Source organism: Cupressus sempervirens, chromosome 11 (genome assembly GCF_028749045.1).
Source record: "Cupressus sempervirens isolate cs-2001-9-10 chromosome 11, ASM2874904v1, whole genome shotgun sequence".
In the NCBI taxonomy this organism is placed as follows: Eukaryota; Viridiplantae; Streptophyta; class Pinopsida; order Cupressales; family Cupressaceae; genus Cupressus; species Cupressus sempervirens.
Window position 1 is genome coordinate 818,765,084 of NC_143128.1, and position 72,089 is coordinate 818,837,172.

Below are 72,089 nucleotides of genomic sequence, written 5' to 3' on the forward strand. Positions count from 1 at the left end.
TGAGCCACTAACTCCATGTGCCACTGCCAAGGATATAAATCTTGCATGCTATAATGCATGATCAAGTATAATTTCATATACTAACATAGTCGAAGCAATAAATGCATTAAATAACTAATTTAACCTTTTATTCAATTATACCTAAATAATCCATTTACATCACTCATGTTTGCATAAATCATAAAGAGAAAAGAATGAAGTAAATAACCATAACATAAAATCCATCACATGACAAAATCAAAGATATGTCCAAATACTAGATAATTAGATATCATCATAGACCTACTGTCATCTCAAAATGGCATCAAAATGCAAATACGATAAACTAAATAGTATAGAACTAAAGCATCTATGGTACTAAAATCAAAGTATAAAATCCAACCCTCAGGTCATCTCAAAGTACATATAATAAGAGTATCAAGTATCTCCCAAATCAAAATAGACAAGGCATGGACTACAAACACGAGAGGCACTACATCTTCCCCCACTAGTATAGGCTTACTCTTGGAAGTCAAAAAATAGATAGGGTTACAATCCCCTTAGTCATGTAGCGTCTCCCCAAGTCACCAAAGTCTTATCACTTGGGTCCCATTGGACCCTTACTTGCTTGATGTCCTAACCTTGTAAGGTAAACATCAGATACTGTAGGATATGAATGGGCTCAAAAGTAAGCTACCTATCTACTACATGAAAAGCATCCCATTCAAGAACATGGGTCACATCCAAAATATATTGCCTCAAATTGAAACATGAAAAACATCATGGATGCATGATAGGCTAGGTGGAAATGCTAGTCAATAAGAAATTGGACAATCCTCTCAAGGATCTCAAATGGTTTGAAAAAATATGGCACCAACTTAGAGTCTTTCCCATAATGGGTGGTTCTCTTCCTCAACTACACTCTCAAAAACACCCGATCACCAATTAAAAAGTGAGGATCCAAACTATGGGCATTTGCATACTTCTTCTACCTATCATGAGCAGTAACCAAATGCTCTCTAATGTAAACAACCTACTACTCCATATCCAGAAGCATCTCTAGACCCAAAAGGAATTGGCCCTCTAAATGATCCCAACTCAAAGGTGTATGGCACGGTCTACCATACAAGGCCTGAAAATGTGACATGCCAAGAGAACTATGATACCCATTTTTGTATGAAAACTCAACAAGGTATAAATAGTCCTCCCACTTCACCTACCTATCCATTATTGATATATGATTGAAAAGATCATTTGAATGAAAAGATTGTTGAAAGAAGACTGTGTGTTTTCAATCATTGTTTTGTCACTGATGTCAAACCTGCTATATGTTGGTAAGAAAATTGCTTATATGTTTCAAACACTATCACTTAGTTGAATGATGAAGAGGATTTGATCAACAAGATTTAACAAAAATACCTAAAGGAAAAGTTGAGTTATGATTGTGTATTGAAGTGCAAGAATTAATTAAGACAGTGATAACATAATGTATTGATAATCTACTTTAGGTTACAAAATGATTGGCTACGCTTATAAAGTTCAGAAGAATAAGGTTGAACAAAGTTCATTTTCTAAGCTTGACCAAGTTGTTAGAAGGTGCAAAGAAAAGTCAGTGCAAGCCAAGAAAATTTCTAGTGGATGTCAAGCAAGCTAGTAGGTGCTGAGCAAGATAGTAGATGTTGAGTAATTTTTAATAGATGTCGAGCACTAGTAAAATCTAGTTGATGCCAAGTAACATAGTATGTGCTGAGCATCAGTAAATTGATAATGCTGAGCTACTGCATTATGAAAAAGATAAAAGATTTGCAAATTAAAAGCCAACAAGTTTATTTTCTTAGAACTTGTAAATCAAGAGGAAGATAAGATTGATGAGATAGAGGCACATAATCTTATGTAAACCATTTTGGAGGTGAATTCAAATGGATTCTAGGAGAAGTTTCTAGAGAAGACAAGATATGGAGTAGATACATTGTATCCTACCTAAGCCATCAAAAACCCTAATTTAGAGATGGATAATGAGCAAGAAAAAGAATTCTAATTCCTTATTTGTAGGGATGTCTAGTCATTAAGCTAAGTTGGATGTTGGATAGAGGTCAGAGAGTTTTGGATGCAAAAATTTGACAAGGTGAAGAAAGGGGGTTTTCTTCATCAAGTGACCCAAGAGGAGAAGTCTACAATGGCGAACTAAGAAAGAAGGCTTAATGATGATGAATGCTTGAAGGGTGAACAAGTTGTCAGAGCTGCAATGATTGAAAGCCAAGCAGAGTTAAGGACTAAATAGTGATCTATAATCTACAAGTAAGGTTGTAAGTGGTATCTAATTAAACCAATATTTTTACTTTCTAACAATTGTATCAGATTAGGGTAAATCCTTTGGAGAAAGGTTGACATAATAGTCATTGGAAAATCCTTTAACAGGGTGGCATTCCAAGTGAATAACCTAAAGTCCTCTAACAAGGCTTACTTTTAATAGGGTGATTGAAATCCCTTAACTAGGTCACATTTAACAGTGTGTGTAATAGGGTTGGACTTTAATAGGGCATCACTTCAAAAGAGTGAAAAAAGAGTAGCATGTTACTGGTGGTTTTTTCCAAATTGGGTTTCCATGTTAAATCATTGTGTCAAATGTGCTCATTGATGTGGTGTGTTTTATGCTTTATACTTCTGCATGTTAATGTTACAGTAACATATTAGTTTCAGTTAACACAAAATGAATGCATGCATGCTTAAGAATGTTATATGGGTTCACTAAAATTTGAAAAAAAATTATTTGGACATCTGGACCCTAAATAACTGATTCACACCCCCTCCCCCCCCCCTCAGTTATTCTAAAAGAATTCCAAAAATTGGTATTAGAGTACAATTGCTTAAGAGGATTAGTTTCAAGATACTAAAACCATAAAGATCAAGATGTCAAAAAGAGAGGTACCCAAGTTAAACAGAGATAAATTTCTTGCATGACAAAGTTTGATGAAGCTACACCTTGGAGGACTTGGAGACTATGCACAAACTTGCATTACAATAGAACATATTGATCAAATAGGAGCCCTAACTACTGAAGATTTGAAGAAAAAGAAAGAGCACAATCAAGTGATGTTGGAGATTGTCTCTACCCTAAGCTATGCTGAGTTTGATGATATCAAAGACCTCAAAAGTGAAAAGTAGATGTGGAATGCCCTAAAAACCATCTATGGAGAAGAAAAAAATGTTCAAAGAGCCAAATCAGAGAGCCTCAGAGGTAAGTTTGATGACATGAAAATGGAAGAAGGTGAAAACATTACTTAATATGTTGCTAGAATAAAAGAAGTTGTTAGTGCTATAAAAGGTGCAACTGGTAAAATAAATGATGATACTTTGCTATGTAAAGTCTCAAGAACATAGTTTCCTATGTATGCCATTAGAGTGTGCAATCCAAGAGTTAAGATGTATGCTAGGGAATGATCTAACCCTTGAAGGTCTGGTAGGAAGACTCACTACTTTTGAGTTATCTAATTTTGACAACTACAGACCAAAGAGTATTGAATCAACATTCAAAGAAAAATTGTTATTGAAGGATTATGAGGAGGTAAAGCCAAAGAAGAAGAAAAGAAAGATAAAATATGCATATAGTGACAATGACATAGAGGAGGAAGACATTGAACAATTGGAAGCATTGTTGGCAAGAAGATTTCACAAAGGAAAAGGTAAATTCAAAGGTAAGTTGCCTATCATTTGTTTCAATTGTAATGAGGTTAGCCATATTGCAACAAGATGTACACAGAGGAAGAACTTCAAAGAAGGAAACAAGCACAAAAATAGAGGAGAAGATGATGGAAGAGACTACAGAGATAAAGGCAAGAAGTCTTGCTACGTTGATAATGAAAAAAATCTGATGAAAATGATGATGAAGTGGTATATGTTGCAATGAAGGATGAATTAGATGAGGATGAGGCTACTGCACTTATGACTTGTGTGAACAAGAACAACAAATGGATCATTGACAATGGATGTTCACATCACATGATTGGAGACAAAATTAAGTCCATTACCTTAATGTTATGATGGAGATAGTGTAAGATTTGGTAATGATGCACCATGTTTAATAAAAGGGAAAGGGTCTATCAAGCTTATAAACAAGATTTTATGTGACAATGCTTATTATGTTGGAAGATTGAAATGTAACTTGTTGAGTGTGTCACAATTGAACAATTTGGGATGCAAAGTTGAGTTTGAAAATAAATTAACCAAGATATATGATACAAATGGAAACTTGATTGGAAAAGATGATCAAACTAGGAGTAATCTATTCTATTTGGATATAGAAGATGGTACTTGTCTTATTGGAAAATTTGATGATGTATGGCTTTGGTACAAGAGATTATGTCAAGTTAACTTTGATAATTTGATTAGTATCAGTAACATGAAAAGAGTTAGAGGTTTGCCTAAGTTGAAGAAACCAAAAAATATAATGTGCAAACAATGTTAGCTAGGCAAGATGAAAATGTCAAGATTTAAAAGTAAAGTTTATACCTCTAAGGAGATACTTGAAATTGTTCATATTGACTTGTGTGCACCCATTGAAGTGGAAAGCTACAAAGGAGACATGTATATTATGCTACTTGTTGATGATTACTCTAGAATGATGGCAATCATGTTTCTAAAACAAAAATTAGATGTTTTTCAAATGTTTAAATGGTACTTGGCAAGAGTTGAGAAAGAAACAGATAAGAGCCTAAAATGTTTGAGATTAGACAGAGGAGGTGAGTTCACTTATCATGAGTTTGAGATATTCTACAATGACAGAGGAATCAAGAGACAAACATCATCACTTAGGACCCCTCCAAAAAATGGAATTACTAAAAGAAGAAACATGTCAATAATGGACTATGCCAGAACACTCATGATGGAGAAAAATGTTGCTCTAAATACTAAAGAGAAGCTTTAAGTACTGCAGTATACACTTTGAACTATGTGCAAGTAAAGAAAGGTACTCACTCAACACCTTTTGAACTATGGTATGGTCATCCACCTAATGTGAATTATTTTAAAGTATTTGGAAGAAAATTCTATATTCTTAAAGATGTTAGGAGTGGAAAGTTTGATGCAAAGAGTGAAGAAGGTATATTCCTTGGTTACTCCACAAGAAGTAAAGCTTATAAGTGTTTAATTACTAACACTAACAAAATTGTGGAAAGTGAAAATGAAAATTTTGATGAGTTTACAAAAGCACATGAGGCTGAAACTACCAAAGAATTAGAAGACTACAAGACATTTGCATACTATTATGAAAGAATGCCTACTGAAGAAGATTTTACAAATCATGCAACAAGTCAACAACAAGTTTCAACAACTGCCAAGTTACATCCTGTGAATGCCAAGTTGCATTCAGATATCGAGTTGCAAAATGTGGAGAATGCATAATCTAACTCTTAAGATTAGCATACATGAAAGAGATGCTAAGATACCCGACAGAGATGCACATAGTGATACTGACACTAAGAGATAGAATGCAACTACAAGAACTAAGGCTAGACTATCCAAATATGTCAAAAGACACCATCCTATAGATCAAATCATTGGAGACAAAGATGCAAGGCCAATGAAAAGAAATGGGTTGCGAGGTGAGTCATGTTTGTTAAGCATGAAGGAGCCTAAGACAATGAGAGATGCAATGGAAGATGATGATTGGTACAAGGCTATGGAAGAGGAAATTTAGTAGATACAAAAGAACAAGACTTGGAGCCTAGTTCCTAGACTAGAAGACAAGAATGTGATTGGCACAAAATGGGTATTAAAAACAAGCTAGATGAGAATGGCAAAGTGACAAGAAACAAAGCAAGACTAGTTTGCAAAGGGTATGCACAAGAAGAAGGAATTGACTATGGTGAAACATTTTCCCCTATTACAAGAATAGAAGGAGTAATAATTCTGCTTGGTTATGTTGCTTATAAATGTTTCAAAGTTTATTAGATGGATGTTAAGTCTTCATTTCTGAATGGAATATTAGAAGAAGAGGTCTACATAGAACAACCATAAGGATTTGTTGATAAAAGCAATAAGAACATGGTATGTATACTGCAAAAATCCCTGTATGGATTGAAATAAGCACCAAGAGCATGGTATGAGAGACTTCATACTTATCTTGTTAAAATTGGTTTTGAAAGGACAGATGATAACAATAATTTTTACATGAAGATAGATAAAGGAAAAGGTATACTATTATCTAGAATATTTGTTGATGACATTATATTTGGAGGACAAGATGCTTTGTGTAAAGATTTTGCAAATCAGATGAAGCAAGAGTTTGAGATGTCAATGTTTGGTGAAATCAAATTCTTTGTGGGATTATAAGTCTATCAAATGAAGTATAGTGTATTTATCACTCAGTCAAAATATGTCAAGGAAATATTGAAGACATTTGGACTTGAGGATTCAAAACTATTTATTACACCTATGATAACAACACTTAAGCTATCAAAGAATTATGATTCAACTAAGGTCAATCAAACATTATACAGCTTCATGATTGGCAAATTGAAATATGAAGTACACAATAGACCTGATATTGCATTACCTGTGGGGATAGTTTCTATATTCTTTGCTAATCCTAGATAGAATCACTTGATGACAGTGAAAAGAATAATGAGATACTTGAAAGGAACATAAGAGTATGGTTTATACTATAAGAAGAATGAAAAGTTTGAACTAATAGCCTACACTAATGCTGATTGGGCTAGAAATATTGATGATAGAAAGAGCACCAGCGGAGGAGCATTCTTCTTAGGTAGAAGACTTGTTACATGAACAAGCAAAAAGTAGAGTTGTACTTCCCAATCTATTGCTAAAGTAGAGTACGTTGTTGCTTCTATCAATTGCACATACATTGTATGGATCAAATAGTTACTTAATGGAATGAAGGAAGAGATCACTAAACCAGTAACATTTTATTGTGATAATACAAGTCCTATAAATATACCAAAGAATATTGTAATGCATACAAAGACAAAGAACATTGCAATGAAGTATCATTATGTAAGGGATTTGGTTCAAGACAAAGAGGTGAAGATAGAATATATCAACACAAAGGAGAAAATTGTTGATATCTTCACCAAAACATTACCTAAGGATGCTTATGAATATTTGAGAGGTAAATAAGGGATGATACCCCTATCAAAGGCTATGTAAAAGATAGAGGGAGTACCCTACATCAAACAGACTAATATTCATTTCATACATATTGATGAAGTGGATCTTACTTTCCTAAAGTAATCATAGAGCTAGAATTATAAAATATTCACAAGAAAAGTGATAGGGGGAAAAAATCAAAGAGCCTACAAAAGTCTATGTTTACATATATCAAGATGCTAAGTGTTGAGTATATGTCTTTGGCATTATTGTCAAAGAGGGAGAGAGTTCAATAAATTGATCAAGAGGAAGATGATCAAAGAAAAAAATCAAGTCAGAGGGAGAAAGTACATTGGGAGAAAGTACACTAGCAAAAGAGGAACAATGAAGTTAGAGTCTATCATTAGAAGATCATAAGATTGAAAGAAAGAAAGAGGGGGAAAGTAGAAAAAAAGAGAGGGAGATATTCAAATATTCTACTTATCCATGACAGAAGAGAATGTTATATTTTGTAATCTAAGAGGGAGTTATTGATAGAGGGAGAAGTTTCATTCACAAGCCTTCTTTTTGGTATTGCCTTACTATTTTAACCTAGATAGTTTATCATTTGTTTGACTGGTTAATCAGTTTGGTTTGCCATCAATGCCAAAGAGGGAGATTGTTGATATATGATTGAAAAGATCATTTGAATGGAAAGATTGTTGAAAGAAGACTATGTATTTTCAATCATTATTTTTTCACTGATGTCAAACCTACTATATATTAGTAAGACAATTTCTTATATATTTCAAGCACTATCACTTAGTTGATTGATGAAGAGGATTTGATCAACAAGATGTAACAAAAGTACCTAGAGGAAAGGTTGAGTTATGATTATGTATTGAAGTGCAAGAATCAGTTAAGACAATGATAACATAATGAATTGCTAATATACTTGAGGTTACAAAATGATTGGCTACACTTAGAAAGTTTAGAAGAATAAGGTTGAACAAAGTTCATTTGCTAAGCTTGACCAAGTTGTTAGAAGGTGTCGAGCAAAGTCAGTGCAAGCTGAGCAAAAAGTTAGTTGGAGCTGAGTCAAAGCAAATTTCTAATGGATGCCGAGCAAGGTAGTAGGTGTTAAGCAAGATGGTAGATGCCAAGAAATTTTCAATAGATGCTAAGCACCAGTAAAATCTAGTTGATCCCAAGTAACACAATATGTGCTGAGCATCAATAAATTAATAATGTCGAGCTGTTGCATTATGAAAAAGATCAAAGATTTACAAATTAAAATCCAAAAAGTTTGTTTTCTTGGAACTTGTAAATTAGGAGGAAGATAAGATTGATGAGCTAGAGGCATAAAATCTTATGTAAACTATTTTGGAGGTGAATGCAAATGGATTCTAGGAGAAGTTTATAGAGAAGACAAGATATGGGGTAGATACATTGTATCCTACCTAATCCATCAAAAACCCTAATTTTTGAGATAGATATTAAGCGAGAAAAGGAGTTCTAATTCCATACTTATAGGGATGTCTATTCATGAAGCTAAGTTGGATGTTGGATAGAGGTTAGAGAGTTTTGGATTTGGATGTGAAAATATGACAAGGTGAAGAAAGGGGGTTTGCTTCATCAAGTGGCCCAAGAGGAGAAGTTTGAAATGATGAACTAAGCAAGAAAGCTTGATGAGGATGAATTATTGAAGGGTGAACAAGTTGTCAGAGCTGCAAAGATTGAATGCTAAGTAGAATTGAGTACTGAATAGTGATCTGTAATCTGCAAGTAAGGTTGTAAGTGGTATCTGATCAAACCTATATTGTTACTTTCTAACGATTGTATCAGATTAGGGTAAATCCTTTGGAGAAAGGTTGACATAATAGTCATTGGAAAATACTTTAACAAGGTGGCATTCCAAGAAAATGACCTAAAGTCCTCCAAAAATGCTCACTTTTGTGTCAAATGTGTTGATTAATGTGGTGTGTTTTATGCTTAATACTTTTGCATGTTAATGTTACAGTAACATATTAGTTTTGGTTAACACAAAATGAATGCATGCATGGTTAAGAATGTTATATGGGTTCACCGAACTATGAAAAAGTTTTATTTAGACATTTGGACCTTGAATAACTGATTCACCCCCCCTCTTAGTTATTCTAAAAGAACCCATATTTACTCATGTTTCCATACAACTAATGGTCTCTCAAGCACTGCAATACTTGATGTAAATGGACTTCATGGTCCTCCATAGTCTTTGAATAAATCAATATGTCATCCATGAATACAATGATGCATTGATTAAGGTAAGTGTGAAATACACCATTCATCAAACTCATAAACATTGATGGCACATTGGTTAACTCAAAGGGTACAACCATGAACTCATAATGCCTATACCATGTATGAAAAGTTGATCGATGAATACCAGCCTTCTAGATATGAAGATGGTATCCCAAGTTTAGATCAATCTTTTAGAACACTTGTGCTCCATTCATCTGATCAAACAAGTCATCTATCCTCAGTAAATGATATTGGTTCTTCACTATCACCTTATTCAACTATCGATAGTCAATGCACAAATGCAAAGAACCATCCTTCTTCTTCATGAAGATGATTGGTACACTCTACGAGGATACACTAGGATGAATATGGCCCTTGGCCAACAATTATTCCAACTACAATTTGAGCTCACTCAAATCCTAAGTAGTCATGCAGTAAGGAGCTCATAAAATTGGCTCTACTCCTTGTAGAAGATCAATACAAAAATCAATGTCAAGCTAAGGTGGGATACTAGATATCTCATTAGGAAACATGTATGCATACTCACAAAGGAGTGGGTGATCATTAAGTGTCACTGTACAACTCTTGACTTCCTCAAGATCACTGACAGACACAAGAAACAACTAACAACCCTTCTGTACACACTGCTTTAGCTAATTAGTTGAGATCATCTATAGTGAGAATGGTCCCTAAACTCCTAAAAGTTCCACCTTCCCACCTGTGTCATCAACACACTATACCATCTTATGATAGTAATCAAGATATTCACTTGATGGGCAGTTAACCAATCCATGCCCAACAGAATGTCATATGATCCCAGAGGTACAATACATAGATCCACTATGGTGGTGAAGGTTTTGAAATTCAAACTATAATAGCCAACCAAAGAATCTACAACCACTTTGGAACTTGTGGCTAACTCAACTTGCCACCTATCAACTTGACATGCTACCACTAGCCCACATTGCTGAACAAGAGATGGTGAAATGAAAGAATTTGAAGCACTAGAGTTAAACAAAACTAAATTTGAAATACCATGAAATGTACCTCTAGCCTCAACTATGATACCTTGATTCTTAGCTTGATGGTTGTCAACCACCACAAATACTCGATAATTCCTTCCAACATCTACCACTGTAGGCTCTGATCGAGTTGCACCCTTACTAGCTCCTGAAGATGCTTTGATAGAAGAATCAAAAGATTTATGGCCAAGCCGGCTACAAGAATAATAATTTCCCCTAAAGTTGGAACCTATTTTGTGATCACCCTGAGTAGCACTAGGACAAGGTGCACTACCCCTACTAGAATTGTACTAAACACTCTAAGGATGACGATCCTACTTCAATTTCTACCCATGACTTTGGTTATCTCCTTTCTTACCTGAGGTACCGGAATCCTATCCACCCTCTCCTTCTTGACATCCCTCTTCCTAGTGTTCTTCTCCATAGTTACTATTGTGGGTACCACCCTAACCACCAGGTCTACATGTAAGAGACATCATTATGGGAATAACAAGACAATGCCAAAACAACCAAGTCATGAGCATAAGAGTCAAAACCATGAACTAACAAGATATCAAAATAATAACCAAAATATAATAATATAAAATTTGAAACAAAACCATAATAGAATCATAACACAGATCCCAATTTTGTTGGAATATTTAAATGGGAAGAGTACTTCTGAGAGGGGGGTGAATTAGAAGTAAGTAGTTTTTATTCTTTTAAACACTTATTAACACATAATTGAAAGCAATGTAGATGCATGTAAACATATAAGCAAACATGAAATGAAAGAATGCATCAACACATAACACCAGAATTGATAACCTAGAAACCGTTCATGAATAAGAAGGTAAAACTGGGATGGGGATGACACCCACAAAAATTACTGCAACAATCAATGTTTAACCACTTCTGATTGTCTACCCTATGAAAGGCCTACCCTATTAAAGGCTTTACACTGTGTCAATAGTGACCTGGTTAGAGGATTTACAAAAACTTACATGAAGTGCCATGCTGTTAAAGGATTTACAATCGGTTGTTAAACCCACCTAATACATAGGATTTTCAATTACCTTCTCCAAAGGTTCTCCTACCTAGCTGTTAAGCTAACCTATTAATATAGGATTTCAACATCTAATAAAATTTTGAGAAAGTATTAGAACATTTGACCTCATTGAATACAATCTCAAATTACTAGGTTCAGGTGCTAGATCTACTCTTCTCATTTTGATCCTTGCTTGATTTGATCTCTGTATGTGCTCCTTGTCCCTTGTACTATTTTGATCAACTTGATATGAAATTTTTGCTCTATTCCTCTAAGTCTTCCTTCACACTAAAATTCCACTATAATCTCCCCATACACTATTCTCATCCACTTGAAAATGGGTTTTTGACCTCCTTTTAAAGATTTTAAAGACTTAGGGTTAGGTGTGGATCTACAATCCATATTGAATTTCAAATTTCCACTCATACCTTTCATTTTTCTCATTGGCTGCATGCCTTCTCCATTTTTCTAATATGTTGCATGTTGATTTCATAGTTAATTGCAAGGATTCAATCTTATCTTCTTATCCTTTTGTGAGTCATGCAAAAACTATTTCACATCTTAGTTTGTGATGGCACAAACTCTTATGCTAATATTGAGTTACTCGGCACTCATTACATTACTAATGCTCATCATGAACTAATTCCTGGATTGCTTGGCATCTATTACTTTCCTAGGTTGCTTGGCACCTGTTAAACACTATATTTCTCAACACATGTATGTTATGTATTGCTCAACATTTGAACATTTCTAGATTACTCGACACATGAACTTTTTTGGATTACTTGGCACATGAACTTTTCTAGATTACTTGGCACATGCTACATTCTGACTTGCTTAGGACCAACTGTGGCTTGACACCTATTGAAATTTTGGCTCGACATACATTGTGTACTTGGCATATATAGTGAAAATGGTTAAGTGTGTTGACACCCAATTGTCAAGACTATTCTTTTGACCTACAATCTTGCCCTTTGACATGAGCGTCAAAAACACTGAAGTAAACATTTATGAACTTAACCTTATTGAGCACATTCTTTTATTTTCTCGACGTACATGCAAAAATTAAAAAATATTATAAGTAACAATATACCTTATGACCCCCCCAAAGTTGATTGTACCTTGTCCATTCTTGAGACTAAAATCCTGTGCTAATGTGCCTGATTCTCTTTTTCCTTTGTCTTGTTTCTACATTCTGAGCTTGTGTGCTATATTTGATCTATTTGAAGTTCAAAATTTTGCATCTCCCCTTTTCTCCTTTATTACTGGTCTCCTCCTTTTTGGCTATTTACAAACTTTCCACTTTATTCTTAAAATGAATGAAAGAATGTAATAAAAATGGTTCAAAATTTGGTATTCTCCCATAGTATCTACATATATACATATCTCCCCTTATACATATATCTCCCCCTTTTTAACATTGATGTCAAAGGGTTCTATGGAGTAATACCATGCTTAGCCAAAAATGTGCTATTTATCTCCAGGAGTATTTTCAGAGCTGCATCCCAATTTGCTAGTGCAATGTCCAATGACTTATGCTAGATGACAATCTCTATTGCTAGATGTACAAGCCCATCTAAGGTAGAAAGATTTAAATCTTTCTTGAGGACTGTTTCTGCATACATTTTCTCCTTATGGAGAACCTCCAAGTGAGGGGTTATAGAGGACTAAATTTGCATCAACTCAGCTATTAATACATCTAATTCTCTTTGTGTGTGAAGTGTTTGAGCAAAATGCTTCTCACTTTGAGATAGATTAGTTGGGAGTTGCTTACTAGAAATCTTTAGATTTCTCTCCAAACTTAGTATCCTCTGGCTAGTCTCCTGTGTGAAGTTGGAAAAATCACACAACTTGTTGTATAGGGAAAATATATTCTCAATCACTTGATTGTCAATGATCTTCCCAAGTTTGAAGACTTCCACCTTCTAACCTTTTTCTGCAAGCTATTAGGCTTCTCCATGTGAGAACTAGAGCTCTAATACCAATTATTGGAATATCCAAATGGGAAGAGTACTTTTGAGAGGGGGGGAGGGGTGAATCAAAAGTAACCAATTTTTATCCTTTTAAACCCTTATTAACACATAATTGAAAGCAATGTACATGCATGTAAACATATAAGCAAACATGAAATGAAAGCATGCATCAACACATAATACCAAAATTGATAACCCAGAAACCCTCCATGAATAAGAAGATAAAACTAGGGTGGGGATGACACCCACAAAAATTACTATAACAATCAATGTTCAACCACTTCTGATGGTCTACCCTATGAAAGGCCTATCCTATTAGAGGCTTTACACTGTGTCAATAGTGACCTAGTTAGAGGATTTAAAAACACTTACATAAAGTGCAACCCTATATTAGAACATTTGACCTAATTGAATGCAATCTCAAATTGCTGGGTTCAGGTGCTGGATCTACTCTTCTCATTATGATCCTTGCTTGATCTGATCTTTGTATGTGCTCCTTATCCCTTGTACTGTTCTGATCAACTTGATATGAAATTGTTTCTCTATTCCTCTAAGTCTTCCTTGACACTGAAATTTCACTATAATCTCCCCATACACTATTCTCATCCACTTGAAAATGGGTTTTCAACCTCCTTTTAAAGATTGTAAAGACTTAGGGTTAGCTATGGATCTACAATCCACATTGAATTTCAAATTTTTTCTCATACCGTACATTTTTCTCATTGGTTGCACGCCTTCTCCATTTTTTTGATTGGATGCATGTTGATTTCATAGGTAATTGCAAGGATTCAATCTTATCTTCTTATCCTTTCATGAGTCATGCAAAAATTGTTTCACATCTTAGTTTGTGATGGCACAAACTCTTATGCTGATCCTAAGTTACTCAACACTCATTACATTACTGATGCTCGAAATGAACTAATTATTGGATTGCTCAGCATCTATTACTTTCCTAGTTTGCTCAGCACCTATTAAACTTTGTATTGCTCGGGACATGTATGTTCTGTATTGCTCGACATTTGAACATTTATGGATTACTCAGCACACAAACTTTTTTGGATTACTTGGCACATGAACTTTTCTAGATTACTCGACAAATACTACATTCTGACTTGCTCGGCACCAACCGTGGCTCAAAACCTATTGAAATTCTAGCTTGGCATACATTGTCTACTTGGCATATATAGTTAAAATGGTCAAGTGTGTTGACACTCAATTGTCAAGACTATTCTTTTGACCAATAAATGTTGCAACATGGGCTCTGATACCAGATGTAATGCCCTACCCATAGATCCTTGGAACAAGGGTAAATATAAACCAAGATAATTTTTTTAGACAAGTATGGATGCAAATAACCTACAACATATGAGGATCACAAAGATCACATCAAAAGACTAACCAAACATCTTGACACCAATGGATCTCCAAATGCTACTACTAACAAAAAAGACTAACCATGGAAGACACCAAACTAATTTGGAATCAAAACATTTCAAAATAAAAATGCAATGCCAAAGGATTGAATAACACCTAAGAGGGTAGCCAAAACACTTTTCGAAAAGTTAGGGTCAAATGAAAAGTGCCCACTATCCAACTAGACATGTTTTTACAAAAAACTAGGTGATACTTTAAATCAGCATTGTGCAATACTATTCCACTATCGTACAACCTTTCTCAAGAAGGGGTGTGATACTTTTAGGGTTTGGGTGACACTTCTCAAGAGGGTGTGTGATACTTTACAAGTATCATATAACACTTCTTCAAAGGAGGTGTGATACTTTCTTGTATCTCACAACATTTCTTCCTAAGAGGTGCAATACTTTCTAGTATCACACAACAAAACTCCTTTGGGTGTGTGACACTTTATAGTATCACCCCATGTTGACACATGGTCACCTAGGAAACACATAAAATGCTCCAAAGACAAACTAAAGAGTAAAATAGAGTTCAAAACCTCCACACCTAGGAGTACCAGATCCATAATTTGAGGTGTAAACACTTGAACAGAATATTGAAAGATGGAAACTTCATCTAACCATCTAATCAAGCAATGAACAGAAAGTACAAAAGGAAACATTGCAGTGTACTAAAACAACATTGTAATAAACCGAAGTAACATTGCAATGGACAGAACAACCAAACTAAGTATTTAGTTCCTTCCAACCATAATAGCATCAAAAGACCATTAGTCCTAGCCATCCCTTACATGTAACATCCCAAACTACCTACCAGATCATTGGTGCTAGCTTATGAGGACGTCACTACTAAAATGTGCTACAACATAAGAATAAGGAAATCTAACATGCTAGAAGTAAAACATAAGATAATATTACAAATCAAACTCATCATCTAACATATGCTAAACATCATATAAGGAAAAGCATCAATTCTAGCATCATCTAAACATGATATACAAGCATTCCAATAAAAGCATAAATCACAAGATATCATACTTTAGATCCTGAAGTACCAAGTGAAAAACATCTAGCAATAGTCACACTAGGATAGTAGACTATCTCTATACATTGGTCCCCAATAGTGGTGTAGGTAGCTATGCCTCCCAATCGCATGGTACCCATAGGCCCACTCCGATTATGCTAATGGAGATAATAATCCAACCAAAAACACACATAAAGCACAAAATCCATGTCTAATACTCACACTAGACAGTATGATGACTGGAACCAAGAATATAGACAATGAATAAGCTACAAGTCCTAGTCATACACTCGATGGGCTACTAAGTAGGGGCTGACATGATGGAGAGTCACTTGGTATTGACAAGCCCAAGTTAGTACTGGCAGCTCAAACTTCCCAAAGGAAGGAGCACATCTTGGACCTTTTTATTTCCTAAGTTTTATTACCACCCAATATTTTATTTATTTTTCACTTAAAAAATCTTCCTTTGCCAACCTATGGTGCCATGATTACCAGGTTGTGAGATAAAAGACCCCTCCATATGCTACCCTACCCTACCCATGCTCATCTAATGATGAGTGCCTATAGGCATGCATATTCTCAACCCAACTCCAATGATCATAACTATTGGAAATACCATGGAAGATTGGGACTTACAAGTCACTTGAAAAAGGTACATGCACATACTCATGTGTGGTACACCACCATCATGAAGATCAAGGACTGGATGAGAACACAATGCATAAATACACTCAAGCAAAAACAAACTTAGGAGGAAAGATGTGACTTGCGTCCCCATACAACATACAAGTGCAATAATGGTCCTGTATATGCTATATTAGTATGTTAGAAACACTAAATTAAGAAATCAAAAGCATTTACAAACTAAAATACCACAACATAAATGAGAGACTAAAGAGGAAACTCCAATTGAAAATGTGAGCCAAATGAATGGACTCTCCCAATAGGATTTAGCTCTTTGCTTGGTAGATGAGTCTAAGGATTGGGATGTATGCTCAAGGCTTCTCAAACTAGCTTCAATGGTGTTCTTGATGGATTTTGACTTGGGTGAATGGATTTGATGTAAAACTTGCTCTCAAAATGGCATTATAACTTTAGCTCAAGGATTGTGATGAAATGGCTTGGGAGGGGATTCAATTTATAGGCTAAGGGCTTGAGGGTTTGAGGGCTAAGATGCAAGGAGAGATAAAAGCTTAAGGAGGGCTAGGATGCACTCAAAGGGGAGCACATGGATTGTGCTTGTTTAGCACCAACCAGGGAGTGACACATGTCACAGGGTGAGTGGATGGAGGAAAGGGCAAGGATGAGTCAACAAAGGAGGCTCAAGGGATAATATCTTCATAAAGACCCTTCATAATGGCTTGTAAGAGAAATGAATGGGCTTGTAAGAGTCTTCATGGCCTTTGTAAGAGCATTCATGGCTTGGTGGTTGGGATAATTTGGAGGGAGTTGAGATTTTTGACTTTGCTTGGCTTAGGAAAGTCTTAAGCTTACTTAGGGAATGTGACAAGGTTAGGCGGCGGGGGGAGGGAATTAGAGGTGATTTAGGATTAGATTAGGGATGTTAGAGATTTGCAAGTGGATGGCATTCATGAGGGTGGGTGAGTTAGTGGCTAAGTTAGGTTAGTATGGGTGGATGGGGTGGATTAGGCTAAAAAGGGGGTTAGGGATAGGTTAGGGGTTATTAGATTTGAGGGTTTTATTTATCAAATAGATTTATTTAATAAATGGGGATTTTGGAATTAGATAGAAGTATAGGATTTAATTGATAAATGATAGGTTATTTGATTTATCAATTAGGACTATAGATGATTAATTAAATTAATCAGCTAGGGGATGGCAAAGGATTTAATTAAATAGGAAGTTAATTAATGATGCCTTTAGAGATAACTAATTAGGATTACCAAAGTGGTGTAATCAAATTTAGGTGTCTACATTTTGCCCCTCTTTGACATAGTGTTGAGACAACACTATTTCAAAGAAGTTTGAATGAAGACAACACGAGGAAGATGTTTTAGCAACAAGGTTGCTCCAGTCTCAGATAAGAAGAGGAGAGACTAGACTTTAGATGATGCCCCCTCAAGAAGGCGACAGAGAGAGAAATGAGGCTCAATGGCTTCTTGAAAAATACAAGAATCTAGGATAAGCAAGGAGACTCAGAGTGGCAAAGAGAAGGGGCTAAATTAGCTCAAACTCTCACTAAGGGAGAATGATAAAGGGAAATCAGATGCACAAGCTTAAGAATTTCTAGGATTGGGGGGGGGGGGGAGAGGAGAAGAGCGCTATAAAAGGAATCTAGGATAGGGAGATGGATGAGGGGATTAAAAAGCTGATGCAATAGGATTTCAAAGAGTCAGATTGGTAGAAGATGGGTTTCAGAGATCCCTAGGACTAGGATTGTGGATCTTGAAAGATGAGGCTTGGTGGATTGATTGGATTGGTGGATCCCTAAGACTAGGATTGTGGATCCCTAAAGCTAAGAGTGATGATTGATTCAAAGAGAAATAGTTGCATAAGCTGGGGTAGGAGAGACAGATGCTGGAGATGGATGGGGGATAATGGAGATGAAGGGATTCCATTGAAGCTTTTTGAGCAGGGGGATAATTCAAAGAGAAGTACCACCATGTAGTTGAACACTAGATTTGATATAGGACTATTGGTTAATTGCCAAGGTTACCAAGAACATCAAGGCCTTTTCACCAACCATCCAGAGGAATGACATATTGACTCAAAACAAACACGCAAGGATTTCCCTAGCACCACACATGAATCCCAGAGGAAGCAACGTGGAATTGACACTGGGTAACTCACAAGTAGAAAAGAAAAACAAACAAAAGACTTGATCAAGAACTTATGCTCAAATTGCCCCATTCACAGCATACCATGATATGGAAGATCATGGCAACCTTGAGGAGGGAACAGAAAAATTTCTTGGAAAAGATACTTCAAGACCCAAAAGGGAAGATTCCAAATCAAAAGAAAGCAAAAATCCAAAAGAGAACCATTTTCCAATGAGACGGGTAGGATGAGGTACTAACAGACCAAGATCAGGCATGAGGAAAGCTATATCCTACAAGGATCTATCAGAGAGCACCTAAGCTAATGGTTCTAGATGAGTGATGCGTCTGGCAAGTTGAACTAAGAAGGATAACACTTTGGTGACAGGAGATCTAGCTAAAGGATGCATTGGAATAGCTAACTAAGGGTTGTGCAATGTGTGCAAGATGCTGATCAAGGAGGAACTGACACGACAGTTGGATAGATACAATGGTACTAAGCTAAAGAGGATGTACAAGCTAACTAACCAAGATATTTACAAGCTGAAGCTGCCAAGATAGTTACAAGAAGGCAAAAGCTCAGGATGATAGGATAGCGGGATGGTTCAATGTTGTGCAAGATGCGAAAGCTAAGGATGGGGTGATAGCAGAAGATGTGTATTGGGGGAGGATGCATCCAATGATGATGATAGATGTGTGACCAAGGATGGGGACAATGCTAAGGTTGGTGGTAGCTGAGCTGATATATGGCACTAGAGTGAATGGCTAAGGAGAGGATGACATTGGATTTGCATGAGGATAGCCTAGAGCGAGATACCAATGACAAGGGAGGATGGAAAAGACAAGATCTCCAAGGAATATAGTGCCCCCAGTCAGAAGATGACATGCAGAAGGAGGTCTTACAATGGATGTGACAGGATTAAAGCTAGGATGGAAAAGCTAAAGGCACTAGGGAGATGGATGATAGCTGGGATGATTGGCTGAAGCTGTAGAAGATAAGTGGATGGTGATAGATAAAAGGTGGATGATGAAAGATAGGTGTATAAATTGGAAGATGGAGCTGGATGACAAGATGTGACCAAAAGCATGAGGATGATAGGCTAAGCTGGGGATGGCTGGATTACGCATGACGCTTGTTTGCCAAGTTTTCATCATGGTACTTGTCCAAGGCACTTGAATTGCCAAGTTTTCACCAGTGGATGCTTTATTTTTCTTTATTTTTTATTGACTTTTTGACTTTGGACTTAGTTGGAATGATTTTCGCTTTCTTCAACTATTTTTGGCTTTTTCAAAAATTTCACTGGCTGTTGGAATGTTTAATTTTGTTGCTAGCTGTTGGTACACTGGATGTATGATTTATGCAATAGATTGGATTAGATGGGATTGATGGTAGGAGATGGAGGGATGAAAAGGTTGGAAAGGAGCATGAGATGGGGATGCTTGCAAGATCAACATTGGCACATGTTGGGATAGGTGTGAAAAGAGCATATGGGGGATAGGTGGTAGATGTGAGCTTGATGGAGGATTTGTGGAAGCACACTTGGGGATATAGGCACCCAAGATGGAGTTAGGAGATGGGGGACACGAGTCATTGGATGAGGGATTAGCAATGGTGGATGCTATTATGCATTGGGTTTCAAATTTTTGCTTTGGGATCCACATGGTTTTGGATTTTCTTTTCATAGGATTTTGCATTTTTTTGCATTCTTTGATTGGATTTTGCCTTTTTGGAGTATGTTTTTTAGAATAGACATATGATTGCCTAGGATGTGGATTTTTAGCTTTATGCATTTTGAAATTGGCATTCACATTGCTGTGGTAAGCTTTGGGAAGATGGTTAGGAGAAGCTTTGTGAGATGAAGAGGATATGGAAGAGCATGTAGGGGGATGATGATGTATGATGTGCCCTGATATGTACCTTTGTTGATCTTGCGTAGGAATGGCTGGAATAGGATTTGAATGATGGTTGATAGGAGGATGGAGGATGGTAGATTTTGGGACATAGGGACCCAAAATGGATTTAGAAAATGAAGGGGGGATATGGTAGGTTGTTTTGGGTTGCAAAGATGGTGGAGGGGGGATGACATAAGATTTCTTGAAGGAGTGATGGGAGGCTGGCATGGTAGGCCTAGAGATAGGCTTGGTTTGGGGATGGCATGTACCAACACTTTTAGATGGTGAGCCTTTGGATACATATCCAAGACCATGAAATCTTGGATTCTTTTGTGCAATAATAGGCTTTCTAATTCTTTGCTCTTGTGGTCCTAAACCTTGACCTTGATAATGCCATCGATTGAGCATTTGAACTAGCTAAGGATACTTTTTGCTTGCAAAAAATGGTGTAAGTGCTTTATCAGATGTACTACAACGGGGAGATACTGTTCTTAATTCTTCTGCTATGAGGAGGCCACCATGGATGAATGTAAGTGAACCAAGAGGGTAGATTATAGATGGTGGAATAACTTGGATAGGTGGTAAGATGGAAGCATGGAGTGGGGGAGATGGTAGGATAGGATCTTGATTTAGCTGATGGGATGAAAAGATATCCTGTAGTATAGGAGGTATGGCTAGGGGTTTTGGAGATGGAGGGGATGGTGACTGTACTATGGATGGAAGACATGGTACGATGATATCTTCATTTATGCTTTGGGGGATGTCAACATGCTTTTGGGTAGGATCTTGATAGGATTGGATTGGAGTGGATGGTGCAATAGGAGGTGAAGGGATGGATTCTTCAAAGGCAGCAGATGGATAGATGGGAGATTTGGTAGTGGAGATGGGTGAGTAGAAGATGGATACATAAGGGTCATTATGGGAGATTTGGGAAATGCTTGGAGGGGATGTGGATAGGATTTGAAGGGATTTGATAGGTGGTGTGATTTTGATGCTCGCAAGAAGTGGAAGGATTTTAAGAAATTTGATGGATGGTATGGGGATGATAGCAATGGGAGATGGAGGTGATATTATAGATGGGGAAGCTTCATCACTGACTACTTCACATGGTTGGATTAGATGACATGGCTTATCGACTCCTGGAGGTGGCTTTTCTTGTATTTACTCTAGGAGATTCCTTGGAGACTCATGTGTCGGAGGTGGAGGTGGATTGATAGGAATAGCTAGTATGATGGGGGTGGAAGATTGGAATCTTGGTTGATTGGGTGATGGAGGAGAAGCTAGGATATTAGATGGAATGACTAGATAGTTTGGAAGAATACATGGATTTTCGGGGATGCTTGGGGGAATGTTTCTAAGGCTTTCAATATACCCATCATAGTCAACAAGATTTTCATCATCATTAGAATAGGAGGTGGTGGGAGCCAGGACAATACGACCGAACACATCATGATAGGTTTGGGATTTCATGTTTTTATGATGAGTCAGATGGGGATGGGGTCTTGCATATGGATGAACACAGAAACTCATGGTTGGACTTGGATTAAGAGAAAATTTTGGATTGGCTGATGAAATATTTCCTAGGGAGAGTCAAAGCTACATGACAGAACTAAGGAGGATTGGCTGGAGATTTTTGGCTTTCCTGTGGATGGAAGACTTCAAGGGCATGCTGTCAAAAAGTGAGAGTTTTGCTTTCCTATGCACTGGATTTGGCAGTGGCTATGTCAACTTGAGGATAGACTAATGATCCTATGGGCATGACACGAGTTTGACCACTTGTGGATCCCAACCTTTAGCTCAAGGTGATGAGGGCTACAAGTGACAAAGCTAGATTACCCTAGACAATGCTCTGTCAGAGGGATAACCTTGGTGAGATTGGTTGATTGGTAAGATTGATTGGATAGTAAATTCTGGCAGAATGACAACAACTCTTTAAAGGCTTGGGTGTGACTTTGGATTGCATTGCTAGCTGGCTAGGGGGATGATTTGGATGGACTTTGGATTTGGGATTGTTCTAAAGCAAAGAACTAGATAGATTTGGTTACGGCGGGGGAGCTTGGATATTTTTCTGATGAGGCAGTGACTATGCTAAGTATGCCTTGAGTTGGGAGATTTCTGCTTTTCTGGGATTTTGACCAAAGTTTGGCAAACATTCATTCAAAAGCTATGAACAAACAAGAAGAAATTTTTTTTGGAGCAAGCACGTTAAACACACCAACATCCTAGGAAGCTTTCTACAAGGATGAAATTTGGTTTAGCTAGGGAGTCCTCGATATACGTAAGGTATGTGAGGCCCATATCCATAGATGAAACCAAAAAGATGTCACATAGCCAAGAGGAGCGGTAACCCACTTCTTCTCTTTCACTTCTCAAGGGTATAAAGTTTCTTGAGGCTTAGCCCGAGTGACAAAATTTTGATCCCAAGAGAGGTGTCTTTGGATTCACCTCCCAATCTTTATACTCTGCCAGAACACTGGAGTTGAGGTTGTCTAAGGGGTGATGAAATCCCCAAGCAGGCCTCCTAAAAAGTGTAAAACAAGACCACATACATGATCTTGGGTTGTAAAAGACATGCATTCATTCCAATTGATGATTTAGATTTTGCAAGTTATGATTGAAGACACTTGTGATTATGGCATACAATGTTCATTCCAACTTGATAGCATCGTCAGCATAATGGAAGTCAAGAGATCCTTAACATAAGAAATGTGAGCATCATTGAAAATGCATCAAAACCATGCGATGTTCATTGATTGTTAGGCATTCAAGATTGAGTGTGAGTTTTTTTAAGCCCAAAACAAAGATGTGTGAAACTCGATTGTCAAGCGCGGGCCCGGAGGCCCTCCACATCAATTGGTTGTTCAATTTTATTCCCAAATGAGGTGTTAGCAAAGCTAATGTGTATTCAAGAGATTTTATAACTTAGAAAAACTACTAAAAACCCAAGTGAGTGGAGTTTGATTTGCGTGGAGCACTTAACACCCTCTTAGGTGGACCCATCCCCATAGATGTCATTGAGATTGCAACCAATGGTTAAATTGATGGGTGATTAAAGAGGGTGAGTCCAATGACAAACTCACTCAAAGCATTTTTATTTGTTTTTATAACTTAAAAGATTACAAAAATGTGGATTTAGATTCTTTTTATGCCAAAAAATTGAAATGTGAGATATTGCAATGGTTAATTGATCTTATGCATTCAAGATTGAGTTTGTTTGTTTTAAGCATGCATTCCAAGAAAGATTGATTTTAATCCATTGCATTCAAGATTATGTTTAAGCAATATTCATTCAAAGAAAAATTCTTAAACATTCAAGTTCATTCCAAGGAAAACCTAAGAAACATGATTAAGTTCGTTGCTCCAACCTACAATGAGACAAAAAAAACAATTTGATTAGTTACCCAAAATCTTCCAAAATGAAAGCTTAACTATGGGAATTTTTTTTTAAACTTTTTTTGTTTTTTTTGATATGCATAAAAATGCCTAGAATGGTTTATTTCTTATGGAACCACTAAAGTAAAATTTTGATTTATACTCTTTTTTTTAAATTTTTTTTTAAAACTACAAAGTGCAGAAATAAAGATTTTAAAATAGAAATGCAACAGAGATAGGCCGAGACAATAGTTCATCAGGCACAGACGCCAAACTACAGAGATGTTGATCTGCAAAGACACTGATCTGCGAAGAGGACATAGAAAGAGGTAGAGATGATAGTTCAATTTGGCAGTGCAAAAAATAGGAAACTGGGCAGAGACGCTGAACTGCGAAGACGCTGATTTGCGGAGATGACAGTTTAGGTTGGCAGTGATGGAGATGATAGAGTAGCTAGCGGAGATGTTGATCTGTGAAGATGATATTTTAAGGATGCAGAGATGATAGAATAACTGGTGGAGATGATAGTTTGTAAGTGCAGATGCCAATTTGCAGAGACGTCAATTTGGTTGCGGAGATGATAGTTTGCAGGTGCAGATGCCAATCTACGGAGATGACACTACGCAAAAAAAAATAGAAATGCACAAATTTTTTCCAAATTTTTTTAATTTTTTGGTTTTTTTTGGATTTTAGAGGGTATGTCTTCTTCCCAAGTGCATTCTTCAACCTGCAAAAATAAGTGAAACACCCTACAACTCACTCAAACAACAAGAAACATTAGATTGTTAGAAAAAACAACATATAGATAGAAATGGATGATTAAATGACCCATAGTGGGGTCCCACCAGGCGTGCCAAAATGTATATGCTATATTAGTATGTTAGAAACACTAAATTAAGAAATCAAAAGCATTTACAAACTAAAATACCATAACATAAATAAGAGACTAAAGAGGAAATCCCAATTGGAAATGCAAGCCAAATGAATGGACTCTCCCAATAGGATTTAGCTCTTTGCTTGGTAGATGAGTCTAAAGATTGGGATGTATGCTCAAGGCTTCTCAAACTAGCTTCAATGGTGTTCTTGATGGATTTTGGCTTGGGTGAATGGATTTGATGTAAAACTTGGTCTCAAAATGGCATTATAACTTTAGCTCAAGGATTGTGATGAAATGGCTTGGGAGGGGATTCAATTTATAGGCTAAGGGCTTGAGGGTTTGAGGGATAAGACGCAAGGAGAGATAAAAGCTTAAGGAGGGCTAGGATGCACTCAAAGGGGAGCACATGGATTGTGCTTGTTTAGCACCAACCATGGAGTGACACATTTCATAGGGTGAGTGGATGGAGGAAAGGGCAAAGATGAGTCAACAAAGGAGGCTCAAGGGATAATATCTTCATAAATACCCTTCATAATGGCTTGTAAGAGAAATGAATGGGCTTATAAGAGTCTTTATGGCCTTTGTAAGAGCATTCATGGCTTGGTGGTTGGGATAATTTGGAGGGAGTTGAGATTGTTGACTTTGCTTGGGTTAGGAAAGTCTTAAGCTTACTTAGGGAATGTGATAAGATTGGGGGGGGGGGGATTAGAGGTGATTTAGGATTAGATTAAGGATGTTAGAGATTTGCAAGTGGATGACATTCATGAGGGTGGGTGAGTTAGTGGCTAAGCTAGGTTAGTATGGGTGGATGGGGTGGATTAGGCTAAAAAGGGGGTTAGGGATAAGTTAGGGGTTATTAGATTTGAGGGTTTTATTTATCAAATAGATTTATTTAAAAAATGGGGATTTTGGAATTATATAGAAGAATAGGATTTAATTGATAAATGATAGGTTATTTGATTTATCAATTAGGACTATAGATGATTAATTAAATTAATTAGCTAGGGGATGGAAAAGGATTTAATTAAATAGGAATTTAATTAATGATGCCTTTAGAGATAACTAAATAGGATTACCAAAGTGGTGTAATCAAATTTAGGTGTCTACAGGTCCAACTAACATCTAAATTGATGATCCAGGTCCACGACCAAAATCATGCAAAGAAAACCCAAGAAAATAAGGCAATACACAAAACGAGGTAAAAAAACCAAAAAATTAAAAAAATTCAAAATTAAAATCCCTTTGGTCTTTGGATACAAAACCCTCAAAAATCCAATAATATTTGGGTTTGGATACCATATAAAAAATGGCCAGCATAATAGTGCAAAACCCCAAACACCCATCCTAAAAATAGGGAAATGTTCATACCTGACCAACTGGGCATAACCAACAAAAAAAAATAGAAGGGAACACTAGTTCTCAACCTCCTAACAAAATGCTACTAGAAATAGAAGCTGAAATGAAGTAGAAATAAGAAAATGGGAAAGCCCTACTGACAACAAAAGGGGTTGAAACTGAAAACAACACAATAAAATAAATCGCCCACTGAAATTGTCTGAAATCATGGCAAAGTAAGATTTACTCGAGCTGAATCCAATGTGACTAACCTCTTGAAAATCCCATGCTGATAGCTCTCACAATGAAAAAAAATGTGACCCTCTAGAAGAGGATAATAAAAAAAACTCTCAAATTTGTATTTTGCAAAAGTGAGCAGTGAGAAAGAAAATCCCCTTTTCAATACTTATTCACTTTTTGAGTGAATAATTGATTAGGGAAAATAGCTAGTTAGACTAGCTAGACTCCAAATCAACCCAAACAAAAATAGTTTATCCATCATAAGAGGAGTTCACCTAAGAAAAAGCTACCAAAAATTAAATTCAATAATATTTAAAGCCTAAAAACCCAAAATCACACAAAATCCATTAACAAATTTTGTGACAATGCGAACCTCTAAATGCATAGACACACACATTGGTCTAATCACATAATGCAAATGAGTTCATATTTTATAATTATTGAAAGATTTAATCATAAAAATTAAATAAGGATATGTTGACTAGAGAGGGATGACATTGGTAAAATATGAATAGTTGAACCACTAACTCCATGTGCCACTGCCAGGGATATAAATCTTGCACACTAAAACACATGATCAAGTGCAATTGCATATAATAACATAGCCAAAACAATAAATGCATTAAATAACTAATTTAACCATTTATTAAATTATACCTAAATAATCCATTTACATCACTCATGTTCACATAAAGCATAAAGAGAGAAGAATGAAGTAAATAACCATAGCATAAAATCCATCACATGACATAATCAAAAGTATGTTTAGATATTGGATAATTAGCTATCATCATAGACCCACTATCATCACAAAATGGCATCAATATGCAAATATGATAAACTAAACAACATAGCAGTAAAGAATCTATGGTACTGAAGTCAAAGTATAACATCTGATCCTCAAGTCATCTCAGAGTACATATAATAAGAGTATCAAGTATCTCTCGAATCAAGATAGACAATGTATAGATTGCAAACACGAGAGACACTACAACCAGGTTACTGGTGGTTTTCCCAAATTAGGTTTTCTCATAAATAATTGTGTCAAAATGTGTGTTGGTAAACATATTTGTTCCTTTTAATTATAACTCTCAAATGCCCAAAGTTGGAACAATATCTGGTTACAAACAGTTAAAAAACCACTTATGAATAAATATGATTTTCTTTGAATTGGTAGGTACGACTCCTTAAAATAGGATTGCAATGAATTATGTTTTCCTCCTAAACTAATTCAGGGTATGTTCTTAACCTGAGAATAGAAGAGGTAAAACCAAGCTAGACCTAAATAGAATCTAACTCAGGATTTTTAAAAAAAAAAAAATATTTAAACAAGTTTGTGAATCCACACATCTTACAAATTCACAAATCTTAACTGAGTAATAACTAATATGGAGCTAAATTAATCTGAATCTAAACTATGATTAACAAATGAAAAATGCTAAAGGTATTTCTCTTTGAATGAACAATGACACTACCTATCACATTCATTCATTGCTTCGAAACATGGGAATGAAACTCTGTTCTTTCCTCATTTCAACTCAAACAAAAGAGAAAACATAAGATTGAATCTAATAGAAAGTAGAACAAAGAATAATTGATATCAAATACCATTCAATTTTCTCTACAACAAAAAGTACTTCACATTAAAAATTTGCCGACCTTTCATCAATCTATCAATCTCATACATATACAATTTCAAGATGACCGTTACAATGAAAGTTTAATTAGTTCATCTCCTCAAAAATGACAAATGACAAGGCACCAATTTTTTTTTTTACAATAATTACATAATAAAACAAAAAAAGGAGGCAAAATGTGAATCAGTTTGACTTCTTCTACCTTTCTGCTTTTGCTCTATAGGCATTGGTAACAACTATGATCGAGATGAGCTCTTCATGCCTAGGCACATGTATGTTGGTATACCTTAAGAGCCATTTGGAATGCTCTCTAGCCAACTACTTCACAAAATTTAGTTGATTTGGTAGTTCTTCTATGACCACCTATATGTATCCGTTGAGTGCTTGGAATTTAGTAACCCCATTTTGACTACTAGAAGATACATCAGACAAACTATTCAAAAACTTGGAAAAGTTCTCCTTTATGAGATTGATCCAATGAGTGGTTTTACCTAGCTACTAGTCTATGAGTCTATATGTAATCCCCTCATAAGGTCAAAACCTTTGTCTTTTGTCATCTTCACCTTATCCATTATTTCTCTAAGCCCTTTCTCTATGGATTGGATCATCTTAGTCTCAAACTGCATGCTTTGAAGCCACTCGAATAGAGGTTCATCTCCCTTTGGAAAGATTTTTGCTTCAACCACTTCCTTGGCATTCATTTGGAATATCATCTTCAAGAGGGAGATGCAATCATGACACTTCACCCTTTCTCCAGCTAGAGTATTCCTATTTGATATGATGTTACCTTTTTTTGTTTCTAGCCTTAAGATAACATTACCAATTTTTCTACAATAGCAGCTCCTAATTTGAGCTTCTCAATTCATTCTTTACCAATCTAACCAAAATGTCTACCTTCTTGGAGTTGAGAGATGAGGCCTTGAACCTCAACAACAATAGGATTTTGGGTCACTGATACTCCAGAGATAGCTACCAATGGAGTGACTAATTATCTAATGAACCTATTCAATTCTTCTATCTTAGCCTTCATTTTGGTTTTGGACAACTTTAGACTTTCTAATTGTCCCTCAATCACCTTGTTGGTCAACTTCCACAAGCCAACTTTGGTGTCATGCCAAGCTTCTCCAAGGTCTACAGAGTGTAGAGTAAAATCATTAGCAATCATGTCTTCAATCCTTCCTCCTTTGTTAGGCTTGGCTATCTCCATTTTCAGGTGCCATATTTTTGGATCTTGTGCAAGGATAGACAAGGTTTTCTACTTCTTTACTTTTTCCAATGTAGATATGGAATGAACTGTGAGAGATACAACATCTTTGGTGGAAGTACTTTCATCCTTTCTTTTCCTCTTCCTTTCTAGAGTATCTTCCAACCAAGAGTCTATACCTATCATCTTGGAGGCTTTCCCAAGTGATTCTATACTAAACATCTTCTTCTTAACTAAAGTTATTGTCATAGTAGTTGAAGAGAAGGGATTCTTTGGATCTTGAGAGATAAACTTAGAAGAAGTCTAGCCCTTTTCTACTTCTAAAGTTTTATTCACTACCTCATCTGACTTAGTAGACTCACTACTACTACTTTTTCCATCCCCTAAGTCTACTCTTTGTATTGAAGAGCCACTTGGCTGTAGAAGTGTAGCACTTGTTGGTGAAACATGAATATGATGAGGAGAGGGAATTGGAGTAGTATGGGGAGAAGGAGTTGGAGAAACATGAGGTGATGGAATTGGTGTGACATGGGGGGATAGAATTAAGGTGGCCATGCTATCCTTTGGTTCCTCCATCTTCTTCTCCTTAGCACCATTCTGGGTTCCAATGACTAGGAGGGAACCATCATGATAGGTCTTGGCTATAGGGACATTCTTATTAGGAGGTTGATCACCTCAACCTAAAGGTTGAGCTATCCCTTGAGTGGAAGCTATGGTCATGCTTGGTGTAGCACTCTAAGATGAAGTAGGCATTGTAGCTGCTAGAGAAGCTTGAGTGGCTACACCTTTACTCTAGCTTCTTTTGGTTTTCCATTCAACCCATTTCCCTATTCTCTTGATGATCTTAGCCATCATGATATCAAAATTCTCCTCAACATATACATAAGGCTCTGAACTGATAGGAATGCCCCTTAACTTAGTTAAATATGTATTGTTATACATATTGTTTCCATCATCCTCCAAGTCTTCTACATCAAAGTTGATACCATATGCTTTAATTTGCTCCACTGTGAGTTTAGCAAAAGCATGATCTCTACTTTTGAGTTCATCTCTATAGTCCACCCAATAGTCTTCAATAGTGGTAACATGTTTGATCACACTCCTAATCTACAACACCTCACTTGCATACCCATTTGGGTCGAACATAGGCCTCACAACCTCATACTCTTCCAACTTATACTTAATCTCAAATGCTTTGAGCATATTTTTTGCATCAAAATGAGACTCACAACTATAAGCTCCAACCTTTGTAGGGAATTCATACCCTTTCTTCTTCAAGCTTGTGCTTAGCATGTTCACCTAGATTAGTTGCCTTATGATCTCTATCAACACAATCATATCACTTGGATACTTGGGAAGCTTCAAAGGAAATCAATCAAAAGCTACAAGATGCAAATATGATAAGGATGAGAATTGGATAAAGTAGCTACCAAATTGACTAATAGCCACCATTGCCTCTGGGTTGAACCTCCTCTCTACCCATCCTTGTAGTTCCCTACAAATTTTCATCATAGACATGTCATTAACCTTGACATATTCTGCATAACTATTTTTCAATTGTAAACATGGATAGAACTCATAGCTTTTCACATCATCAAGAAAGTTCTCTATTCTGGGAAGGCTTGGCCACAATTGTAGAGAAGCTAGCATATAAATCAGAAAAGAAGACATGTAAAAGGTGTTGTAAAATTTCGTAGCACTAAGGGCTCTAGATAGATGCTCACTTACCTCATGGGCCCAATCAACATAAAGTGTATTTGAATAGATAGTTTGTGCCAAAACGAAATACTGTTCAACAAAATTAAGTGCTTCTACCTCACCTTTCAATCTATGCTAGAGAACCAGAATATCTACGATCTTAGGCTTGAGATTAGTGCTAAATAGAGTTTTAGGAACCTTACTCTTGGTGCCCCACAGATTTTTAAACCAAGATCTCATGATTTATTTTCTCCACACCATTTTCTTCAAGGAGAACTTAGACATAGCTCCTCTTACTATCAACTCAGAAAACTCTTCCCATTTTGAAACTTGGAGGCAATTTACTATAGTTTTCCTATCAATAGAGATTAAAAATGTATGATTAGGCAAAAAAATTTGTTTGGTATCTGATTTGTAGTTATTTATGTATTCAATAATCAACTTAGGAGCTTGAACCACCACTAGAAACCTAGCTGTCTCTATTAGCCCACTCCCTCATAGCTTCTCGGTTATAGGATGAATTGGCTCCAACCTCAGCCTCCTTTGAAAATCTTGCATGTCATATAAATGGAGTGAGGTGTCTATAAAACTCAGCAATGTAGACTTGATTCCATTTAGCCCATCAAACCTAGGGAATCTAGTTTCCATTCTATTGAAGTATAAGATAAATTGAAAATTTGAATCAAGATTAGGCACAAGGAATTGAATTTTCAACACAAAATATTTAAAAATGTGCACAATTTTAACAACATAATAGTTCAAGAAAAAGTGGTGATTTGTAATACTGTTATGTTTCCCTCTATATAGGAATTCCAATCCATTCGTTAATTTTCAAGATCCGTGCCACATGAACAAATTAAAGCATAAATATATTAGATTAGTAAATGTGAGAGTTTCTAATGGACATTTACATGTCTTTTCACTATTTCCATTGGCCTAACTATAACTTTTCTTTAATTTATTCTTACCTTCCCATTTTCACCTAGTTTTGGAGAATTAAGAATGAAGTACTCTATAAGGAAATATCTACCTAGCCAAATTCTGCTCACTACACTTTTCCAACTACAACTAGCTTGTTTCATTATCATCTTAAGGTGTCTTACATGTAATTTGTGAAACCAATCTATTAAAAAATTTTATTTCTCTATGAATGTGGAAAATCACCCTCATGGGTTGAAAACTTGCCAAGGAGAAGGTGATCTTCAATTTTCTTCTTTAGCTTTATTTTCTTTCTGACTCTTGAGTTAACCTTTTGTCTGGATTTAGAAAATCACAAAAGGACTGTGTAAGTCAAAAAGAGACCCACTTCTTTGCTTCTTTCCTTCACAATTGCTTCTAGCAAAAAATAAACTTCATGGGTCACAAACTCGCTGAGGAGAAGTCATCTTTAGGTTTTCTGCTTAAAGTGATTTTGAGCATCATGATGAATCCAAAGTGTTTCTCAAAGTACAATACTACAATGAAAACAAAGATCTTTCATGAAACAACTTGTTATCTTCTTATTTTGATCCATGATCTTCATTTGTTAACCATTGTGGGAAATCACCTTCATGGGTTAAAAACTTTCCAAGGAGAAGGCCATATCCAATTTTTTGTGAGTGTCATTCTTTCATAGGGAAAATTAAGACAAGTCGTGAACAAGTCCAACTTTATAAACAACTTCATGAAATGCAAGAATCTCCATCAAATTAGGTACTAAGCTACCCATATGAAATCAAGGAGAGAACCCACCTGAAGATGAAATATGAAAGGAAAAGATGGGAAATCCGATGTAGAATCTCTTCACCTAAGAGGAAAAGATTAGACTTGGAAATTCCTAGACCAAACTAAGACATAAACTTCTCCACTTTTGCAAAATGGGTACAGGATCAAAAGTGGGGTAATAGCTAGCTCTAATTGGGGACTTGGGTAAAGCATACCCCTGTAAGGAACCCGCAATCTCTGGTTTTGCAAAGAAAATAAAAGGTGGCAACACAAAAAAATAAAAATAGGAGAAAAAAAAGAAAACAAAGCAAGGTAAGGAGGCTTAACTAGGAAAACATGGAAAGAAACTAAACCAAACTATAATATAATATAGGGGTTACTTGTTCTCAATTTGCAATTTGATAAAGCTTCAGATCTTGACCATTATAGGTTAGGGGTAGCACTTTGCCATCTTGATAAGCCAGTTTGAATGAATTATTCTCAAATGCTTGATGAATTTTGAATGGACCTTTCCACAAGGTGTCAAACTTTTTATGCATACCTTTTGGAGCACTTCACTTATCCCAAAGTAACACATTGTCTCCTACCATGAATTTTTGTGGTCTTGCCTTCTTATTGAATAGATCTTTAACTTTCATCTGATGTTGTGTGATGTGGTCCATGATTTCTTCTCTTTCCTCCTTGAGCTTGCTTAAATATAGAATTTTCTTCTCTAAACTATCTTTATAAATATCAACCTCAAGCACTATTCTGAGTTTGGTTGTTGCTAATTCCAAAGGTAATGGGAGGTTAGCTTTAGTTCCATATACTAATTCAAATAGAGATATGCTGATTGCTCTTTTAGGTGTCACCCTATCTACCCATAGTGCCTCATGAATTTTCTTGTGCCAAATCTTTTGATTGTTTGAGACTAGCTTCTTCACAATATTTATCAAATTCTTGTTACTAGAGTCGGCTTGACCATTTCATTATGGGAAATAATTAGATGAATGAATAATAGAAATTCCATACTCAAAGAAAAAATTAGTAATCTCATTTAAAGAAAAGTAGGTTGCATTATCCACCACTAATTTGATAGGAACGCTAAACCTAACCAGTATATTCTCCTTGATGAATTCAAACACTACTTTGGAAGTAGTTTTCTTAGTTTCTTTGGCTTCCACCCACTTAGTTAAATAATCAATTGTAGTTTTCATGTACTGATGACTAGCACTAGATGTTGGACTAATTAGACCAATAAAATCAAGACCCCATTGTTGAAAAGGTCCTTCAATGATGACATGCCTTAATGGTAGAGTAGCTAATTGAGGACACCTGATGAACATCTTGCATTTTTCACATTTTTCTATTGAGGAATAGGCATCTTTGAACATTCTGGGCCAGTAATAACACTATCTCAATATTTTGAAAGCTATGACTAAGGATGAAAAATGCCCTCCATAAGCTTTATTATCAAAAGTTTTCAACAATTTCTTGCTGTTGTTTGTCCACACATCTGAGAAAATTGCCATCAATAACCTTTTAAAATAAATTTCCATCCAAAATTACATACTTAGTTGCTTTCAATTTAACATCCCTTCTCTGTTTTGCATTTAGGCTCTTTGGACATTCTCCATATGTTAATAGGTAAGAAATATTTTCAAACCATGAATCATGAAGACCTACCACTAATACTAGTTTCTCTCCACTTAATTCTTCTAATTCTCTAGTGATCTTTTTTTTTGCAATTGCTTTACATAAAAAATTACCCCTAACTAGCTTGGTAGGCTTGATTTCTATATCATATTCTTGTGTCTTTGCTATCAATGCTCCTCTAGCATTACAACCTACATCTTGCTATGTCAACACACTTTTTATTGCTACATCTGGAACAAAAACAAAAAAATGCGAATGCAAGATATAGAACTGAAAAATTTTAAGTGCTTTGACTACTATGAAAGCATGCTTCTCAATCTATGAGTATTTCAATTTGTGAATTTTCAGGGGTATGCTCATGAAAGCTATTGGGGCTTGTACCCCTTCATCATTATCTTGCATAAGTATTGCCAATAAAGTATGTTTAGAAACATAACATTAAATGAAGAAATCTCGCTTATAATTTGGGTGACTCAAAACTAGGGCATTAGTAATAGCTATTTTTATATTCTAAAAGGCCTACTTTCCCACCTCATTCCATTTGAAATTTGGATTTCCCTTCATCATATCCACAATATGCTTAGTGGTTTCTATGGAATCTGGTACAAACCTTATGAGGAAATTCATTTGCCCAAAGAATGACTTAATCCCTATTTTATTTGAAGGCAAACTTAACCTTCGGATGGCCTTCCCTCATTTGAGATCAATTTTGATGCCTTCCTAAGACACTATATGACCAAGGAGCTTTCCTTCCATCACATAGAAAACTAACTTCTTTAGATTTAGTGAGATTCCATGTTCTTGGCATCTTTGTAAGACTTTTATTAAATCTTCCATGTGGTCTTTTCTCTTTTTTGAAAATGGTGAGGTCATCTAGGTATATAACTATAATTTGGTCCTTCAAATCAGCAAAAATCTTGCTCATACATCTCTAGAATGTGGCACCAACATTGATGAGCCCAAAGGGCATTCTGTGATATGCAAACATACCCCAATGAGTGGTAAATGCTATCTTATGCTAGTCTTTCTTGTCTACCTCAACTTGATTGTAACTTGACAACCCCTCAAGAATGGACATCATTTCAGATCCAGCCACTATTTGCAGTAAGTAATTCATATTGGGGAGACCAAAATTATCCTTCAGGGATGCCTGGTTCAAATTATAGAAATCAACATAGATCCTTATTTCTCTATTCTTCTTTCTAACCGGTACTATGTTAGCTACCTAGGTAGAGTGATGGATGGGGTAAATGATTCTTGCTTTCAACATTTTATCTACCTCCTTGAAAATGGTATCTACAACCTTAGGATTATAATTCCTTTATTTTTTCCAAAAAGGAACTACATCAAGTTTGAGTGGAATTTGATGTTTTACCTCCCCACCTCGATAGCTTTTTAGTTCTTTGTAACAAGATTGTGGAGAGTGCAAATGAAAAGTTTGATGAGCATGCAAAAGTTTAGATTGATGAGTAAAAGAAAATAGAGGATTATAAATCCTTTGTATACTTCTATGAAGGAATGATTATTGAAGACAATGCTGAAAATCAAGTTGGGAATCAACAACAAACATCAGTATTTGTTGAGTCTTAGCCTGTGAATGCTGAGCTACTTTCAGAATCTAAGCTACAGAATGTAAAAAATACACATCTTGACTTTGAAAATAGTGCATAGGAAAGGAATGATGCCAGATGAAGAAGAAAAAAATGACTCTGAAGTTGAAGGACCAAACATGAAAAGAAGGACATAACCAAGATTAGCCAAGTATGTGAGAAAACATCACCTTGTACACTAAATCATTGGTGATAAGGATGCCAGACCAATGACAATAAATAGGCTAATAAATGAATCGTGTCTACTGAGCAAGGTTGAACCTAAAATAGTGAAAGATGTACTACAAAATGATGACTAGTATAAAGCCATGGAAGAAGAAATAGATTAGATTGAGAAGAATAAAACATGGTCTCTAGTTCCGAGACCAACTAATAAGAATGTGATTGGTACCAAATGGGTGTTCAGAAAAAAACTTGATGATAATGGAGAGATCACAAGAAACAAAGCTATAATAGTTTTCAAAGGCTATGCACAAGAAGAAGGATTAGATTATGGGGAAACATTTTCCCCTATTGCAAGAATGGAAGGAGTAAGAACATTACTTGCATATGCTGCATACAAAGGTTTCAGAGTCTACCAAATGGATGTGAAGTCTACTTTTCTAAATGGTATACTAGAAGAGGAAGTCTACATAGAACAACTAGAGGGATTTGTAGATGAGAAGAACAAGGACATGGTCTGCAAACTCCACAAAGCACTTTATGGATTTAAGAAAGCACCTAGAGCATGGTATGAGAGACTGCACAAATATCTTGTGAAGATAGGATTTGAGAGAATAGATGAAAAAAACAACTTGTACATAAAAGTTGAAGAAGGTAAAGACATTTTGATATCAGGAATTTTTGTTGATGATATAATATTTGGAGGAAAAGATGTTCTTTGCAAAGATTTTGCTGATCAAATGAAGCATGAATTTGAGATGTCAATGTTTGGAGAAATCAAATTCTTTGTTGGATTACAAGTACATCAATTGAAGCATGGTATCTTTGTGACCCAATATAAATAAATCAAGGAGGTACTCAAAACATTTGGGTTGGATGAATCAAAACTAGTTAGCACACCAATGGCAATAGGCCATAAGCTATCCAAGAATGATGAATCTACTGAAGTAAATCAGACATTGTATAGGTCAATTATTGGAAAGCTGCAATATGTTGTACATAGTAGACCAGACATTGCATTAGCTGTTGGAATAGTGGCCAATTTTTTTGCAAATCCAAGAGAAAATCACTTAATGGCAGTGAAGAGAATATTGAGATACCTGAAAGGAATTGATGACTTTGGTTTGTACTATAAGAGGAGTGAAAAATTTGAGCTAAGAGCCTACACTAATGCAGATTAGGGAGGTAACATTGATGATAGAAAAGGTACCAGTGGAGGAGCACTTTTCTTAGGAAAAAGGTTGATTACATGGACCAGTAAAAGCAAAGCTATATCTCATAGTCCACTGCTAAAGCTGAATATTTGGCAGCTACTATAAACTGCACCAATATTGTATGGATCAAAAATTTGCTACAAGGTATGAAGGAAGAAGTAATTGAGCCTATGATACTTTATTGTGATAATACAAGTGCTATTAATATATCAAAGAAACCAGTAATGCATGCTAAAACCAAGCATATTGCAATCAAGTATCACTATGTAAGAGAGTTGGTAGAAGACAAACAAGTGAAGAAAGAATATGTTAGCTCAAAGGAATAGATTGCTGATAGCTTCACAAAAGCACTACCTAAAGATGCTTTTGAGTATCTGAGAGGTTAGCCAAGGCTACTTGAAGTACAAGAAATTATGCCTTGCATCAAATAAGTTGAATGTTGAAGATTTTACACATTGATCTAGAGGATGTTTACTTTGGGATTTATGCCTAAAGTAGAAAAAGTGCTGAAATTCCAAATCAGTCACAAGCAAGATGACAAAGGGAGAAATTGAATGAACCTGCAAAAGCTACACTTGCATATTAAAAATACTAATATGTCTTTGGCATTGTTGTCAAAGAGGGAGAAGTAGACAAATGATCAACAACTATTGAAGATAAAGAATCAGAAAAGAGGGAGAACATGTTTAAAACTAATCAAAGAAGATAGGGGGAAAAGTTGACAAAAATAATTAGAGGTTGATCACAATGGCAGAAGATAAGCAATGTAGAGGGAGAAAGTCAGAGAACAAGGAAACAAAAAAAAAGAGGGAGAAGCAAAAATGAAGCAATTAGAATAGTAGAAGGAAATGTGAAGTTACAATTTACTTTTTGGCATTTGAGTTATTGTTCTAAACTAGTAAGCTTGTGGTTGGATAGTTTAGTTTGATGGTTGATTAGTTTTGGTTTGCCATCAATGTCAAAGAAGAAGATTGTTGAAAATCTTATTGAAAAGCTCATTGTTGAAGATCAAAGAGGGAGATTGTTGAAAGAAGGAAAATAATATTTTCAATCATTATTTTGTCATTGATGTCAAACCTGCTACTTGTAGGAATGACATTTTCTTATAAGATCCAAGTACTATCACTTAGTTGATTGATGAAGAGGATTTGATCAACAAGATGTAACAAGAGCACCTAAGGGAAAGGTTGAGTTATGATGTTGTAATGAAGTGCAAGGATCAGTTATGACATTGGTTAAATGATGCATTGATGATATACTCAAAGTTATAGAGGTTGGTCACACTTAGAAGCATTGATGGAAGAAGTTGTAACAAGGTTATTTGTAAAGCTTAAACTAAGATCATTAGTGGATGCCAAGAAAGTTAGTTGAAGTTGAGAAAATTCTTAGTAGGAGCCGAGCATCAAAAAATTTCTAGTATGTGTCAAGTGAAGATTAGGTGCTGAGCATTAGAAAATTCTTAGTTGGTGCTAAGTGACCTTCAGGTGTCAAACATCAGGAAAAATGTAGAGGGTGTTGAGTAACACAGTATCTGTCGAGCATCAATATTTCAATAGTGCCAAGCTACTGCATTATTTCAAGTGATGAAGATTTTCCAAATCTGAGCCAACATAGTGGTTACATTGAATTTTGTAAATGAGTTGGAAGATAAGGATGATGAGCTGTTGGCACATAATCCTATGTAAACTATTTTTGGGAAAATTCTAAAGGATTATTTAAGAAGTTTCTAGAGGAAACATAATATGAGTTAGATGCAATGAATCCTAACTAATCCATGCAAATTGAAATTAAAGAATGGAAGAATCAAGTGGAAAAAGGAACTCCAAGATTTCTATTTAAGGAGTCATAGACCAAGAAGAAATGAGCTGCTGATACTATTGCTGTAAAAGAGCCAAGCCTGCAAAGTGGTTGAAAGGGTGTCAAGGGGGAGACATCTAGGAGAAGGAAGAGCAGAAAGGCTCTGCTTCTATGAGTAGTCATGAAGAGATGAATGCATTGGTACATTGAGTATTAAGATTCAAGGAGACTAAGCTTGAAAGGAGGGAAAGCTATCAGAATTGTAGAGATTGAAGGCCAGGCAAGGGTATGAGCTAAGAAGTGATATGAAATCTAGATGATAAGTTGTATGCTATAGTCAGGTCAAGATTTTTTATAATACTCTCTAGTAATTTTATTAGATCTAAAAATCCTATGGACTTAGGTTGGCCTAACAACCATTTTTAAATCCTTTAATAGGGTGACATTCCAAGTGAATGTTTTGAAGTCCTCTAACCAAGTCCACTTCTAACAGGGTGGATAAATCCTTTAACAAGGTCATGTTTAACAGTGTGTTGTAAGCTTTTAACAGGGTAGGCCTTTCATAGGGCATCACTTTAGAAGAGTGAGAATTGAGCAGCATGTTATTGGTGGTTTTTCCCAAATTGTGTTTCCACGTAAATCACTGTGTCATTCGTTAATTTCTTATGTGTTATGCTTGCATGTTGATCTATAGTAACTTGTAGGTTAGATAAGTTAAAGCATGGATGGATGAATGATTGAATGGGTTCACTATACTTAGTGAAAAATTTGAATAGGACATTTGGACCTTGAATAACTAATTCACCCCCCCCCCCCCCCTCTCAGTTATTCTAAAACATTTCTAATAGAATTTTTCCTTTTCTTCATGTTGTAACTTAACTTTCTTATTCCTGATAGGTATGACTACTTGGGACCAATCTAGCTTAATTTTTCCTCTTAGGTCTCAATAGAAATTCCTGCTTAAAAGAAGTCCATAGCTCACTAGAATATCTACTACTAGGATAGTCAATAAGAGTTTCTTCTTTGGATGTGAGGCCAAGGCTACTTGAGCATCTTTGATTTTCCCAATAAAAGGGACTTGTTTGGAATCCATAGAATAACACCTCCCATGCACTTTAGTAAGATTGAAATCTAGGGCTTTAGCTATGGAATATGGCATAACATTATCTGATGAACCTGAATCTATTATGCAATTGATTAATTTGCACCCATTGATATATAGTGAAATATAAAATAGGTCAGGTTTCTGCCTAGGGAAGGTTGCTAAAATAGTAGAATCCTCTTGGCTAAATAGATTAGATGTCAATTTTTTATCCTCTTTTTCAATAGTTACATTATGATTCAAATCTAAGGTATTCCTTTTACATCTATCTACTAATCTTTTTATTTTAGAGGGATGAGACTTAAAATATTCTATAGGGGAAATTTGAATATTTGATTCTTCATAGAATTGGATGAAATCAAAAGAAATTTTTTCCTTACCCATTTGTCAAGAGAATACTCCTTGATAAATATGAACATTACTTGCTGAAGTGCTAGGATCATTCTTGTGCGCATGATTGGGGATTGATTCTTTTGCCTTTGACCTTGAGTCAACACTGTGTAAGAAGTCCCATCAATAGTTACATACATTTCACCTTTTGACTTAGAATCTAACTCATATTCTAAAAATAAATTTCTAAAGTTACCATTTGAGTATGAATCTGACTCTGGGCCAAGGGTTACAATGTTCAGCTTATTGGTGGATAATCAGTGCATCATACGGGCAATTTTTGGACATATCTCACTATCATGATCTGTTGTCAAATGAAAGATGCACATATTTGCTCTCTTTGGTGCTACTTCAATTTGTAACTTGGGTTGTGATCCTGTAAGATGTGGATATTTTCCATCATTATTCCTTCCTGGCAAGTTTTGATAATTTCATTGATAAGAATTACTAAATCTAGGTAATTGTCTTTTAACTACTATCAATTAATTCAACAATTTTTGGATCATTTCATCAGATGATGTGGTATTACTAGAACTTCCTTTAGTTTGAAGCTCTCACTTCTATTTTCTCACCGAAATCAAGTCATCTTCAAATTCAATTGCCTTGTTTTGTGCATCTACTAAATCCATGGGATGTGATCTTCTCAAGTCATAATTGATGTCTGGGGGCATCACACTTATAAAGAAGGTTTTCAAATTACTAGCTGTATGTCTATCAATAGTTGGAATTCTACTAATAATCTTATTGAACTTGGCAACAAAATCTCTCATACTGATGGTGGATTGCTTTTTAATTGAAGTCAACTATTTTAACAAGACATGTTCATCTTCTGTGGGTTTGAACCTTGTCTCAAAGGTTGTTCTCAATGTATCCCAATCAATTATTGAGCCATCATCTAAATGATAGAACCAATTTGCAACACCTTCTATTAATGTTTCCAAAAATAATCTTATAGTAAAATCTTCATGTCCAACTCCTAATATGTGTGTAGCTGCAAAGAAGGCTTTAATGTGTTCATTTGTAGTAACTTTTCCATCTCCTAATTTTTTTGGGAAATTTTTCCTTGAATTGGCTGGGAATGGATGATAAGCTGTTAATGCTAATAGTCCTGTTATTGTAGCCAATGGAGCAGCCATGATTTTTTTGGCAATGTGTGGTGGGAAATTAACAACTAGCAGAGTAGTAATTCCATGCAAGGCCAATATTTGACATGTAGTGTGTGAAGTACTAGTGTCTTGATTCATAACAGGGGAAGGTGGTCTACTTATAAAGTTTTCTTCACTACCTCATCTGACTTAGTAGACTCACTACTACTTCTCTTTCCATCCCCTAAGTCTACTATCTATATTGAAAAGCCACTTGGCTGTAGAAGTGTAGTACTTGCTAGTAGAATGAGACTATGATGAGGAGAGAAAACTAGAGTATTATGGGGAGAAGGAGTTGGAGAAACATGAGATGATGGAACTAGTGTGACATGGGGGGATGGAATTAAGGTGACCGTGCTATCCTTTGGTTCCTCCATCTTCTTTTCCTCAGCACTAGTTTGGGTTCTAATGACTGAGAAGGAACCATCATGATAGAGCTTGGCTATAGGGACATTCTTATCTAGAGGTTGATCACCTCCACTTGAAGGTTGAGTTGGCCCTTGAGTGGAAGCTATGGTCATGCTTGGTGTAGCACTTTGAGATGAAGTAGGTGTTACAACTACTAGAGATGCTTGAGTGGCTGCACCTTTACTCTGACTTCTTTTGGTTGTCCATTCAACCCATTTTCCCATTCTCTTGATGATCCTAGCCATCATGATATCAAAATTCTCCTCAACATCTACATAAGGCTATAAAATTATTGGAATTCCCCTTAACTTAGTTAAATATGTATTGCTATACATATTTTTTCCATCATCCTCCAAGCCTTCTACATCAAAGTTGATACCATATGTTTTAATTTGCTCCACTGTGAGTTTAGTGAAAGCATGATCTTTTCTTTTGAGCTCATCTCTATAGTCCACCCCATAGTCTTTGATAGTGGTAACATGTTTGATCACACTCTCAACTTGCAACACCTCTCTTGTGTACCCATTCGAGTTGAACATAGGCCTCATGACCTCATACTCTTCCAACTTGTACTTAGTCTTGAATGCTTTGAGTATATTTTTTGCATCAGAATGAGACTCACAACTATAAGCTCCAACCTTCATAGAGAATTCATACCCTTTCTTCTTCAAGCTTGTGCTCAACACATTCACCTAGATCACTTGCCTCACAATATCTATCAACATGATCATATCACTTGGATACCTGGGCAGCTTCAAAGGAAATCCATCGAAAGCTATAAGACACAAATATGAGAAGGATGAGAATTGGATAAAGTAGCTACCAAACTAACTAATAGTTGCCATTGCCTTTGGGTTGAACCTCCTCTCCAGGCATCCATGGAGTTCTTTGCAAATTCTCATCGTAAATGTGTCATTAACCTTGACATATTCTGCATAACTATTCCACAATTGTAAACATGGATACAACTTATAACTTTTCACATCATTAGGAAAGTTCTCTATTCTAGGAGGGCTTGGCCATAACTGTAGAGAAGCTAGCATATAAATTAGGAAAGAAGACATGTAAAATATGTTCTAAAATTTTGTGGCACTAAGGGCTCTAGATAGATGCTCACTTACCTCATGGGCCCAATCAACATAATGTGTATCTGAACAAATAATTTGTACTAGAAAAAATACTATTCAACAAAATTAAGTTCTTGTACCTCACCTTTCAATCTGTGCAAGAGAACTAGAATATCCATGATCTCGGGCTTGAGATTAGTGCCAAATAGAGTTTTAGGAACCTTACTCTTGGCCACCCATGGCTTTTGAAACCAGGGTCTCATAATTTCTTTTTTCCACACCATTTTCTTCAAGGACAACTCAAACATAGCTACTCCTACTATCAACTCAGAGAACTCTTCCCATTTTGGAACTTGAAGGAAATTTACTATAGTTTTCCTATCAATAGAGATTAAACTTGTATAATTAGGCAGAAAATTTTATTTTGGTATCTAGGTTGTAGTGATTTATGCATTCAAAAATCAACTCAGGAGCTTGAACCACCTCTAGAAATCCAACTACCTCTACTAGCCCACTCCCTCAGAGCTTCTCGGTTCTAGGATGAATTAGCTTCAAACTCAACCTCCTTTGAAAATCTTGCATGTCATAAAAATGGAGTGAGGTGTCTGTGAAACTCTATAATGTAGATGTGATTCCATTTAGCCCATCAAACCTAGCAAATCTAGTTGCCATTCTATTAGAGTATGCGATAAATTGAAAATTTGAATCTAGATTAGGCACAAGGAATTGAATTTTGAAAAAAGAAGATTTGAAAATCTTGCACAATTTTAACGGCATAATAGTTAAAGAATAAGTGGTGATTTTTAAAACTGTTATGTTTCCCTCTACATAGGAACTCCAATCCATCCATTAATTTTTAGGATCCACACCACATAAATGAATTAAAGGATAAATCTATTAGATTAGTAAATGTGGGATTTTCTAATGGACATTTCCATGTCTTTTCACTATTTATATTGGCTTAATAGTAACTTTTCTTTATTTCATTCTTACATTCTCATTTTTCACTTAGTTCTGGAGAATTAAGAATGGAGTACTCTATAAGGAAATATCTGCCTAGCCAAATTTTTCTCACTACACTTTTCCAACTATGACTAGCTTGTTTCCATTATCATCTTAAGGTGTATTACATGCAATTTGTGAACCCACTCTAGGTAAAAATTTGATTTCTCTATGAATGCAAAAAATTGCCCTCATGGGTTGAAAACCCACCAAGGAGAAGGCGATCTTCATTTTTCCACTTGAGCTTTATTTTCCTTCTGACTCTTGAGTTAACCTTTTCTCTAGATTTGGAAAATCACAAAAGGACTATGTAAGTTGAAAGGGGATCCACTTCTTCGCTTCTTTCTTTCACAATTGCTTTCAATAGAAAAAAAACTTCATGGGTTGCAAACCCATCTAGGAGAAGTTGTCTTCAAGTTTTCGTCTTAAAGTGATTTTGAGTATCATGATGAATCCCAAGTGTTTCTCAAAGTACAATACTACAATGAAAACAAAGATCTTTCATGAAACAACTTGTTATCTTCTTATTTTGATCCATGATCTTCATTTGTTAAATGCTGTGGGAAATTGTCTTCATGGGTTGAAAACTCACCAAGGAGAAGGCCATATCTAATTTTTCACAAGTGTCATTTTTTCATGGGGAAAAGTAAAACAAGTCATGAAAAAGTCCAACTTTGTAAACAACTTCATGAAATGCAAGACTCTCCATCAAATTAGGTACTAAGCTACCCACATGACATCAAGGAGAAAACCCACCCAACCATGAAATATGAAAGAAGGAAAAGATGGGAAATTCAATGGAGAATCTCTTCACCTAATAGGAAAAGATTAGACCTAGAAATACCTAGACCAAACTAAGACATAAAATTGTCTACTTTTGCAAAATGGGTATAGGGTCAAAAGTGGGGCAACAATGTGTTATTGAATCTGTTATGTTTCATGCTTACATTTTTGCAAAGTTGATTTGATAGTAACCTACAAAGTTTAAGTGATTGTATGATCTGATGGATGCATGCATGAATATATTTTATGAATATGGGTTCACTAAGCTATGAAATGTTTTATTTGTACATCTAGACTTTGGATAATTGATTCACCCCCCTCTTAGTTATTCTAAAGAATTCCAACATTTTCATGAAACTTTAATGTATGTATACATTGAAATTTACTTGTTTTGTTTGGATTAATGTGTAGGCATTAATGGAAGTGTAAGATTATCATGCATGCAGTAAGTGAATAATAAATTTATGTTAAAATTGCTTTGATTAAGTAAAAATAGGTTTTAAGGGACCCAAAGAATTTTGATAAAGCATCAAATAAAAATAGCTAAGAGAGCCCATGAAGAACTGTGCTCAACACCAAAAAATAAAAACAAACCAAGACAAAAGCCTTAAAACAAAAAACATGAATAAAATAGCAAAAAGACAACAAAATGATAGCATTACGATAACTATAGGGTCTTTAGTATATCAATAGCCTGATTTGTAAGGATATTCATATTCACCGTAGAGGCCTTTAGCTCATCAATTTCTATCTTCCACAACCTCTTTTTTCTTTGAATTAGCTCTGATGCATTAACTGGGGTCTTCATCCCCAGTCCTATCCTTAGACCCATGGGTTCTCCCCTGATCTGGTTTGTCCAGTAGAGTTTTGATGTTGTCCACAACAATTTTCAGTATGGAGCAATTTTGATCAACAATTTTTTTAACAACCTTTTCCATATTGTCAAATTTGTTTCCCATGGCATACATCTTTTTATACATCTCCTTCAACATTTGTTCATTAGATTTATTCTTCACTTCCATAGGTAGGACTCTCTTCATCAAATTTTTAACTTCTTTTGCATTACCAATAACCTTAGAGAGCCTACCTAGATGCCGACTAGGAGTCCTCATGCCTCTAGTTGTCTTATTTAGTTGCTCAAAATACCTCCTAATATCTTGCATCTTTTCCTTCATATTAGTTATATCCTTTTTCATCACACCTAGGTTACTAATGGTTCCCTTCATATACCCATATTCATCATAGTCCTTGTTTTGATTAGGGTTTTCCTCATCCAAATCCATAGTATTTCTTTTAGTATCTACCTCCTTGATGCCAATGTCATCAGTCTTCCCTTGAGAATGCACTTTCTTACCTCTCAGCACCATCTTTTGAATAAGAGGCTCATTTATGTTAGAATTGTCACTTCCTCATATTGTTGCACCAATTTGATGGTATGTAAGGACTTTACCATGGTTTGTTGGTTGTTAAAAGTCAATATACATGTGTTTGTCAACACTGTCATTTAAGTACTACTAAACTATGTTTATTAACACTCCATATTTTTTGGGAGATCATAAGCTTTTTTCTTAATATGAAATAGTTTTCTTACATTACATTTAACTCACCAATAAATATTGTTTCCAAATTTTCTAAATTGGCAAGTAGCCTTGTACAAGAGGGTAGTAGCTCAAACAAAAATCACAACATATTGAGAGGTAAAGCCTTATAGAATTTACTAAAGCCATGAAACTAATTAGATGTGTTAAAATTTTAGGTTGTTTACTATTTTTTTATGTGCTGGTTTGTATTGCTCATTTTCATATCAGCATTAGTAAGTTGCATTATATATGTCATTGCATGCATAGTAATATTGCAAAACTAGTTACACTGCACTTGTCATTGCATAAGTAGTTACATTGTGCATGTCATTTCTTAAATACTTGCATCACATATGCCATTAATTATACAATTATATTGCCTAAATACTTAGAATAAATATGTGGAAAGAATAGTCACCATTCAATGCATTACTCAAATACATACATACTTACATACAATGAATAGTCATTATTAAGTTTCATTTAGTTTATTTTTTCATACAATTGTACTATGTTTGAAGAATTAGTTTATTTAAGATAATATGTAGATGTAAAAATGAATATGTGGATGCATACAATATTTGTATCATGATATGCATGTGACCTGTTCTCAATGAATACCCAAATATTCCCATTTTATTTGTATAACATTGTCATAATTTATTCAATTCATGCTATCATATGTAACCATACTATTGCTATAAAAGGTGCCAATATATGTTTGTATGTACATATGTATGTATGAATGCATATGAGTGCATAAGTAATTTTTTTTTCATATGTATGTGTATGTAATACATATGTATGTGTATGTATGTATATATGTATGTATGCGTGCTTACAATTCTTAGTGTAGTGGAAAACTCAAACAAATATGTTAGGATAATATGATGTTGCATAATCCATTACATAAATAATTACATTGCATATTTCAATGATGAAATAAATACATTGCATAAATAGTTACATTACAAATGTCATCGCAGAGGAATAGTTACATTGCATAAATAGTTATATTGCACATATCATTATATAAGTAATTACATTCCATATATCATTGCATAAATACTTACATTGCATATGTCATTGATTAAATGAATACATTTCATAAATAGTTAGATTACACATGTCATTACATAAGTAGTTACACTACATATATAATTGCATAAATACTTACATTGCATATGTCATTGATTAAATATGTACACTGCATAAATAGTTGGATTGTATCTATCGTTGCTTAAGAAATTAGATTGCATAAATAGATACATTGCATATGTCAGTGCATAAATATTTATGTTGCACAAATAATTAATATTTTTTAAAGTCTGTCATGCAATAGGAGACATAATGATATGCATATGTTTACTTGTATTAGATTGTATCGTTTACATGCTTTGTTATGTTGTCATTAATGAGAAGAATGAACTGTATTTTTAATATTACTATTATTTGTATTGATTGATTCAAAGTAGACATTGAATGTGTTCTAATAATAGTACACCATGACCAAAAATCAAACCATTAGCAAAATGGTATTCAATTTAAATAGTAACACTGAAATAATTTAGTTCAAATTGAAAATAAGATTATATTAGATATTCTGAATACATAACAAAACTTTATCAATTTCAAAAAATGGAAGTTCTTCCAACTACTTCAATTTCCATTGATTGTCCATAAAACTAGAAAAGGGAATAGATGTCACACTCACAATCCCAACTTCTTTCTCTCCAGTACTAGGAGATTATGCAATATAGGAGTCAACTACATCAACTTAGCAAGGGTCTACACTAGTTCATTATTTTTTACCAATTGTGGCGATTGTTGTGGTTATACTTGTTGAGAAAGAAGATTTGATAATGCATGGATTATAGAATTGAACATATCAACAAGTTCTTTATATTGTGGGGGAAGTGGTGTGTTGGTCATACTAATTGACTCTAGGGATGGTGCATTTACATCTCCTTCTACTAGAGTTTTCACTATAATTGTTGTCGTTATGGAAGTTACACCTCCATTATTTGGTCTACACCTCTTTCAAACATTTTTGTTGTCCTCCCTTTCTTTCCTCTTTTTCTCTTTTAGTACAACCTTTTCTACAACTCATTTTTCCCTCTTGATAACATCTATGATCCTTTGTCTCTATCCATCATCCCTTAAGATATCATTTGTTGTAGCATTTTCCTCTCTTTCATCTTTTATCTCACTAATATTTTCCTTCCTATGAAGTGCATTGGCCTCTAGTTGTTTCTCAATCTCTTCTCATTTCCTTGCTCAACATTCTTATCTGATGTAAGAGTCTATGAGTTCCTACTTAGATGAAGCACCTTAAATTGTGCACATCTTGTAGAAGCTTTTATCCTTTATACTAGTAGCTGGAGGAATCTACTATCTAAACTACTAAATTTTACATCATCTCATGCCATACAATACAAAAAATCAACATCTCCATCATGGTCGCTTTTTGCTTGGGTTTCAACAAATTGTTGACTATCCATTTTATCCTGATTTCTACCATCTGTAAAGTAGTGGATGACCTCCTTAGGGTCAACATGTGGTGGAAATAGAATTGAAAAGGAAATATCCTCATCCCAAAAAGTGATTGGTGTTGGAAATGTAGAGAAGGCTAGGTGACTGAGATGGTGGGTGAATCAGGAACCAATGAAACTTTAACTTCAGTTCATCAATTAATCATTCATAAACTAATCTAATCTAATTGCATGCATGAAATATTGAAAACAATAAGACATAAATAACACTTGACACAATAATTGGTAACATAGAAACCTTCCAAATAGAAAGTAAAACTAGGGTGGGGATGATAACCACAAGCTTTAGTACTGCAGTATAGAGTTGGCCTATTAAGGCTTACAAATGACCACTTTTGATGACCTACCATGTTAGGAGAAATAAGGACTGTTAGGTCCACCTTGTGAAAGTATTTATACAATATAATGAAGTATGTATTCAGCTAGGAGATTCTACATAAGACTATTAAGTCCACCTTGTTAGAGGATTTGACTAATGCATTTGTTAGGATGAACCAGTAGCTGATCTCTGCTCTGCAACTTAGTTTTTTGAATAAGATTCCTTTGATGTAGAAAGATCACCTTAATGTGATGGATGAGACTCTATTTTTCCATATACTACTTATAGCCTTCAAACTCACATGTTCTTCATATACTATACTTATTTGGATATGACAATATATCTCTCATATATACCAATCCAAATAATTACCTTCTAGAGTCAACTACAATACCATATTAAACAATCTTCACTAAGTCATCTTAGTGCTGAAAATCAGGTTTAGAAGTCCACATGGGTGATATTCTAATACTTGGCAACATAGTGAACTTGATAAAATCTGGCACTTGATTGACATTAGTGCAAGGTCCACATAGATCACTCAAGAGTAGGTGTGAACTTGGTTAACACTAATGACTCAAAAAATATTGTAGAGCTCGATTAATAGTGCAATAACCTAGTTATAACTAATGCTTGGTCAACATAACTATTCCCTTTTCTTGGTTAGCATGGCTAGCTTGGTTGACACTATCTTCTTCTCTTGCTTTATTAACACTTCATGCTAGCTTGGTTGACACAATCTACAAGGTTAACTTGGTGGTGCTTGGTGACAATGTAACCAACCAAATGATCAAGTGTTTTGTCACTAATTCACAAATAGTCTAACCATAAGGTCAAAAATCCCCCTCTTTAGCATTAGTGAGAAAAACACTTATCATACTAAAAATATGAATATTCAAAATAATGAGTCAAAACTCCCCCTCTCAATGTACTTGGGTATGTAGCTTAGTTTTGATTACCATGCTGATACTCAGCTGTCACTAATTCTATATTTATTTTTATTTTTAAATTTTTGTTGTGGATTCGATATATACATAGATTTCTTCAAAAGACTCCTTAACAACTATATAACTATATTTCCCCCTTGGATTCACATGCTATATTTCCCCCTTTCTTTGACACAAATGCCAAAAAATGCATATTTACAAGATAATACCAAAATGTGAGAGGAGATCACTATGTACCTTCAAAATTAGAGACATGGTTTTATCCCAATTTTCTTGCAAAACTTTTGAAGTATGCAAAGCTATTTTAACTTTAGCTAATAATTCCATCATATGATAAACAATAAAAAAGTTTTTATAATAGATTAATGTCTTTGCATGAATAATATGTTTCCACATTATATCCATGTTAGGAATTATCATACTTTGAATTTTTGATAGTTTAGCCCTAATGCTAGCTTCTTCTTTCAATAACTCTACCTACTAGTTGGTCAAATACAAGGATAAGGATTAGGAGGATTTCTCTCTACTAGGGTTTCATGCATTCTTTGAGTTTCCTTGCATATGACTCTCTATTTGAGCTCTCCTTCTATGTTTTCCACCTATCAAACCACATTTGATGTGGGAGTTTTTCAGCTAATTTAAAATGGCCCCAAGTAGTAATGACCCAGTTATTGATACTAGTGTTCATGTTGCTACTTTAGAAAGCCGTGATGCCTCCATTGAAAAAATGTGCTCACAAATTCATCCCTAAGGTCTTTCACGAGGTAATCTTGATATTATCCATCCTTTGAAAGAATTTGATTTTGCTTGTGATGGATTAGAAGAACATAACTTTATATGGTATTTTTTGGGTAGGATTCCTAAAGCTATGCTATAAGAATGAGTTAACAAGAGTTGGAATCCTCATGGAGTTTTCCTTGATGCTATGCAAAACCTTAACAAAGGTTTTTTCTAATTTTTCCAACCCATCTCAGGCAGGCGTGGTTTTTAACAATGACCCTTGGTTAGTGCATTCATCCTTACTTTTTTTTCAAAGATGGTCAAGAGATTTCACTATCTCTAATGAGAAAATTCTTAATGGTCCTGTGTGGGTTGAGTTCTTGGGTTTACCCTTATTGTGTTGGCCTTTTATCGAGTCCATTGTCAATACTCTTGGCAAAGTTATTACAAAGGAACATGAAATTTTTTCAATGCTTATACTCAAAAAAATGTGTGTGTTGAGGTTGATCTCTCCAAGGATCTCAAGGATTTTGTGGAGATACAAATTCATTCTCAAACGTTATCTTAGAAGGTGCTCAATTTGAACCTATCCAACACCTATTATAGGTGCTAGTCAGTGGAACACAAGATTAGGGATTGTGCTGTGGTTGTGCCCCAGGTTAAACCCTTGCCTAATTAGGCCCCTATCAAATCCATAGAAGGGAAAGACAAAGATGAATGGGCTACTATTGGGCATAAGGAAAAGACTCCCTCAGCTCCTAAATAGTCATATATAGCTGTCAATTCAATTCCTTCAATTTCACCAAGAGTGCAAACCCTAGCCATTGTAGGGTCAACAAAAATTTTTCTAGAATCAAACCTTGGTGTTTCTTAGGTTTGAAACCTTGGTAGTTCATAGGGGATCAAGGTGGTCACAAGGGCTATCAATTCTATTATGATTCACACTCCTTTTGTTGCCTCCTCCATTGTAGCTTAGAATGTGTGGTATTCTTGCAGTCCCCTCCAACGTGCTAAGAAACTAGAGGAGAAATGATGGGCTATCAGTCCAGAGGAGTTTTCTTCTAGCTTTAACCAAGTTTAAACTTTCTTGCAAAATAGATACTCCTCTTTTGAGGATGAGGAAGATATGGAAGAGTTTTGATGAATTTTTATTATCATGGAACATGTGAGGTCTTATAGACCTCTCTAGAAAGTACTATGTGAGGATTCCTATCATAGACTTGGTAATTTAGATTTTCTTTGTGTGAAAGAGGTTAAAATTTCTAGTTTTATGCTTTCCTTTGTATGCCACATCATTTGGCTAGATGACATTATGTTCTCCTCTCAGCAAAAAAACTAGTAGAGGTGGTGTGGTTACTCTTCTGTCACCTCATCTTCATTTTGCTATTATTTTGCATGGTTATGAACCCATGCACAAAATAATTTGGCTTTTTCTTTGTATCAAAAATCATTCCTTTGGAGTAGTTAATGTTTATGCTTCCAATGATACTATGGAAAGATCTCAATTGTGGTGTTGGATGGTTGACAAATTGTCTCTAGATACTTGGGTTATGTGTGGTGATTACAATATGGTTGAGTTGGCCTCTAAGAAAGATAACATTTTCATTTTTGATGGGTAGCTAGGGAAAGGGAAGCTTGGTAATACATGCATAATAAATTGGGCCTTTATAATCCCAACACTAACCATCACCAGCATAGTGGGGTCTAGCACACTCGGTCTAATTTTCAAGCTGGCTCTGACTACATTTTAAAATGTCTCAATCATGCTATAATTATAGCACAATCTCTTTTCTCCTTTTCTAAGGATCAAGATTTTCCTATCATTCCTTTTCCAAATGTAACATTATTAGACCATTATTCCATCTATTTTTCCATTTCTTGGCATACAGCTATCCAAAGTGTTGTCAAGACTCAATTTTTCCTCAATACATTAGTGCTGATGCATGCTTCCACGATTGCTCATATCCAATGTGTTTGGAATTTGGAGCTATGTTTGCATTCTTAGATAGGTTAGATTAGGTGGTGGAATGATGTTGTTACCAGAACAACTATATTTCTATGCATTCATGGGTGGCAGTTGGTAGTTTTTAGACAATGATATTATGAATCTACTACCATGGCTCTCACAAAAGCTTCTAAAGCTCTCACCCTTAACCCTTTTGATGTTGATTTGTAAGTTCAACTTGCCAAACTTCATCATGACAAGTAGGTGGTAGGTAATTATGATGCTTGAGGGGCCTAAATAAAAGCTTGCCTCCATTGGTTGGAGGTTGGAAATAAGGCTTCTAAAGAATTCTTCTAGGCTCTTAGAGCCTATCACACATATTTTGGTATTAAAAAGATAAAAAAAAGTAATAATATTCTCTCCAATCTCCCTAACATCCTGTAAGCTTTTGTTCACCACTATGAAAATGTGCTTGCTTCATAGGGAAATTTGGTTCCTAAGGAGGAAGCCCTTAGAAAGTGTATTATTATTACTCTAAACAACTTAGTGGTCAAGCAACATGCTTTCTATGAGAAATTTCTCACCATTGGAGACCTCAAGGAGGTGGTCTTTTCCATGGCTAATGAGAAATCCCCTAGGTGTGATGGGTTTCCCTATGAATTTTACAAAGATCTTTGGAAGTCTATTGGTCCTAACCTACACAAAGTTTATTTTGAAGCCTATCATTCTAAGAGTCTAGGAGCTATTATCAACAAATAAAACATCAAATTCTGATGTAGGAGCATCCTAGGTTGACATGTTAGCCTACTAATTTTTGTTCATTCTTCCAGTTATTACTAAGTTTTAGTCATTTTCAAGTTGCAGCAATTGCTGGGTGGTAGAAATTTTGTACTTTAAGCCAAGTTGAGGTTATCCCACATCATGTTTGTTGGCCCCTAATTTAATAGTTTTGGAAATAACCAAGAAACAAGACCAATAAATCTAAGGTTAGAAAATTCCTATGATTGATGTACTTGACTATAGTCTTGGACAAACTATAAGGATAATTCTTTCTTCTTCTTTAGGCTCTATTAGACCTAGGTGGGTGGACCTCAGATTCTTTATATGGTACCAGTGTAAAGTCATACTACTAAATATGGAAAATAGATGAAATCCCTTGATCTTCTATGTTTATGCAAGCATTCATGGGTGAAATAGCTAATGATAGAGCACATGAATCTGATAAACCAAGTGAGGGAAAACTCTTTTAGTTCTTAAACATAAAGGGAAAGATATTTAATTAAGATTTGATATCTCAGCATAACCCAGGTATGCAATAATAGAGAACATGTATCCTTCAAGATGACTAGTCCCTTATCCATTGGGCATCAACTAAACCTTCACATATAGATGGATACCTAAGGTATACTCATATATTCAAACATATGATCTATCTATTTGACTTGCAAATAGACATCAATCTTCATAAAAACTCTCATACTTATGATGAAATCTTTTTGGTGTAACCTATAACCCTTTCAATGTAAACAAGCATTTACATGGATCTTTGTTCCAACAAAAAATTCATCATGACATACAACCTTAAGGGATTGCAACTAAGTTCAAGCTCTTCATTCTCAAACACAAAATATTACAGATAACAGAAGAAAGAGATGAGAATCAGAATGAAACTAAGGAAAATGAAACTCTTGCATTAATTTCATTGAAACCAATACATCATCTGTATTCCAAAATTCAGTAAATAAAAAATGAATGACTATATAATATGAAATACCTCACAAGAAATACACTACTATCATTCATAACAGAAGAACACTAAGAAAATTGGTATCACAGTAATGGGAAAGGATTTCAACCAGACTAGAACCACAAAGTAGTTACACTATGATGAAAAGTATCCAAAAATTAGAACCATTACAAAGAGTAGATAGGGAAGATGTATAGGAGAGAAGATATTTTAGAATTTGGAAGGTGAATTTGACATGTGTCCCCTTTGAAAAAATCTTCAATCTAAAGTTGCTGAAATTGAACTTCCCACAACTACCTGCAACTAAGATCATTGTTAGAAATGGAAAAAGAAATTTGTAAATAAACAATACCAGGAAAGAATCTAAGTGAGTAAATGCATGAAAAGATATTACCATAAAATAGGAGAGAGAAAGCTTCAAGATCCAACACCATGAGACAAGATATTTGGAAAGGGGAAAGCAAAGAAAACCCCTTGTGATATTATGAATGAGGCATCAAAAGCCTAAGAAGGAAGAGAGAGAGAGAGATAGAGAGAAATGCTCATACAATAATTGAGAAGAGGAAGAAACCTCATTGTTAAATGAGAGAAGAGGGTCATCTCTTAAATAGAGATGAGAGAGAGGAGTTAGAATGTAACTCCCATGTCTATGAATGCCACCATTCATAAGTGTGTGAGGCCAAGTGTGAGATTCCTCTTAAGGAGGAATAATCTAAAATTAGAAATTACAATATATATTTGTCCTCACATATTCCACTAGAGGACAAAATAAGATGTAGTGGAAAAAGGACAAAAAAGAAATATATTAGGATACCTTGGCTTATATCCTAATATATTACAACAATAAAGAAAGGAAGTCTAACCTTGGTTTATAAATACACCAAGGAAAGATTACAACTTCTAACACCCCCCTTTAATCTTTACTTGGGGTAATTACATCAAAGGGTATTAAACCCATAATTTACAAAAATCTGCAACTTAATCTTCAATATGAAGTAATTTGATTGTCTTCAAGCCATATGGAACATTTGTAGATCCAAGAGAAGCACATGAGTCCTTTGAATGTGATCAAGTGGAAGCATAGACACATCTTCATATGTGGAAAACCAAGAAGGTTCCTTGATGGATCACCTAAAAAAAAAACAACAAGACAAATATCCACAAGTAGAATGCCATCATATATGCAAATTTGAAATCCTTTTGAATAAGGATAATAAAACTCTCATAGAGAAACAATGAGTAAAACATGTTACCACAAAACAATGGAGATAACCTGATATCAAGATAAATTATATGCTCAAAAAATTATCAACAAGGACAAATTGAGTAAAAAGCTTGATCAATGCTCTCATGAAAAGAATACTATACTAATGCACAAATGACCATAGACAAGGCCAACTAATGATACTTGTATCAATCTTGCATCAATCATGTGGATATAGATAGTCCACTTAATGAATCATCCCACTGCAAGCTAATGGGGGCATCCCTCCATAACATGCATGACTCATGATCTAAGCAATAATGTATGCAGATCATTATCACATTAATATATGAAAATAACATAAAGGAGAGACATGCTGATCAAAGTAGAATTATCATGATTTGTGTTAGGATAATCAAAAGAATGGATTATGAGGATATAACAACATATTGCCTTCAAATTGGATCGAATCATCTGAATTTGGAGAGAAAACTCCAATAATAGTATCCTCTTCATTGAGGAACAAAATGGAACAACATGGAGGGAAACTCCATAAAAATATTATCCTATCAAAATGGAATAGATAGGATCAAATGGAGGGAAACTCCATATAAAATGAGTGCATACCAATATAGGATGGAGGGATACTCCATGGGCCAGATAAGGAAACTATGTATCAGTTATACTAAGGGGACCTACATAGTTATCCTTGAAAAAAATATTAAGCTCCCTATGAAACTCAAAAAAAATATCATATAAATCATGTAGATCAATGGTATAAAACCGTAAAGTGCCAACATGGGCATAGATCAATGCTATAAAAGCAGAAAAGTGCAACTATGGGCACATCAAAATATCAAAATGAAGGCAAATGAGTAAGATTACTCATAATCCAATTAAGTAAAATGATTTAAGGAAGATCAACTAAATATAGATATCAGGTATAAAACTCCATTGAGGGTAAACATGAGTATTTAATTCATTTTGCAAAGGTATATATTAATTTCTGAATCATTATAGTCATAAATTATATATTTATCTGGGCATATATGTGGGCCCCCATATATACTCAAATAAATATACGAAAATAGATTGGTTAAAGAAAATAATCACCTTTCCATACGTAATATTTTGGAAAGTCACAATATTTACCTTGGTTCAAAAATATAACCTCAAGGTAATAAGAACATAAAGTGATGGGGCAAGAAAAGATCCCCCCATTTTTCTCATACTATGCCTTCAAGATTGGAAGTGATTCAAAAAGATTTTTTTTTTTTTGAAATAAAACATTAAGAAAGATATAACTAAAAAACTTAGTAATTAATGATAGAGGTCAGATCTGGCAGATAAGAATATACTAAAAAGAGATAAAAAACTTTTCTAAAAAAAGTTTGAATAAAAGCTTGTAATTAGTAAGAGAGATTTAAAATAGAATATTGCACTTGGCTGACAATGAATGATAAAATGTCAGAAATAGATTGACAAAAGGCAATGATAAAATCAATGAATGATTTCATGCCAAAAATAGGTTGACATAAGGCAATGATAAAAGCAAAAGATGCCTTTGTCTAGAGCTAAAAAAAGAAAAAGAATCTTGCATGAAAAGACCAGAAAAGTTACCTCTGAATCTAAATATAGAGAGATTAATCTGAATCCCCCATTGCAATTGGGGCAAACCATGTCCTGCCTGCCATCTAGAATTAAAATATTTTAGCGAAGATATATGCAGCGAGGAAAATCATTGCTGGAAGACGTTGCACATGGGGATTACTGTTTGATAGTTTATCACCAAAGAATACAATTGTGTTTCGGCTGCTCCTGCTCGCCCTCTCTACTTCACACACTCTCCTCCCTCCCGTGAATCATCAAATCCATCACAAACACCATCTCTAATCTGAAAATCCACAAAAAAAATTGAAGAACCCATGGAATTGAAAGAGAATAGATTTCTTTTTCCATTTCTAACAATCATAAATGATATAGAAATATCTGATATATCTCTCTTTAAAGTAATTAGAAAAATATCTCATGAAGAAAATATAAAAAATTAATCATAAATTGTATTGAAGCCTCAAAATTTGATCTTTTCTTGTCACTTCTACCTTTTGCCATGAAATTCAACTTGTGTTGTTGAAAAAAATACTTGATTACCATTTACAACCAATAAAATCATCCTGAAAACTGCTGATGAAATCAAAAATTGATGAAATCATGGCTATATTTGATTGCAATTTCATTTGCAACATTAAATTTGCACTTTTCTTTGTGAAGCCCCCAAAATCAAAAAACCTCCTATAGCTCTTACTAGTTGACACCTGCACAAAATCTGATAGCAATGTTAACACTTGGGTTTGCATGTTATCCCATATTCGTAGTGTGTTCCAAGCTATTCTTCATGCACCAAGTTACCTAGTGTATGCTGAGTGTCTCTTCATGTGTCAAGTTACCTAGTGTATACTGAGTGACTCTTCATGTGCCAAGTTTTCCTATTTATGTTGGTGTTATCATTTTGGATGGGATTTCTACATTTTTGGTGTGAGCTAACTTGCTGGATTGATTTTGATCATGACATTTATGATGAGATCTTTTCTTGGGATGTGCCCAGACCATTTTTGGGTTGGCATTTCTATTATGTAATGTTCTAGAATGATCTATAAGCTATTTTGGCAAGTATAAATATAGTGTTTAGGCTTAAAGTTAGGCAGTTTTCGGAGGGAGTCAAGAGAAAAATGAAAAAGTTGGAAACTTTGTTGCATATGTGTCTAGATGTTGTGAATTTGAAGCTAGATCTTAGATCTTGAATGTATTTGTATTTGGCCATAACCTAGAAGGCCTTATAGCTAGGAATGTATGTTGATCATTTGATGAATCAATAAAATAATATTGCTCTCTCTCTCTCTCTCTCTCTCTCTCTCTATGGTGCTATTCTCTTTGTGTGTATTTTCTTCCGTTGTGTGAACTCTACAAGGTTGGTTTGGATTGTTGGGTGTGACTTTGGCCCTAGCTATTCTCTGTCCTCCTTGTGCCAGGTGGGATAAGAGCACAATTTTTTCTTAGCATGCAAGCAAATCACCAGATTGTGAGGCAGTTTGTACTAGGACCTTGGATCATGTAGAACCCTAATTTAGATTTGGTTGTAGGGTTGTAGATATATAGATTTTCCCTATAACTTGTAGAGGGTTATGATTTTTTAGGAACCATATTTGTAAAGATGGTTTGTGGTAGAGGAAATGCTGATAATGCCATGTTAGATGTATTGAGACAAATCATAGCTAGATTAAATCCTATGGAAATAGCCTAGAGGAGAGGAGCACATCTTGAGGATGTGAGTGATGATGAAGCAATATCACCAAACCCTAATCCAAAACCTAAATAAGATCAAGATGAGGAAATATTGCTTAGAGTATTGTCTAGGGCACATTCGAAGACTATTGTAGAAAATGTTCCTTATGATAGGAAATTGGGCAGAAATGCTATGTTGGATTGGATCTCTGATATGGAGAAGTTCTTTGAGTATGAAAACACTCCTGATAATAGGAAGGTGAAAATTATAGTTAATAGGCTAAAAGGTCATGCTTAATATCGTGGGAGAATTTACAAACTAATAGACAAAAGAGAGGAAAGGAGAAGATCAAACTTTGGCTAAAGATGGTGAAAAAGCTAAAGAATTTTTTTTTGCCTATTGATTACTAAGTTAGCTTGTTGAGAAAAATGAAAAATTTGAGACAAAAATACATGACTGTGAAAGAGTATTCTGAGGAATTATATAGATTGGACATCAGATTTGGACATGTGGATAATGATGTTGAGAGAATTTCAAGGTACATAAATTGATTGAGATCTAGAATTCAAGATGAAATAAGTTTTGTGAAATCAGAAAGTGTGGAAGAGGCATATCCTTGAAAGCTAAGGAGATATTGACAAAGAAGCATGAACAAAGACAAAGAGGTAGAGGTGGTAGATTCTAGAGAAACAAAGGAAGATCTTATGGTGAAGGTAGTAGATCTAATAGCTTTTTGCAAGATAAAGGAAAATATGAATGGAAGAATAATGACAAAGACAACTGAGTGGAAAGGTGGTAGTTCATACCAAGGAAGAGGTAATTCTTATCCTTGAGGTAGTTTTCATGTTAATTGTTTTAGATATGGTAAAGAAGGACATAGTTCTTTTGAATGTAGATCTTCTGAAAGTGGTCAAAATAATAGAAATGATGTGATTCAAGAGGACATTGTGAGTTCACCAAGTGGATCTGACATTGGAGAAAACTTGATGGCGAGAAGAACCTTATGTAATAAGGGAAGTGATTAGGAACCTATCCTTAGAAAAAGTCTTTTCAAGACCAGATGTAAGATGGCTAAAAAATTCTGCAAGGTGAACATTAATAGTAGAAGTTATACAAATTTGGCATCAAAAGAGCTGGTTACAAAGTTGTAGTTACAGAGGTTAAAACATCTTAAAATCTACCATGTTTCATGGATCAAAGATAAGCATAAGATATTGGTGAGTAATGTGTTGTGAAGTTCAAGATTGGACATTACTTTGATGAAGTATTGTGTGATATTATGCCTATGGATTGTTGTCATATTTTGTTGGGTAGACCTTGAAAATAAGATAGATATGTTGTACATGATGGAAGATTGAATCAATATACTCTTTGGGTGAATGGGAAGAAGAAAATATTTTTTCCTTTGATTGAAAGTCCAGATGAGGATAATTATATTGCACAAAAAGTTTGCATGGTCAATGGGAAACAATTTGAGAAGGAAGTGAAGAACAATCAAGTTTGTTTTTCTATAGTTCCTAGAGGATTGAGCATTGGTAGTAATGACCGAGTAATAATAGATAGTGGTAGCTAAGTACTAGAAGAAATTATAGAATTGCTGAATAAGTATAAAGAGAGTTGTTGAGGATATTCCTGATGGTTTACTACTATTAAGAAGCATAAGTCATTGTATGGATCTAATTCCTAGAGCTAGTTTCCCAAAAAAAGTACCATATAGATTGACACCTATAGAGAATGAAGAACTTAATAGACAAGTCCATGAATTTTTGTAGAAGGGATTAATTAGAGAAAGTTTGAGTCCATGTGCTATACTTGCTATATTAGCACCTAAGAAGAAAGGAGAATGTGTATTGATTCTAAAGCTATTAACAAGATCAAAATGAAATATAGGTTTCCTATGTTGAGGATGGATGCCATAATGAATTGTTTGAGTGGAGCAAAGTATTTTAACAAGATTGATTTGAAGAGTGGCTATCATCAAATTAGAATCAAAGAAGGTGATGAATGGAAGACTACTTTCAAGACAAAAGATGTTTTGTATGAATGGTTAGTTATGCCTTTTGGTTTGACTAATGCCCCTAGTACTTTCATGAGGTTGATGAATAAAGTTTTGAAAAGATTTTTGGGTAAGTTTGTGATTGTTTATTTGGATGATATTGTAATATTCAATAAGACCAAGGAAGAACATCTTGAGCATGTTAGAGAAGTATTATAGAGATTGAAAGAGAAAAAGTTGTTGATAAATTTAAAAAAGTTTTCTTTTATGCAAGAGGAGATTGTGTATTTGGGATGTGTGATTTCAGCTAATGGTTTGAGAATGGATCCTAAGAAGGTCAAAGCAATTTTTTAATGGCATACACTTGAGAATGTGGGTGAGGTAAGATCATTTCATGTTTTGGCTAGTTTTTATAGGAATTTTATAATGGATTTTAGTGTTGTTTGTAATGCTATGACTGAGATAATGAGAGGAGATAAAAAGGAATTCAAGTGGACACATGGAGCCAATAAGAGTTTTGAGACTTTAAAATAAAAGGTTGCTGAGTTACCCATATTGGCTTTGCTTGATTTCATCAAGGCATTTCAAGTTGAATGTGATGCAAGTGGTAGTGCCATAGGAGCTATATTAAGTCAAGAAGGTAAACCTTTTTTTTTTTTTAGTGAAAAAATGAATGATGCTAAAAAGAAGTATTCTATGTATGATCAAGAGTTTTATGCTATCATTCAAGCATTGAAGAAGTAGAGACATTATTTGATTCACAAGGAGTTTGTGTTGTATACTAATGATAAAGCTTTATAGTACTTGGGAACTCAACATAAATTGAATAAGAGACATATGAAGTGGGTTGAGTGTTTGCAAAGTTTTACGTTTGTGATTAAGCATAAGAGTGGAGTTACTAATACAGTTGTTGATGCATTGAGTAGAAGATGTTCTTTATTGACTGAAATGAAGGTTGAAGTTCTTGGTTTTGATGAAATGAAAGAGTTGTATGATGCTGATCCTAATTTTTTTAAGGCATGGAGAGAGTACAAAGCACAAAATTTGACATATCACATTAGTAAGTATGATGAATACTTTATTCAAGAAGGTATGTTGTTCAAATTTATTAAGTTGTGTATCCCTAGAAGTTCTACGAGGTTGAATTTGATTAAGGAAAAACATAGTGGTAGATTGGCTGGACATTTTAGAATTGATGAGACAGTGAGTTTGCTGAAAGAGAAGTATTGTTGACCATAGATGTATAAGGATGTTCAAATTTTTTTGAAGATTTGTGGAGTTTGTCAAGTTGCAAAAGGAGTAAGTTAGAATACTGGATTGTATACACCTATTTCTATTCTTGAGACACCTTAGAGTGACATTAGTATGGATTTTATTTTTGGATTGCCTAAAACAAAAAAGGGGTATGATTTTATATTTTTTTGTTGGGGATAGATTTTCTAAGATGGCTCATTTTATACCATGTAAGAAGACATTAGATGCTCAGCATGTTGCTGAAATTTCTTCAAAGAGATTGTTAGATTGCATGGATTACCAAGAAGTATTATTTCTAAGAGGGACAATAATTTTGTTGGTTATTTTTGGAAGACTTTGTGGAAGAAGATGGGCATTGAGCTGAAGTTTAGTTCTTCATTTCATCCATAGACTAATAGATAGATAAAGGTTGTGACTAGAAGCTTGAGTAATTTGCTAAGATGCTTAGTTGGGGATGAGACACATAATTGGGAGATGGTTTTGGCACAAGCTAAGCTTGCATATAATAATTTCATGAATAGAAGTACAAGAAAGATACCTTTTGAGATTGTTATTGGAATGAAGCCTAGAGGAGTATTAGATTTAAGAGATGTTTCTAGTGAAGAGAAGAGAAGTGCTATAAGAGAAGAATTTGTTGATTTTATGGAGTCTTTGCATAAGGAAGTGAAGCTGAAGATGGAACAAAGTAATTAGAAATACAAGGAGAATGCTGATAAGTCTAGAAGATATCATATTTTTGAAGTTGGTGATGAAGTGATGGTTCATTTGAAGAAAGGAAGATTTCTAGTTGGAACATACAATAAGTTGAAGATGAAGAAGTTTGGACCTTGTAAGATCTTGAAGAAGTTTGATAGTGGAAATGCTTATGCAATTGAGTTACTTGATGACATGGATATATCTCCTATATTCAATATTGCTAATTTGTATAAGTTTCATGAGTCATATGATGAAGTTTTTGTACTTGATGATTATCCTAAGAAGTAGATTGAAGAGATTGAACAAATATTGGATTAGAGAGTTGGAAAAAGCATAAGAGAAAAAGACTACTATGAATATTTGGTGAAGTGGAAAAATAGAGTAATTGAAGATACTACATGGATTTCTCAATTTGATTTTGATTTAGCTCAAGTTGTGACACTTGCATGATTCAAGAGAATAATTTCTTTCTACCTTGGTTGTTTGATGTAGGAGCATCCTAGGTTGACATGTTATCCTACTCATTTGTTTTCATTCTACCAGTTGTCGTCAAGTTGCAACAATTGCCAAGTGCCTATAATTTTGTAGTTTAAGCCAAGTTGAGGTTATCCCATGTCATGTTAACACTTGGTTTCATGTGTTATCACATCTTTATAGTGTGTACCAAGCTATTCTTCATGCGTTGAGTTACCTAGTGTATGTTGATTGACTCTTCATGTGTTGAGTTACCTAGTGTATGCTGAGTGACTCTTCATGTGCTGAGTTTTTCTATTTATGCCAAGTGTCAACATTTTGGATGTGATTTTTACATTTTTGGTGCGAGCCAACTTGTAGGATTGATTTTGATCATGACATTTATGATGTGATTTTTTCTTGGGATGTGCACAGACCATTTTTGGGTTAGCCTTGCTATTATGTAATGTTCTAGAATGATCTATAAGCCATTTTGGCTAGTATAACTAGAGTGTTTATGCTTAGAGTTAGGTAGCTTTTGGAGGGATTCTAGAGTAGAATGCAAAAGTTGGAATCTTTGTTGCATATGTGTCTAGATGTTGCAAATTTGAAGCTAGATCTTAGATCTTGAATGTATTTATATCTAGCCATAACCTATAAGGCCTTATAGTTGGGCATGGATGTTGATCATTTGATGAATCAATAAAAGAATATTGTTCTCTCTGTGTGTTGTTATTTTCTTTGTGTGTGTTTGCTTTCATTGTGTTAACTCTGCAAGGTTGGTTTGGATTGCTAGGTGTGCCTTTGGCCCTAGCTATTCTTTGTCCTCCTTGCATCAAATTCATACTTAAAGCTAGAGATCCTAAGGATATCTATAATTGGAAGCCCATTACTTTTCTTAATGTGCCCTATAATGTTATTGCTAAGGCAATTTCTCTTAAAATCCACCATCTCTTTCCTTTAATTGTTTGGCCAGAGAAAACTAGCTATGTTAAGTCTAGGTATATTCTTGAAAAAATCATTACTATTTGGGAAGGCATGGAGTGGGCTCACAAATCCAATTAGCCATCTATGTTTTTGAAAATTTATTTTGCTAAATCTTATGGTTGGATTGAATGGCCTTTCATCTTGGCTATTCTTCAAGCTCTTGGTTTCCTTCCCAATTTTCCTCAGTTTGTGGAGATGCCTTTTGAAGCTACTAATGTGTGTATTACTATCAATAGGTCTCAATTTGAAGCCTTTGGGCTCTTTTACTCCATTTGGAACAGTTGCCCTCTTGCTTTGGCTTTATATGTTCTCACTACTAAAGGATATTGTTACTTGCTAGCCCACTCCATTTCTTTTGGTTTGGTTCATGGCATTTTTTTGCCAAATTGCTCCTCTCAGTTGGTCAGTCAAAACTTTGCTGATGATTCCTTTCTCACTCTTTTGAAAGATGAGGAAAACATCACTAATGCCTTGCAATGCCTAGACACCTTTTGTCAAGCCTCTGGCTCTACTATTCAATGGCACAAAACACTCTATTATCAATAATCTTTTCTTCTAGCTCCATCATGGCTTGACCAGTTTGAATGGGAATGGGTTATGCATGGGGAGATCTTTCACTTTTTGGGCATCCCATTTGCCTTTCAAGCTTTGTCAGTTGATTTGTGGAATGTTGTGCTCATCAAGATTGAAAAGAAGCTTAACAATTGGCTTACTAAACCCCTTTCTCTTGCGAGGAAATTTTAGATTTACTCAAAGGTCCTAGAAGCTATGCATTTTTATTATTATTCTTGTCGGGCTCCTTTCAAAGCCTCTTATTTGAAATTAGAGTGATTGCTCTTTGACTTTCTTTAGGCTTCTAGTTTTGACAATCATGGCTTTTACAGAATGGCTTGGGATTTTTATTGTCTCCCTAAAGAGTCTAGAGGCCTTGGCCTTCTTTCCACATAGAAGAAAGGCCTTGCTCTTTGTGCCAAATCGATTATACATGCCATTAATAAAGATGAAGCTTGGAAAGTTTTGGTTCGACATTGCATTTCTTCTGGGTTTCTTGTTAATAGGCCTACATGGAAGGGGATTGACTTTCAAACCCTTCTTATCATGTGGGAACCTATGAAAATTTAGGGCTCTTTTGTTATTAGGAAAATCTAGAAAGCTTGGGAAGTTGTCAAGCCTTGGCTTCATTGGTCTAGTGATGGGTTCCATGATGGGCTCTTTTTGAATCAGTAGAACATTTGGTGGTCTCCACTATTTTCCATCTAAGGTGTTCCTTTGGCCAAGACTCAAGGTGCTAGCACACAATTTTTTTTCAAACATGGCATCAAGAAACCTAAGAACCTCTTTTCCAGGGTTTCTATGAGTCTTAGATCCTAGGAAGATATGCAAGTCCAATTCTATCTTGCCCATTCAGATCAAAAGACTTTTGATCTATTACTTTCTACAATTCTAGCTCACTTGATTCAAAAGGTGGGTATTCAATTTGTTTGACCTTAGTGGACAAACTGTAAGTGGTACCCTACCACTCCATTCACTAGCAACAAGAAAAGTTTGGGGTATCCATGGCTTTCTCCCCATTTGCCAATGGTGGATACCCTTAACCAATGCTGGCATTTGTAGTCTTCCCTTTTTCAGTGGAGAAAGTGATTTGACACTATTTGGAGTGCCATTATGGAGCCCAATATTTCTCACTTTTCTTGGTGCCTAGTTTTTCAAGGTCTTCCCCTTGGGCCTCAACTCAAGCATATTGGGGTTCTGGACCTCTGGTGTCCTTTATGCAGGTAGCTAGAGACTTTTTTGCATTATTTTTGGTTTTATAGATGTGCTCAAAACTACTGGCACTAGATTCATAATTTCTTTAAGCCATTTTGGCTTGAACCTTTTTCCTGGCATATGATTATTTTGGGTGTCTCCCTTAGCTTCCCTAGATAATTTACCTAGATTTGGCATACTTCTAGGATGGAGATATTGCTTACTCTATGGAAAGATAGGAATGTTGTTCTTTTCACTCACAATTTTCTTGACATACATGTTGCTATGTACACTAAAGCATGCATTTGTAACAATGTAATGATGTGAATTGAGGTACAAGCCAATAAGGTGGCTTTGAAGGTGGCCTACCTTCAAGAGCTTCTCAATTGATGTAGGAGCATCCTAGGTTGCCTTGTAATCTTACACTTTTTTTCTTTCTTCTATTTGCTACCAAGTTATTCTTCATTTGCCAAATTCCTAGTGGGTGCTGAGTGTTTAGTGGATGCTAAGCATTTAGTGAATGCTGAGCTTCTTGGTTTAATTTTGAGTTCATAGTTGCTATCGATTGTTCTTTGGTTGCTGAGTTCATGTGGTTTCTAAGTGTTCACGTGGATGTCGAGTGTCAATATTTCGTGGAGCCTTCATTTTCCAAGTGTTTGTGTCTGGTTCCATTTTTTGCCAACCTCATATGCTTTTAATTTCATTATGAGTAGTTAATATTTGATATGATCTGACTTAATGCATTTAATGTAAGATTTAATTTTATGATAGATTTACTTGTGGCAACAAAAGTATTTAAGGAGGTGTAGGATTGAGTTTTAAGGTAGAACTGAGAAGGCCTTACAACTGGGCATGTATTTTGATTATTTGGTGAATCAATAAAAGTGTATGCTCTTCTTCCTCCTTTGGCTTCTATTCTTGGTGTTGTGTTTCTGCTATGTTAAGTCTTGCATGGTGGTTTGGATAGCTAGGTCTGCCTTTGGCCCTAGTTCTTCATCCCTCCCTACATCAAAGGGTATCAGAGCTTGAGGTTCATCCTTGTGAAGATTGGATCATGTAGAACCCTAATTCATATTTGGTTGTAGGGTTGTAAATCTACAGATTTGACCTATAAGTTGTAGAGGGTTACGATCTTACATGAACCTGATTTGTAAATATGGTTTGAGGTACAGGATATACTGATAATGCAATATTGGATACATTGAGATAAATTGTAGCTAGATTAGATGCAATAGAGACTTCCTAGAGGAGAGGAGCACATCTTGATGATGTAAGTGATGATGAAGCAGTAGTACGAAACCCTAATCTAGAACTTAAAGAAGACCAAGATGAAGCAAGTTTGTTGAGAGTGTTGTCTCAAGAAAATTCAAAGCTTGCTATAGAAGTTATTGTTTATGATGGAAAATTGGACACCAATACTTCTGATAATAGGATGGTGAAAATTGCTATTACAAGGTTAATGGGTCATGCCTCACTTTGGTGGGAGCATTTGCAAACTAATAGACAAATGAGAGGAAAGGAAAAGATTAAGATCTAGCCAAAGATGGTAAACAAAGTAAAGAACAAATTCCTTCATGTTGATTGCCATGTTAGCTTGTCGAGAAAGATGCAAAATTTGAGGCAAAGAGATATGAGTGTGAAGGAGTATACTAAGGAATCCTATAGGTTGGACATCAGATCTACACATGTGGATGATGACATTGAGAAAATTCTAAGGTACATAAATGGATTGGGATTTGGAATTCAAGATGAAATATTTTTTGTGAAGTTTGAAAGCATGGAAGAAGTAGACCTACCTTGAAAGCTGAGGAGATCTTGATAAAGAAGCATGAAAAAAGACAAAGAGGTAGAGGTGGAGATTCCAAAGAGGTAGAGGTAGATCTTATGGTGAAGGTGATATATCTAATAATTCTATATAAGATAAGGGAAAATATCAATGGAATAATGATGATAAAGGAAAGACCAAATGGAGAGGTGGTAATTCTTACCAAGGAAGAGGTAATTCTTATTCTAGAGGTGGTTTTCATGGCAACTATTTCAAATGTGATAAAGAGGGACATAGATCTTTTGAATGTAGATTGTCTAAAAGTGGGCAAGGTAACAATAATGCTATAATTCAAGGAGATGATAAGGGTTCACCAAGTGGACCTGAGGCTGGAGAAAATTTGATGGTGAGAATAACCTTATGCAATGAGGGAAGTGATGAGGAAAGGAGAAGTCTTTTCAAGACCAGATGTAAGATGGCTAGAAAATGTTACAACATGATCATTGATGGTGAACGTTCTACAAATTTGGCATCAAAAGAGTTGGTTACAAAGTTGCAATTACAGAGGCTGAAGCTATTGGAAAATTTGGAAGAATGTTAGAAGATTGGTTAGAAACATGAATGTTGATGTTATTCCTATGGGGGAGTATTACTATGATGATACGTTACTTTCGTAACTGAGTTTGTCATTGATGTCAACATATGAAGTTTTCTATGGTATCTGATAGAAGAATATCAGAAAGATCAAGCTGGTATGAATAGCTAGTTGAGAATTGTAACCACCTAAAGTTATGAGAGATAATTTTGAGTATCTGGTATATGTAGTTACATTAGAAGTAGAAAGTATAAGTCCAAAAGATGTTAAATAAGTTTTGGTGATGTATGTTCTGAGATAGAGTTTATAGAGGCATGATCTGGTAAACTTTTTATATCTCTTAGTAGAGTTTAAATCTTGAGGATCAAGGTTGAAGACGTGGAGAAGACATGTTGAGGATGATGTGGCTAAGCTTTCTCATCATAATATTGCATGTACAAAAAGTTATTCAAGTTGCAAGGCAAAAGAGTAATGTTATCACAATGTGTAATGTGTTCTTAATGTGGTCCTATAATAATTAATTGAGAAGGACTAACAATCGACTCATAGAATTGTTTTATGGACTCAGTATAAAGGAATTTTTTTTTCCTCTATCATGATATAGTGATAATGTGAACGTGAATGTTCGATAAGCAATAGAGAGTGTGGAATGTAGAGTTCAGCAAAACAATGTGGAAGTAAAGGAAAATTCATTGCCGAGGTTTTGTTGAGTGATTTGAGGCTTGGTATTTAGATATGAGGTTTGTGACCTAGTTTACAAGGTGTGATAGTAATTGGTCTAGTTGATAGGATAAAGGAAAGAGAATAGGAAAGAAGAAGATAATAGTAAATTACTTGTTTTAGTAGTGAACTCTTCTTGTAGTTGAATTTGCATGTTTGGGCAGTGTGCTCTTCTTGCATACATCATACCACAACTTCTAATAGGGTTGGCACAACTCCTAATAGTGTTAGAATCTCTTGATAGGGATTCAAAGTCTCCTAATAGGGACTCATTGTACTAAATGTTTTAATAGACTCTTAATAGGGTCCATCCTCTAACGAGGAATATTTATATTAGTACATCATCTTGTGTGCATCATTACCACCAGGGGTTTCCTTCTGATCAAGGGTTTTCCTAGTCAACACATTTGGTGTAATTGTCTATGAACATTTTATTTAGGTTTCTATTTACTTTGGATGAATTTTTAAGTTTTTTTAAAGAAGATAAGTGTTTTAATCATTGGATAAATAATTTATCCCCCCTCTAAAGTTATCTTAGTGGACTATTATTTCTAACAATTGGTATCAAAGCATTAGGTCCTTGAAGATAAAGTTTAACAACTTTGGGAGATCCATGGTGAACATTTTCAAGAAAGATAGTCCAAAGTTTGATGGAAAAAATTATGACAACTGCAAAGAAAAGATAAAGACACATTTGTTGTGTATGGGTTCGAGATATTGGATCTTGACAAAATCTGCAAAGATAATCATTGAAAAAAAGGATTTGGAAATTTGCACTGAGGTAGAAAGAGATTTCTTCATGTGTGACATGAGAGTTAGAGTAGCACTATTGATTGCACTTCTTCAAACTGAGTACAATCAGGTAAAATCACTTGCTACTTTACATTTGATCTCAAAAGCACTAGTACATTTTGGTAAATACATGAATATGTTACTAAAACTTTTAGTCATGCCATTAAAATATTTAGTCAAGTGACTAAAAGTGATCAAATTTTCTATTTCTTTGTAATTTATAGTTATAGGTGACTAAATAAGTGATTTAGTTGATCATCTAGTAAAATCACAAGGTTAAGTGACTAAGTAAGTGACCAGATAGATTACTAAATAATTGCTAGTCACTAATAGTTAGTACCTTGAATAAAAACTACTAAAAAATTAGTCACTAATAATTAGTCACCAAAACTATTAAATAAATACTTATAATAGAGTTAAGTGATTATTTGTTATCAAGGTTCTTAATTTTTTTTCTCTTTTAAGATAAATTGTGTAAGTAGATCTTTTCTTGTCTATATGGGGCTTGTTTTTCCATTCTCATTAATGGTACCCCAGTTGATTTTTTAGTGCTATGCAAGGAGATCCACTATCTCATTTTTTATTTATCATAATGGAAGATGGTCTTAGTCAATGTATACCTTAAAAATAGAAACTAGGACCATGAAGTAAATGTTGATAAAAATTAAGATATTCAACTTATACATCAAACAACAAAATTTAACCACACATTATTTATTCTTTTAAATCTCAAAATTTTAAATTTTAAATAATATAATCTATATAAGAGTTTAAAATAACATTAAAATACAATACCATTTAGTTAAATTTTAAGGCAAGCACACTTTCTCACATAGAATTTCAAAGTTCAAATAAGAAAATAAGACAATAAAATGGTAATATAATGTGAAGAAAACTTAATGCAAAAATTAAAACATGTATTTTGCGAAGCAAACTTAATGCAAAAATTAAAAGGTGTACTCTAATATTTGACAGGAAATATATCCCCAAAAAATTCATCCATTTTTAGTTAGATTAGGAATGAGAAAATTAAGCACCTTAGGACTCCCATGGAGGGAAAAATATAATTAAACAATCAAATGAGCTCTCGAGCAGAAAATCTATGAGTTGTTTGGTTTCTTAACTTGAGGGGTTGGCCTATGCATTTTGTAGGGCACAAAAAATGGTTAAGAAACTCAAAAATTAGGGAAGGCTTTACTTTTTTTAACTACAATTCACTTGGCAAGAATATTGACTTTAGGGATCTAGAATTCTTAATCAAGGATATGGATGCTAGCATTAAGAGGAGAGGTATACAACTACCATGTCTAATCATTACCAAGAATCAGAAGCTCTCACAGATTTGGAGAATTATGTGAGGAAATTATAGAGGCAAGGTAATAATAGTGATGGTAATTTGAGTGGAAATAATGATAATTTTAGTAGGAGTGTTGGTAGTGGAAGCTACCATGCACCACAAAAGAAGATTTTGTGGAAGAAGCAGGGGATAAAGTGCTTGTAGGATGTTCCGTTGTGGAACCAAAGTTATGATAAAGTTGTTAAGCTTCTTGCAAGAATGGTATGCACAATTTATGGTAGATTTTTCTCTGTAAAACTTATGGGGAATTAAATGTCTTTCATTGATAATAAATAAGGCATATATGTAACTTTTTCCATGCCTTAAGATGGATAGATTCTTTCAAGATCTTGAACTGGAAAGTAGTTCAATTAAATCTACCATACAAAGAATGCACATGACTTTCTACTGCTCAAATTACATCAACATCCTAATGCTTTTAATGTTACTTTATGACTCACATGACTCATTTTAACTAGTTTGATCTAGTGGTAAGAAAATTCATGAGCATAGGCTTACAAAAATGAGGGTAAGAGTCAAACTAAACTTCTTGCTTGTAAACAACCTAAAAGATCCCATTATTACTTTAGGTACATC